This window comes from Arachis ipaensis, chromosome B05 (genome assembly GCF_000816755.2).
Source record: "Arachis ipaensis cultivar K30076 chromosome B05, Araip1.1, whole genome shotgun sequence".
Lineage (NCBI taxonomy): Eukaryota > Viridiplantae > Streptophyta > Magnoliopsida > Fabales > Fabaceae > Arachis > Arachis ipaensis.
Genome location: NC_029789.2, coordinates 65,790,798 through 65,862,886, shown reverse-complemented (window position 1 = coordinate 65,862,886; position 72,089 = coordinate 65,790,798).

Here is a 72,089-nt window from a genome sequence, read left to right as displayed (position 1 = left end):
ACGTGACCACTAACGTGGAATGGGAGCTAGCTTACAACGTTAATGAGAAAAGTAATCGCCAATAACGCCCTCGAAGCCATCATAACCCACGTTAAAAGTCACGTTAACTAAGTTAACGTGAACTCTAACGTGGAAGAAAGAAAATGGAGCCAACGTTAGTAATACTTACCTTTGTCACTAACGTTGGACCAAGCTCATAAGTGGCCATGTCCAGAGCCACGTTAACTTAGTTAACGTGGACTCTAATGTTGGGAAGCAAAAGAGAAGCCAACGTTAGTGATACTCACCTTTGTCACTAACGTTTGCCAAGCCACAATGAGCCACGTTAACTCCCACATTAACTTAGTTAACGTGGAAGCTAACGTGGAGAAAGCATGTGATCGCCAATGTTAGTGACACTTACCTTTGTCACTAACGTTGGGGTGAACCCACACAAGCCACTATGAGCAACGTTAACTCCCACGTTAACTAAGTTAACGTGGAAGCTAAAGTAGATAAGAGGGATGATGAGCCAACGTTAGTGACACTCACCTTTGTCACTAACGTTGGAGATGCCTAGCATTACTATGTTAGAAGCCACGTTAACCTAGTTAACGTGGGCTCTAACATGGGAAGTAGGGGCACCTTGGAATGTTAGTGACAAAGGTAAGTGTCACTAATGTTCTCAAAGAATTGGCAAGCCTACGTTAAGAGCCACGTTAACTAAGTTAACGTGAACTCTAACGTGGGGGGAGGGAAGTCTCTCAACGTTATTGGAAAAGGTCAGTCCCAATAACGTGTGCGAAGGACCAAGAAGCAACGTTAGTGATCACGTTAGTGCCACTAACGTTGAAGTTAACATGGATCATCCCTGGGTGAGGAACGTTAGTGAAAAAGGTGATTGTCACTAACGTTTTCGAACCCACATTCTCACTTAATGTTAACGCCACTAACGTCCTGAGCTAACCACCCTGCCTACTTCACACTTTCTCTCTGCAAGCAAAGCTAAGCCCACTGAAGAGTATAACTGCTTCAAACTCAAGATCTAAAGGCCCATATCTAAGACTTGAAGAACCAACTAGAAGATCAGAAGAGTAGTATATATAGGGGAAGTTTTGAATCAAGAAAAGAAAAGAGCTTTTGGGGGACGGGAAATTGAGAACTACTCTCTGTATAATTTACTTTCTCTGCACTTCTAGTTCTAGTTTTTAGGATGTATTCTCCATCTTTGTTTTCTATTTCAAGAGCTATGAACAACTAAACCCCTTTCATTGGGTTAGGGAGCTCTGTTGTAATTTGATGGATCAATACTAATTTTCATTACTCTTCTTCTATCTTTTCTCTTGATTTTACTAGAAAACTTTCAATCTTCATCCAATTGGGTAGTTATCTTGGAAAAGAAGCTATTCATACTTGGATCTCTTCTGAACCTTCGAAGAGGAATGAAGAGATCATGCTAGAAATGCTTTCTCATGTTGGACCAAATTGGGTTTGGTTGGGTATGGTGACTATAATCCTACCAACACTTGATTTGGGAATGTAGGTGGTATAATCAGTGACCATACTTCATCTCTTCTCATGAGCAATTGACCAAGGAATTGGCTATTGATCAAGATTTGAGAGATTGAATTACCAATGAATTGGAATTCGATCATTTAAGATTGCCAAGGAGATCAATGAATGCATTGATTGAGGAAGAGATGAAAATGAACTTGATTCGGAGAATGTAACATCTCCTAAGCCCAATGAATCCCCATTTCTGATCTTACCCATTCTCTTTAATTTCTGTAATTTACTTTTATGAGCATCTTCCCCATTCCCATTTACAATTCTGCAATTTACTTTCCGTCATTTACTTTCAGTTCTTTACTTCCAGCATTTACAATTTCTGCTATTTACTTTCCCGCCATTTAATTTCCTGCAACTCTCAAACCAAATTCTGATTCGCTCAACTAGAACATTCCTCTATATAAAGTTGCTTGACCAATCAATCCCTGTGGGATTCGACCTCACTCTATTGTGAGTTTTTACTTGACGATAATTCGGTATACTTGCCGAAGGAAAATTGTTGAGAGACAAGTTTCCGTGCTATCACCAACTCCTTGCTTGTTTGTGGCATTTGAACGCCAAAACTGAGCATGGGTTGGGCGTTTAAGACTAGCTCTCCATCCTTTTCTGGCGTTTGAGCGCCAGAATCATTCCTCTCTGGGCTCTTACTGTCCTCAGAGGGATTTTGGATGATATTTTGCTCATCCTCTGTCAGTTGTTCTTTCTTTGGCTTTCTGCTGCTCTGAAGCGAGGTATTTAATGTTTTCCCACTTCTTAATTGAACTGCCTGCCACTCGTCTATTATCTGCTTTGATAACTGCTGTTTTGTCTGATTCAATTGTGCCTTTATATTTTTATTAGCATTTTTGGTGTCTTGTAGCATCTCCTTGAATTCTGCTAGCTGTTTTGTTAGAAAGCACAATTGTTGATTAAGTTAAGTAACTTGTTCTCGAGGACCAAGTTCAGTAGATACTGCTTTGGCTTCTTCTTTTATGGAGGACCCATTACTTATGTACAGATGCTGGTTTCTGGCAACTATATCAATAAGCTCTTGAGCCTCTTTAATAGTTTTCCTCATGTGTATAGATCCACCAGCTGAGTGGTCTAGGGACATCTGAGCTCCTTCTGTAAGCCCATAGTAGAAGATGTCTAACTGCACCCACTCTAAAAACATTTTAGAGGGGTATTTCCTTAGCATCCCTCTGTACCTTTTCCATGCATTATAAAGGGATTCATCATCCTCTTGTTTAAAGCGTTGGATATCCAGCCTTAGCTGTGTCATCCTTTTTGGAGGGAAATATTGATTCAGAAATTTGTCTGATAACTATTTTCATGTCCTTATGCTTGCTGTGGGTTGGTTATTTAACCACCTTTTAGCTTGATCTTTTATAGCAAACGGAAACAGTAACAGTCTGTATACATCCTGATCTACCTCTTTGTCACGTACTGTGTCAGCAATTTGCAAGAATTGTACCAGAAACTCAGTAGGTTCCTCCTGTGGAAGACCGGAATACTGGCAGTTTTGCTGCACCATGACAATGAGCTGAAGATTTAGCTCAAAACTTCCTGCTTTGATGGAGGGTATACAGATACTACTCCCATATGCAGCAGTAATGGGGTTAGCATATGACCCCAGAGTCCTTCTGGACTGTTCATTTCTACTTAGATCCATGACGGAGAAAGGGAGATGATGTGAATTGCAAGTAAAATATATTTTATTTTATTTTTTGTTTTATTTAATTAAAAATTACCGAAAAAAATGAAATAAAATAAAGTAAAATAATTAGAAAATAAAATATAGATTTCGAAAATTAAAAGAAAAAGAGAATAAAAAGAAATTTGAATGTTGAATTGACTAATTAATTGAAAAGATTTGAAAATTTTTTAATATGATTTTTGAATAAGATTTTGAATTTTGAAAAGATTTGATTTTTAAAATAAAAATCTGAATTTTTAAAGGTAATTTTCGAAAAATCAGTTAAAATAAAGGGAAAGGATATTTTTGAATTCAATGAGGAAAGAGAAAAATAATAAAAAGACACAAAACTTAAAATTTTTTGATCCAATGCTCCTTATTTTCGAAAATTTTAGAGGGAAAACACCAAGGAACACCAAACTTAAAAATTTTAAGATCAAAATACAAAGAAGACTCAAGAACACCTTGAAGACTTACAAGAACAACAAGAACAAGATCCAAATATTCAAGAACATAAAATGGAACACCAAACTTAAAACTTTTAGAAAACTAAGAATAACTTTTCAAAAATTAAAGAAAAATAACAAGAGAACACCAAACTTAAAAGTTTGGCACCAAATTTAATCAAAGAAAAATTATTTTTAAAAAAGTTTTAAAAGGAAAATTCCTAATTACCAGGAACATAAACACAACGCTCTAGCCAATTGAGTTATAAATTTAAAGTGTTTTAATACGGTATTTAATGTATAATTTTTTTTTTTTGAAAACTGATATTTTGAAAAAGCACAAGAAAAAAAAGAAAAATCACAAAACAAGAAAAACTAAAGATCAAACAAGAAAAATAAACAAGAACAACTTGAAGATTAAGAAAGAACAATGAATATAAATTCGAAAATTTAAAAGAAAATAAAAACATGTAATTGACACCAAACTTAAAATATGAAACTAAAATCAAACAGGAAAACTCAATTATTAGTTTGTAAAAATTTTCGAAAAAGATTAAAAAGAGAAAATAAGAATTTAAAAAAATTCAACCAAAAACAATGATAGAAGACTCTAAACCAAAAAAGAAAAATTTTTCCTAATCTAAGCAACAAAATAAACCGTCAGTTGTTCAAACTCGAATAATCCCCGGCAACGGCGCCAAAAACTTGGTGCACGAAATTGTGATTCACACTTTTCACAACTCCGCACAACTAACCAGCAAGTGCACTGGGTCGTCCAAGTAATACCTTACGTGAGTAAGGGTCGATCCCACGGAGATTGTTGGCTTGAAGCAATCTATGGTTACCTTGTAAATCTTAGTCAGGAGATTAATTATGATTATCAGTTTGAATTGCAAAAAATAAAAGAGCATGAAATAAATACTTGTTATGCAGTAATGGAGAATATGTTGGAGTTTTGGAGATGCTTTGTCTTCTGAATCTCTGCTTTCCCCCTGTCTTCTTCTTCACGCACACAAGGTTCCTCCTATGGCAAGTTGTGTGTTAGTGGATCACCGTTGTCAATGGCTACCATCCGTCCTCTCAGTGAAAATGGTCCAGGTGCGCTGTCACTGCACGGCTAATCATCTGTCGGTTCTCACTCATGCTGGAATAGGATCCATTGATCCTTTTGCGTCTGTCACTACGTCCAACCCTTGTGAGTTTGAAGCTCGTCATAGTCATTCAATCTTTGAATCCTACTCGGAATACCACAGACAAGGTTTAGATTTTCCGAATTCTCAAAAATGCTGCCAATGGATTCTAGCTTATACCACGAAGATTCTGATTAAGGAATCCAAGAGATACTCATTCAATCGAAGGTAGAACGGGAGTGGTTGTCAGGAACGCGTTCATAGATTGAGAATGGCGATGAATGTCACGGATCATCACATTCATCATATTGAAGTGCGAATGAACATCTTAGATAGAAACAAGCGTGTTTGAATGGAAAACACAAATAATTGCATTAATTCATCGAGACACAGCAGAGCTTCTCACCCCCAACAATGGAGTTTAGAGACTCATGCTATCAAAGAGTACAAAGTTCAGATCTAAAAATGTCATGAGGTATAAAATAAATCTTTAAAAGTTGTTTAAATACTAAACTAGTAACCTAGGTTTTCAGAAAATGAGTAAACTAAGATGGATAGTGCAGAAATCCACTTCTGGGGCCCACTTGGTGTGTGCTGGGGTTGAGACTTGAGCTTTACACGTGCCTAGGCTGTTTCCAGAGTTAAACGCCAGGTTGTAACCTGTTTCTGGCGTTTAACTCCAACTTGTAACCTGTTTCTGGCGTTTAATGCCGGAATGCAACATGGAACTGGCGTTGAACGCCAGTTTACATCATTTATCCTTGAGCAAAGTATGGACTATTATATAGTGCTGGAAAGCCCTGGATGTATACTTTCCAACGCAATTGAGAGCGCACAATTTGGACTTCTATAGCTCCATAAAATCCATTTCGAGTGCAGGGAGGTCAGAATCCAACAACATCTGCAGTCCTTTTTCAGCCTGAATCAGATTTTTGCTCAGCTCCCTCAATTTCAGCAAGAAAATACCTGAAATCACAGAAAAATACACAAACTCATGGTAAAGTCCAGAAATATGAATTTTTCCTAGAAACTAATAAAAATATACTAAAAACTAACTAAAACATGCTAAAAACTACATGAAATTATCCCCAAAAAGCGTATAAAATATCCGCTCATCAACCATCCAACACAACATTCAAGTGGGCAAAATTATTATCCTTAAGCTTTAATTTCTCACTTGAATATGGGTTGCTTGAGATGGATAGAAAACTTAGAGCTCTTTGTGGAGTTAAGAGTAGAAGAGAATTGGTTAGTGGGTGGAAATGCCAATCAAGGTTCCTTATGGTTGGAAACTCAAAGTCTAAGTACAATGGTTGGTATAGTTCTCAACTAAAGGGGTCTAGGAAGATGCTTGGGTGTTCACTTGAGAATTTGGATCACCTCTCACCCAATTGGAATTGTGACGATCAACTTGAAGATGGGTGTCAAAACAAAGTGTGGGATCCCGGATCGCACAAGGAAAATCAAATTTGGGAGCCCATGGCTTGTGTGGAACTCCATCAAGGCTTGGAGTTATCATCTTTGAAGACTAAAGCTTATTGGAGATTCAAGCATTGGTGGATGTTCAAGGATAGCTTCAAGCACAAGCCACCTTAAGAGGAGCTCCCCATAAGTCCAACTTAAGGACAATAAACAAAAGCGCTAGGTGGGAGACACCCCACCATGGTAATATCTTTTCATTTTTCTCTTTTGTAAATATTGGTAGAATTAGTTTAAATTCATATTTAGAGTAGTTTGTTGAATCTATTTGGTGGTCTAATATGTTAAATAAGGTTTTATGGTATTTGGGTAGCTGTTTGGAGGTTTGGAATGCTTGGATTGGTGCAAGAACATGGAAAAATTTTGAAAAACAGAGCACCTACCCGCGCATGCACGCACCTGGCGTGTACGCGTGCCTCAAGCATTTTCGACCATCCACGCGGGCGCGCCATGTGCGCGGACGCGTGGATTGAAAAATCTCACCCCTCCATACATTGACCCGAGAGTTGCGCCTACACTTTGCCAACACCATGCCTGAAGCACAAACCACCCGCGCGTGCGTGCACATGGCGCGTACGCGTCCTTGAAGCTAATCGCGCAATGCGGGTGCACGCACGCTGTGCGCGTGCGCGCCGATAGCCCCACCTGCCCTCCTGGTACATGTTCCAAAGAGTTTTGCCCAGTTTGTGCCTATTCTGTGCCTGAAACCCACGCGTGCGCGCACCTGGCGCGTACGCGTCCTTTGGCCAAACTGCGCATCGGCGCGGAAGCGTGCATGACGCGTCCGCGCCGGTAAAAAAAAAATTTCTTTTCTTCCATTTTCTTTTATTGCATTTGCCTATTTTCATTCGTTGTATTTTAATTTTGTTTTTATAGCTTATTCTTATTTTCTTTTCTAAGTTTCTTATTTTAATAATGGTGTTGAATGCTCTTACTTAATTGTTGAGAATTTCTTCGTTACTATTGGTGCTTTGTGACTTGTTTGGCATTAATTGTTATACTTACGCTACACACAAGATTAGTGCTTTAGTCCTTCCTGACTCATGATCCCTTGTTTTTGTACCTCATCATCATTGAGTTAGGATGGGACCAAATGCTCTCATGCTTATCACTAATCTTGTTTGTGTCAAATATTGATTAAGCTTGATGCAACATGCTCTTCATGACATGTACCCATGCTTTGACTTTTCCCTTGCATCAAGTATTAGTCGATATGCCCTTTGCCTATATTGCTCTCTCACTTACATGCGTAGCTAACATGTAGTGAGAACCATACTTTTATTTGGCATTAGCCCCCTCCTATGTTCTAATTGCTTTCATATCTTTGTTGTAGGCTTAATTTTCTTTCTTTTTCTCTCCTTTAAGGTTGGCCACCAAGAAGGAAAGGATTGTAAAGGCTTCTAAATGGGGCAACAAACAAGTCCTCATGCACAACATTTTGAAGGAGCTCATTGATGACATGTCACCATGTCATGTTTTTCTATGCTTTTTCATACAAGAAATTGATGATTTGTGCTTAAATATTGAATGCTTTTGTGCTTAAATGGTATATTTTCTTGATCTTTTAATTTTATAAATCTTGTAGGAAATAAGAAGAAAGAGAAGCAAAGAAGCACAAAATAAGCTAAAAAAGAGAAAAAAAGAGCTTTGGGGAACACTTTGAAGTTGGAGTACACTTTGGAGCCTTAGGCCACGCTTTTAAAAGCGTGGCCCATGACCAAATAAAAGGAAAATAGGCAATCAGCACAAAGCTCAGCTCACTTGGAGAGCTGAGCGCTACAAGAGTGCAAAATGAGCTTGGAAAACAAAATTTTGGCTAAGTTAAAATCTGAGCGCTCACAGCATGACCATGCCTCCTTCCAAGGGCTATAACTTGAGCTACAGATGTCCGATTGATGTGCTTCCAGTTGCGTTGGAAAGCTGACATTCAGAGCTTTCCAACGATGTATGGCAACCTATATTTGGCATGAAATAGAGGCACGAATGAAATGCATCTTTAAGGGCCAAAAACAAGCAAAAAAATCAGCAAATGCTTCCACCAAGGCTCGAAGCTGGAACCTCACTCCAAGGCAAAGTAGCGCTCACTTAAAGAGTGCTGTGCTCTCCATAATGCTCACTTTGTGAGCTGAGCTTGGTCTTTCCTTTCCTTGTTTCTTGGCCTCATATTGGGCTCAGCTCACAAAGTGAGCAGAGCGCTACCCATGGGCATCAAGCAGCACAATTTGACACGGCCAGGGGCACACAAGGAGCGCACAAATTTGGCACCAAGGCACCAATGCTCAGCTCACTTTGTGAGCTGAGCTCTCCCCTGATGCCTTCCCCAAGCAATTTTCACAAGGGCCCAAAATTCAACCAAAATTCCATTTAAATTCAATTCTTCTCCAAATTGCATCAAGGCCAACCAAAACCATTTCTCCTCAAATCCAAAGTAAGCAAAGCCCACATCATCACTCAATGGCACAAGGATTAGATAGATTAGGAATTTCATTTAATTGTATTTTGTTTTTCATTTCATTTTCATTTTGTAAAGCCTATATAAGGCATTATTTTCATCTTTGTTTGGGGAGCTGGATTTTAGAGAGCACTAGGGGGAATTGGGAAGGAGAATTGATCTCTCTTCTTCCTTGTTCTTGCTTCTACACTTTTACTTTTCTTGCTTTGAATTTTGGGTGGAGAATTGAAGAAATTCTGTTTCAATCTCACCTTGAATTCTCTCTTGTTCTTTTACTGCATAATTCAAATTTCATTTGCTGTTTTAAATCTTCTTCTTCTGCAATCTGTTCTTTTACTTTTCTGTAATTATTCTCTTGTTGGATCAAGGACGGACTTGAGATCTAGACTTGTTTTCTAGTCTCTTTGATTTCCTGAGATCTTCAACCACTTTTAAATTACTGCAAATTAAGCATTGCTTTCTATTTTTTTAATTCTTCAAGCACTTTTCTTTAAAATCTGCTGCATTTGATTTCACATTCTAGTTCTCAGATTGATTGCTCTCTGATCTCCTTGTTCCCGATTTACTTTCCTGCACTTTTGTTCCTCTGCACTTTACAGTTGAGTTGTTGTGATCTTGATTTATTCTTCCTGCAATTTAAATTTTCAGTTGCTTGATCTATTGCTTTCTTTAATTTTCAGCACCCACTCCCCTTTATATTTCATGCAATTTACATTTCTTGTCATTTAAGATTCTTGCAATTTACATTTCTTGCTCTTTAAGTTTTCTGCCCATTTACTTTCTGCAATTTATAATTCCTTGTCATTTATATTCTGTTGCTTCAAGTTTCACCCAATTTCACTTAAATATTAGCTTGACTAAACTAATCACCCACTAAAGTTGCTTGATCCATCAATCCCTGTGGGATCGACCTCACCCTAAGTGAGTTTTACTACTTGATACGACCCGGTACACTTGCCGGTGAGTTTTTGGTGTTTTGGAAAATTCAGTTTTCCACAAAAATACCATCACTCATCAATTGTAGCAACTCATCCACTTTGCTCTTCTTTACATTCACCGAGGACGGTGCAAATTTCTAAGTGTGGGGAGGTTGTCTGATCGATCTCCATGGGTAACAATTTTCTTTTTCAACACCAATTTTTCAATTTTTGCCTTTGTTAGATTAGTTGTTGCATTGCATGATAGGTTGCATGTTAGTTAGAATTTTTAAATATTTTACCACTTCTTTTTATGTTAGGACTACTTGGTTAGGGTGATGATCTCTTTTCCAAGAAACTGTTTTTAGGGTACCCTACCAATTTGAAAAAAATTTTCCTTCTTGTTAAACTTGCTTGAAGAATGTATTTTGGAACATGGTTTTTGAGCTAAGAACACAAGCATGTGAGTTTTGAGCCCAATTGTGTGGTTACAACTTATAATCACTTATTTTCATTCTTGTGTGCATTATTCTTTTTCTATGATTGTAATCTTTGATTTGTTTGATTCTTTATGTCCATTATTTTGTGTATTCATGCATTTATATGATTGAGGCTATCATTTCATTTAGTTCACTTACCCAAATAGCCTACCTTTCATCAACCATTGTTAGCCAATTTTGAGCCTATTTAATCCCTTTTGTTCTTAATGTTAGCACATCACTACCCCTAAGTGAAAAACAATAATGTCCTTAATTTGGTTCTTTGATTAGCTTAGTCTAGTGAGGGTGTGTATCATTTGGGTATGGGAAACTTTGGACATTGGTTGATGTAAAAGTATAATTTTTGTTGAAAATATTGGAAATTGGGTACATATTCATGCACTATATGTAAAACCATATGCATTGATGTGTTTGTATATACTTTAAAAAATCAATGCATATGAAATGTTAATTAAAGAGAATGCATGAGTATGTGAAAAAGTGGGAGTCATGGGTAGCTAGGTTGTGTATTAGAATTGTATAGGTTGTTATATGTGTTAGGTGATAGCTTAGGCTAATCAAAAATTCAAATTTCAAGCTCACTTGACCATATGCATCCTACCTTGACCCTAGCCCCATTACAACCTATGAACAAGTCCTCATGATGAATGTATGCATGCATTGAATAATTGTTGATTGTTAGATGAAAAACAAATCATGGAAAGCATGATTAGAAGAGAATTGAGTGATCGACCCTATACACTTGAGCGATTGGAGTGGATACACTTCCGGTGAGGGTTTGATGCTCAATTCCTTGTTCCCGGCTTTCATGAGCTTTTCTTCTAGCAAGCCTATTTGAACTTCATTTTGATATTTGAATTGGTAGAGTTTGTGAGTCGTCATATGATCTTAGCCTTACTTGCTCATGTATGTCTTGGGGATTGATTTACTTTTAACCAAGTAGGTAGAATCATTGTGTATATAGTTGCATTCATATAGATAGGTGCATGTAGTTTATTTGCATTGAATAAATGTTCATAACCCTTTTCTTGTCCTTCTTTATTCTTAGCATGAGGACATTCTTGGTTTAAGTGTGGGGAGATTTGATAAACACCAATTTTGTGGTTTATCTTGTGCTTAATTTGGGGGATTTTATCACATTTTCTCACATTTATTCAATGAAATAGCATGGTTTTGCAATTTTCCCTTGATTTGTGCTTAAATGTGAAAACAAGCTTTTTAGGCCTTAAAATAGCCAAATTTAACTCACTTTAATTCCATTCGATGCCTTGATATGTTTGTTAAGTGGTTTCAGGTTTAGAAGGCATAGATTAGACTGAAGGAGTGAAGAAAAAGCATGCAAAGTGGGAGAACTCATGAAGAAATGAAGGAACCGTAAAGCTGTCAAGCCTGACCTCTTCGCACTCAATCGACCATAACCTGTACTATAGAGGTCCAAATGAGACGGTTCCAGTTGCGTTAGAAATCTAACATCCGTGGCTTTGACATGATATAAAATTTTCCATATGTTACTTCGCGTATAGGGGTGCGCATGCGTCATGTACGCGTGTGCGCCGATGCTGCTCGTAGCCCACTAAAGTGAAATCGCCCCCATCGATTTTTGAAGCACTTTGGGCCCAACCCAACTCATTTCTAATGCTATTTCATGCAAAATTCAAGCTTGGGCAAGGGGGTAAAAACTGTTTGGTAGTATAGCATCATGTAGGTTAGTTTCTAGAGAGAGAAGCTCCCTCTTCTCTCTAGAATTAGGTTAGGTTAATCCATCTTAGATCTAGGTTTAATTCCATGTTCTCATCTTATTTCCTTTACAATTTCTTGTTCTACTACTCTATTCTTCTTAGTTTTCTTGTTAATTTTATTTTTATGTCTCTTTTATGTCTATGAACACTCATGTTGGATCTTGTTTACGTTTGATGAAATTTAATGATGATGTTTGTTTTATTGATGATTTGAGTTGTTGATTTACTTTCCTTGCAATTTGTAGTTGGTAGATTTTACTATTCTTGCACATTTACCATAATTTCCATTTGTACCCACCAAGTGTTTGACAAAAGGCTTGGTTGGGCTTTAGAGTAGATTTTGAGCATTCTTGGCTTTGAAAGAGTAATTAGGCAATCTTGAGTCATGAATACCCAATTTACATTGATGATCTAGAGTTGTTAGTTAATATTATTTCCATTGACGCTAATCTTTTGCTAATCCAATTAGTGAGTTGATTAGGACATTTGGATTGAGATTAACTAGTCTTGTTTGACATTCTCCCTATGTGAAGATAACATGATACCTTCTTCCATTTGTTGGAGTTAACTAAATAAGATGAATTAATCATTGAATGACTATGATAGAAAGCCTATATTCTCAATTCCTTGCCATAAATGTCTCTCTTTATTAATTACTTTCTTTGATTTCTCTTTTTAATTTTCTTGTCATTTATTTTATTGCCCCTTTTATAAACCAAACCCCCCTTGCATCTTCATAACCAATAATTGAGCACTTCATTGCAACTCCTTGTGAGATGACCCAGAGTTCAAATACTTCGGTTAATTCTTTTTTGGGGTTTGTACTTGTGACACAACCAATATTTTTGATTTGGAGGATTGTTTGTTGGTGTAGAACTATACTTGCAACGAGAATTCATTCATTTTGTGTGAAATTCTGTACCGACACGACAATTTTCTTAAATCAACCTTCCAAAAATAAATTCAAGAAAAAATTTGCTAGTGAAGGCCACAAGGTTTGAACTCATGGGCAAGGGGATTAAGGGAAGCGCTACCCTTGAAAGGAAATAAGCCAAAATTGCCTGAAGTGCATTCCCTGGGGTTCGAACCATGCACATCATGGAAGCAGGGAAGGAGGCGTTGCTTTGTTGCACAAAGGAAAAGGGCCAGCAATGCTTCCCCAAGGATTCAAACTTGAGTTCACACTAGAGACAAGGAGGAAGCTACGCTCATGCCATGAACCGAGTGCTCTCCCTTGTCTTGCCAAGCCTTGTCACGCACCAACATTGATACGGCCAGGGAGCACCAATGCTGTGCTCATGCCATGAACCGAGCCTTGCCCTGGGAGTAACACCCATGGGCTAAAAATTCAATCAAAATTCCAAATTAAGTAAAGTCTTCACAAAATAAAAAAGGCCCATTCCAAATTCTGAGTTCCAAAAATAGGAAGTGTATAAATAGAAGTTAGTTAGATTTAGAAAGAAGGGGATTTTACTTGGGAATTTTTTCATTGGAGTTCACTTTAATCTTTGAATATTCACTGTTAGTTGGGAGAGTGGGGAGGAGAATTGAGCTCTCTTCCTCTGGGATTTTCTTTTCTACTTACTTGACTCTTGTTTTGGATCTTGGGTGGAGAATTAAAAAAATTCTGTTTCAATCTCACCTTGAAATCTCTTTCTGTTGATTTTTCTGCATAATTCAAGGAATTGTGATTGGGATCTAAGTTTCTCTACTGATTTTCGTCTTTACTTCTTCTGTAATTGTTCTTGGTTGGATCAAGAAAGGAATTGAGATCTAGACTTGTTTTCTAGTCTCTTAACCCCTGAGATCTTTACTCTCTTAGTGAGAGTCTGCAATTTAAGTTTGGTTCATTTGTTGTTTGTTTTTTCAAGCAATTTTACTCTTCTGTTTGAGATCTGTTTCAATTCAAGTCATCTTCTATTCCTCTACTGATTGCTGTTTACTGTCTTTTGTTTAAATTCTGCATTCCCAGCTCCCGGACCCTTTTTATGATTCAAGCAATTTACATTTCTTGCACTCTAAGCTTAAGCTCTTTACATTTCTTACGATCTAAGTCACTGTCATTTACTTTACTTGTTCTTTAAGATTCGGCTCTTTAATTCTTCTACACTTTAAATTCTTGTCAATGTCCTCTCTCCCTTTACTTTTCATGCAATTTAGCTTCTGTCAGATACAAATCACTCAAATCAACTCTTGTTTGCTTGACTAAATCAACCACTAAACTAAAATTGCTCAATCCTTCAATCCCTGTAGGATCGACCTCACTCACGTGAGTTATTATTACTTGATGCGACCCGGTACACTTTCCAGTTAGATTTGTGTGTTGGGAATTCATTTTCCAAAAACACAAATCAAGGTGACACAATGTGTCAAACAATTAATATGCTTAACAGAAAACAAAAGAAAAAGGCTTAATCTAGATTATTACCTACTTAATCATTGTCGATCTAAAGCAACGGCGCCAAAAACTTGATGAGTGAAAATCGATTCCACACAAATTAACCAGCAAGTGTACCGGGTCGCATGAAGTAGTAAAACTCACGAAAGTAAGGTCAATCCCACAGGGATTGATGGATCAAGAAATTTTAGTATGGCGATTAGTCTAGTTAAGCTAATATCGATGAACTGGGTAAAATTGGATTGACAGAATGTAAATTGCAAGAAATCTAAAGTGCATAATGTAAAAAGCTTGAAAAGTAAATGGCAAGAAGCTATCAGGGATTGGAGATATCATAATCCTTCATGAATCAAATGGGTCTCAACTCCTTTCTCAATCATATGGGTAGATTTATGGCAGATTGAAATTGATTGGATCCCAATTCCCTGGTAATCCAATCTCTTTAATCACAGTCAGTCTTGCCAATTCCTTGATCCAATTGTCATGAGAAGAGGTTAAGTGCATTTCTCTCATCTATAAGCCACACTAACTCTCAAAATCTCAATTCCTCTCGAATAGTGTTGATCAAGAGAGTAGTGAAGGATAGAGCTCCAATTCTAATGTAAGTGATTCCCCTTCTGAGGCTCACATCCACATTCAATCGAATTAAACCCCCTTCCGGAGTGAGTAATTCACAATCAAAATAGAAGATATCCTATAGCTACACAATTGAGTTGAGAAGAAGAAGAATTTCATTGATTCATTAAGATTACAAGAGCTCCTCCCCCTAATGAATCTTGGGGTTTAGTTCATCATTGCTCTAATCAAAACAGAAAACAAAGAATGTAGAAAATTACAGAAAAGGAAAATACAAGAAAATCTATGCAGAATTCTCCAATTGGGGTTTCTGCCTCACTGGCCTTCCAGCTCTGCCAGCCTCACTCCCTTTCTAAATCAAATTCTCTTCTATTTATACACTTTCCAATTTAGTCCTCAAGTATTTGGATTGGGCTTTTTGGCATCTGTTGAAGTGCTTCTAAGAAAGGAATATTGATGTTGAGTGTCTTGAATATGTCCAGGAATTTTGGGTATTGCTTATCCTCATTTTCATTCTTGAACCTTTGAGGGTATGGAAGTTTGGGACATATGGCTTCACCCCTTCCTTCTTCTCTTGTAGCTGTGGTTCAAGGATGTTCTTGTCTCCCTTTGAGATTTGTGCATTCTTGGTTTTCTGATCCTCTTCACTTCTCTCCTCTATCTCTTCTTGCGGAACTTCTCTGTTGTGTTCTTCCTGAATGATGGCTTCTTTTCCCATAGTCTTCTCACTTCCCACTGTGATTGCTTTGCACTCCTCCCATTTTGTAGCTTTTCCTTTGTCCTTTGAGTTGTTTTCAGTGACACCAAGGAATGCATTTGGTTGCTTCTCACCCATCTATGTAATTTGTTTAGCCATTTGTCCCATGTGTCTCTCAAGATTTCTGATTTAAGCTTCTTGATCTTGTCTGGCCATCTCTTGAGTTTTGACGAGTTTATCGATCAACATTTCTATGTTGGAGATCCTTTCAGATTCTGGATGTGGCTGTGTGGGATGTGATGGTTGTTGGTGGAAGTTGTTTAAAAAATTGGAGGGGTTGTTTTGTGAATTAAATGGTGGTGTGGAGAAGTTATTTTGGGGAGTTTGTGAAGTGTGATGAGGTTGGATGTATGTATTTTGTGGTAGTGTGTAATGATTGTTGTTAATAGGGGGTTGGTTGTGCTTGTTGGTGTTGCAAAAGTTGTTAGAGTTGAAGTCCCTTTGTCCTTGATTCTGATGCTCACCCCACCTCAAGTTAGAATGAGTCCTCCAGGATGGATTGTATGCATCACCATGGAGGTCATGTTGGAATGAACTTGAGGTGTTGTTCATAATTTACACCTGTTTAGGGCCTTGTTGCTCATAGTTGAATTCCCCAAAACCTTCTTCAGATTGATTCCCTCCATGTGAGACTTGAGATTGGCTTTGTGTGTTAACGGCAGCAAGTTGCAGTCCATCAATTCTCTTGGCCATCATCTCCATTTGTTGCTGAATTTGTTGATGCATCTGCTTGTTTTGGGTCAGGATTGCATTTACTCCTTCAAGTTCCATCACTCCCCTCTTTGGACTTATGCCATGGTGCCTCTTAGATGAGTAAAAATATTGATTGTTGGCCACCATATCAATGAGATCTTATACTTCTTGGGTAGTTTTCATCATCTGGAGTGAACCTCCCGAGGAGTAATCTAATGCTTTTCTTGCCTTCATGGTCAATCTTTCATAAAAGTTTTGAAGTTTAACCCACTCACTGAACATCTTTGGTGGACATTTCTTTATGACAGCCTTGTATCTTTTCCACACCTCATAGAGTGATTTTCCCTCCTTTTGTGTGAAGGTTTGCACCTCTATTTTCAGCTTGATGATTCTCTGAGGTGGGTAAAACTTGGCTAGGAATTTGCTCACCAAATCATCCCAATTGTTGATGTTTTCCTTGGGAAAGGTTTCTAGCCATTGGACAGCATTGCCCCTCAAGGAGAATGGGAATAAAAGTAATTTGTAGATGTCAGGATGTACCCCATTTGTCTTGACAGTTTCACAAATCCTCAAGAAAACAAACAAATGTTAGTTGGGGTCTTTAAGAGGGCTGCCTCCATAAGCACAATTGTTCTGCACCAAAGTGATTAGTTGAGGCTTCAACTCAAACTCATTTGCATGAACATTTGGGGTGAGAATGCTGATCCCATAGTGTCTGGGATTGGGGATAGTATAAGAGGCCAACACTTTTATTGCAGGTTGGCATTGTTGGTCACTCCTTCTTCATGCACCTCATCCTCCATGACTTGCATAATCACAAACAAACCAAATGAAAACTGGACATTCTAGTGTTAGAATGTCTTTAGAGAGTTAGGTGACACAATGTGTCAAACAGTTAATATGCTTAATAGAAAACAAAAGAAAAAGGCTTAATCTAGATTATCACCTACTTAATCATTGTCGATCTAAATCAATCCCCGGCAACAGCGCCAAAAACTTGATGAGTGAAAATCGATTCCACACAAACTAACCGGCAAGTGTATCGGATCGCATCAAGTAGTAAAACTCACGAAAGTAAGGTCGATCCCACAGGGATTGATTGATCAAGCAATTTTAATATGGTGATTAGTCTAGTTAAGCTAATATTTATGAATTGAGTAAAATTGGATTGACAGAAAGTAAATTGCAAGAAATCTAAAGTGCAGAATGTAAAAAGCTTTAAAAGTAAATGGCAAGAAGCTTAATTAACTGAAACTTAAAGTGCAAGAAATTAAAAGGACTGAATCTTAAATTGCAAGGAATGTAAATAACTGAGTCTCAAAGTGGAGGAAAGTAAAAGTGCAGAAACTTAAAAGGCACGAAAACTTAAATTGCATGAAGTATAAAGGGAATTGGGTGCAGGAAATTAAAACAGAAGGTGACAATGTGAATTGCAGTGAAATCAGAGAGATCTAAGTTGAAGAAATTCAAAGAAAGTGATTCATCAGGGATTGGAGATATCATAATCCTTCATGAATGAAATGGGTCTCAACTCCTTTCTCAATCATATGGGTAGATCTATGGGAGATTGAAATTGATTGGATCCCAATTCCTTGGTAATCCAATCTCTCTAATCACAATCAATCTTGCCAATTCCTTGATCCAACTGTCATGAGAAGAGGTTAAGTGCATTTCTCTCATCCATAAGCCACACTAACTCTCAGGATCTCAATTCCACCCGAATAGTGTTGATCAAGAGAGTAGTGAAGGATAGAGTAATGATCGGATTTTTGTGTGGTTTAGAATTTCACAAATAAATCCTCGTTGCAAGTATAGTTTTTAAACCAACAAACAATCCTCTCATGCAAAAAATTGTTTGGCAGAAGTAAAACCCCAATAAAAAATACCGAAGTATTCAAATCTCGGGTCGTCTCTCAAAGGAATTGCAGAGAAGTGTTCTTGTTATTGGTTATGAGATGCATATTTTGGGATTTTGAATAAGTGGTATGCGAAATTGTTACTCAGGATGTGAATTATTGTTCGAAATTGATTCCCTGGCGATGGCACCAAAAACAGATGCACAGAACCATGGTCTAAACATATCTTCATAACTTCGCATAAATAACTAGCAAGTGCACTGGGTCGTCCAAGTAATACCTTACGTGAGTAAGGGTCGAATCCCACGGAGATTGTTGGTATGAAGCAAGCTATGGTCACCTTGTAAATCTCAGTCAGGCAGATATAAAATAGTAATGGGGTTTTCGAAAATAAGTAATAAAAGAAGGATAGAAATACTTATGTAAATCATTGGTGAAAATTTCAAATAAGCGTATGGAGATGCAATCGTTCCTCTGAACCTCTGCTTTCCTGCTGTCTTCATCCAATCAGTCTTACTCCTTTCTATGGCTGGCTTTTTGTAAGGATGTTACCGGTGCCAATGGTTACTTTCAATCCTCTCGGGAAAATGGTCCAAATGCTCTGTCACAGCACGGCTAATCGTCTGGAGGCATCACCCTTGTCGTTGGTTGCATCCTATTTCTCTCTGTGAAAATGGTCCGATGTGCTGTCACTGCATGGCTAATCATCTTGGAGGTTCTCGATCATACTAGAATAGAATTTACTATCCTTTTGCGTCTGTCACTACGCCCACCACTCGCGAGTTTTGAGTTCGTCACAGTCATTCAATCCCAGAGTCCTACTTGGAATACCACGGACAAGGTTTAGACTTTCTGGACTCTCATGAATGCCGCCATCAATCTAGCTTATACCACGAAGACTCTGATTAAGAGATCTAAGAGATACTCATTCAATCTAATGCAGAACGGAAGTGGTTGTCAGGCACGCGTTCATAGGGAATGATGATGATTGTCACGTTCATCACATTCAGGTTGAAGTGCGAATGAATATCTTAGAAGTGAAATAAGATGAATTGAATAGAAAACAGTAGTACTTTGTATTAATCTTTGAGGAACAGCAGAGCTCCATACCTTAATCTATGGAGTGCAGAAACTCTACCATTGAAAATACATAAGTGAAAGGTCCAGGCATGGCCGAATGGCCAGCCCCTCTGATCTAAGAACCAAGCGTCCAAAGATGATCAAAAGATAAAACTCAGGATGTCTAATACAATAGTAAAAAGTCCTATTTATAATAAACTAGCTACTAGGGTTTACAGAAGTAAGTAATTGATGCATAAATCCACTTTCGGGGCCCACTTGGTGTGTGCTTGGGCTGAGCTTGAATGTTACACGTGCAAAGGCTCTTGCTGGAGTTGAACGCCAGCTTTTGTGCCAGTTTGGGCGTTGAACTCCACTTTGCAGCTTGTTTCTGGCGCTGGACGCCAGAATTGGGCAGAGAGCTGGCGTTGAACGCCAGTTTGCGTCATCTAAACTTGGACAAAGTATGGACTATTATATATTGCTGGAAAGCCCTGCATGTCTACTTTCCAACGCAATTGAAAGCGCGCCATTTTGAGTTCTGTAGCTCCAGAAAATCCATTTTGAGTACAGGGAGGTCAGAATCCAACAGCATCAGCAGTCCTTCTTCAACCTCTGAATCTGATTTTTGCTCAAGTCCCTCAATTTCAGCCAGAAAATACCTGAAATCATGGAAAGATACAAAAACTCATAGTAAAGTCCAGAAATGTGAATTTAACATAAAAACTAATGAAAACATCCCTAAAAGTAACTAGATCCTACTAAAAACATAGTAAAAACTATGCCAAAAAGCGTATAAATTATCCGCTCATCACAACACCAAACTTAAATTGTTGCTTGTCCCCAAGCAACTGAAAATCAAATAGGATAAAAAGAAGAGAATATACTATAAATTCCAAACTATCAATGAAACATAGCTTCAATCAGATGAGCGGGACTTGTAGCTTTTTGCCTCTTGAATAGTTTTGGCATCTCACTTTATCCATTGAGGTTCAGAATGATTGGCATCTATAGGAACTCAGAGTTCAGATAGTGTTATTGATTCTCCTAGTTTAGTATGATGATTCTTGAACACAGCTTCTTTATGAGTCTTGGTCGTGGCCCTAAGCACTTTGTTTTCCAGTATTACCACCGGATACATAAATGCCACAGACACATAATTGGGTGACCCTTTTCAGATTGTGACTCAGGTTTGCTAAAGTCCCCAATTAGAGGTGTCCAGGGTTCTTAAGCACACTGTTCTTTTGCTTTGGACCTTGACTTTAACCACTCAGTCTCAAGTTTTCACTTGACACCTACACGCCAAAAGCACATGGTTAGGGACAGCTTGGTTTAGCCGCTTAGGCCAGGATTGTATTCCTTTAGGCCCTCCTATCCACTGATGCTCAAAGCCTTGGGATCCTTTTTATTTACCCTTGCCTTTTGGTTTTAAGAGTCTCAGGGATCTCTTGATTTGCAGCCACATGTTCTACCACTGAGCTATAGATCCTTTACATAATTGTTTTACCACACCAAACTTAGAATGTTGCTCGCCCTCGAGCAAAAGAAGAAGGAATAGATGAAGAAGAAGATGTGGAGAACAAAAACTAGGATTATGAGGAAGGAAGGTGGGGATCCTGTGGGGTCCACAGATCCTGAGATGATCCTGTGAGGTCCACAGATCTTGAGGTGTCAAGGCATTTACATCCCTGCACCAATTTAGGCATGCAAAATGCCCTTGCACACAACTCTGGGCTTTCAGCGCCAGGTTGGTGCCCATTTTGGGCGTTCAACGCCCATTTGTTGCCCATTTCTGGTGTTGAACGCCAGAACCATGCTTGTTGTGGGCGTTCAGCGCCAGCTCTTCTCCAGGGTGCAATTCTGCGTTCACCGCCCAGATTATGCCCATTTTGGGCGTTCAGCGCCAGAGCCATGCTCTGTTCTGGCATTGAACGCCAGGCAGGTGCTTCTTCTAGGGTGTGATTTTTTTTCTGCTGTTTTTGATTCTGTTTCTAAATTTTTCGTTTATTTTGTGATTCCACATGATCAAGTACCTATAAAGACATATAACTAATAAAAAATAAAAATTGGGTTACCTCCCAACATGCGCTTCTTTAATGATTCCTTAGGTTCCTCAGAGGGAAGTTCCTTATTGATCACTGGACGTCCCAGGAGGTCTTCCTCCTTGGGATTCACGTCCTTCTCCTCTCCTGTGGGTTCAGCCATGGTAAGTAATTCAATGGCCTTGCACTCTCCTTTTGGATTCTCTTCTGTATTGCTTGGGAGAGAACTAGGAGGGATTTCAGTGATCCTTTTACTCAGCTGGCCCACTTGTGCTTCCAAATTTCTAATGGAAGACCTTGTTTCATTCATGAAACTCACAGTGGCCTTAGATAGATCAGAGACTAAATTTGCTAAGCTAGATGGATTCTGCTCAGAATTCTCTGTCTGTTGCTGACTGGATGATGGAAAAGGCTTGCTATTGCTAAACCTGTTTCTTCCACCATTATTAAAGCCTTGTTGAGGCTTTTGATCCTTCCATGAGAGATTTGGGTGATTTCTCCATGATGGATTGTAGGTGTTTCTATATGGTTCACCCATGTATTTTAACTCTGCTATTGCAGGGTTCTCAGGATCATAAGCTTCTTCCTCAGAAGATGCCTCTTGAGTACTGTTGGATGCAGCTTGCATTCCATTCAGACTCTGAGAAATCATATTGACTTGCTGAGTCAATATTTTATTCTGAGCCAATATGGCATTCAGAGTATCAATTTCAAGAACTCCCTTCTTCATAGGCGTCCCATTACTCACAGGATTCCTCTCAGAAGTGTACATAAACTGGTTATTAGCAACCATGTCAATAAGTTCGTGAGCTTCTACAGGCGTTTTCTTTAGGTGAATGGATCTACCTGCAGAAGTATCCAATGACATCTTTGATAGCTCAGATAAACCATCATAGAATATATCCAGGATGGTCCATTCTGAAAGCATGTCAGAAGGACACTTTTTGGTCAGCTGCTTGTATCTTTCCCAAGCTTCATAGAGGGATTCACCTTCTTTCTGTCTGAAGGTTTGAACATCAGCTCTAAGCTTGCTCAGCTTTTGAGGAGGAAAGAACTTGGCTAAGAAAGTCGTGACCAGCTTATCCCAAGAGTTCAGACTGTCTTTGGGTTGAGAGTCCAACCATATTATAGCTCTGTCTCTTCCAGCAAAAGGGAAAAGCATGAGCCTGTAGACTTCAGGATCTACTCCATTAGTCTTAACAGTATCACAGATCTGTAAGAATTCAGTTAAGAACTAAAAAGGATCTTCAGATGGAAATCCATGAAACTTGCAGTTCTGCTGCATCAGAGAAACTAGCTGAGGTTTCAGCTCAAAATTGTTTGCTCCAATGGTAGGAATGGAGATGCTTCTTCCATGTAAATTGGAATTAGGTGCAGTAAAGTCACCAAGCATCCTCCTTGCATTATTATTATTTTCGGCTGCCATCTCCTCATCTTGTTCAAAAATTTCTGAAAGGTTATCTCTGGATTGTTGTAATTTAGCTTCTCTTAGTTTCCTCTTCAGAGTCCTTTCAGGTTTTGGATCTGCTTCAACAAGAATATTCTTGTCCTTGCTCCTGCTCATATGACAAAGAAGAGGGCACAGAAAAAATAACAATAATAATAGGGATCCTTTATACCACAGTATAGAAGTCCCTCTGTGAGTGGACGAAAGGAAGGGGACAAAGAATGTAATGTAAAGAAAGAAACACGAGGGTGTGGAGAGCAGAGATGTGAGGTGAGGAGATGTTAATAGATGAATAAATAAATAGAATAAGATGAGAGGGGGAAGTGAATTTCGAAAATAATTTTTGAAAAAGAGTTAGTGATTTTCGAAAATAGTTTTTTGAAAAAGGTTAGTAGTTTTTTTTTTTCGAAAATTAAAATAATTAGTTAATTAAAAAGAATTTTTGAAAAAGAGGGGAGATATTTTCGAAAATTAGAGAGAGAGAGTTAGTTAGGTAGTTTTGAAAAAGATAAGAAACAAACAAAAAGTTAGTTAGTTAGTTGAAACAAATTTTGAAAAGATAAGAAGTTAGGAAGTTAGAAAAGATATTTTGAAATCAAATTTTTGAAAAAGATAAAATAAGAAGATATTTTTGAAAAGATATGATTGAAATTATTTTTGAAAAATATTTGATTTTTAAAATCACAATTAATGACTTGATTCACAAGAAATCATAAGATATGATTCTAGAACTTAAAGTTTGAATCTTTCTTAACAAGTAAGTAACAAACTTGAAATTTTTGAATCAAAACATTAATTGATGATGTTGTTTTCGAAAATTATGATATAAAATTAAGAAAAAGATTTTTGAAAAATATTTTTAAAATTTTAAAAAATAACTAAGAAAAATGAAAAAGATTTTATTTTTGAAAAAGATAGGAATTTTAAATTGAAAATTTGATTTGACTCAGAAAAACAACTAGATTTTAAAAATTTTTGAAAAAGTCAACTCAAATTTTCGAAATTTATGAGTGAAAAAGGGAAAGATATTTATTTTTATTTTTTTTTGAATTTTTATGATGAGAGAGAAAAACACTAAAAATGCTCAATGCATGGAAATTTTAGATCAAAACAATGAATGCATGCAAGAATGCTATGAATGTCAAGATGAACACCAAGAACACTTTGAATGTCAAGATGAACACCAAGAACTTATTTTTGAAAATTTTTATATGCAAAGAAAACATGCAAGACACCAAACTTAGAAACCTTTGATGCTTAGACTCTATGGATGCAAGAATGCATATGAAAAACACCATACAACACAAAACAAGAAAACATCAAGATCAAACAAGAAGACTTACCAAGAACAACTTGAAGATCATGAAGAACACTATGAATGCATGAATTTTTGAAAAATGCAAGATGAATATGCAATTGACACCAAACTTATAACATGACTCAAGACTCAAACAAGAACACAAAAATATTTTGATTTTTATGATTTTATGATTTTTTTGTATTTTCTTTTAATTGTATTTTTTTCAAAATTATTATGAAAAATAAAAATAAGGATTCCAAAATTTTTAATATTAATTCCAGGAATCTTATGCTCTTTAGTCTAAAGCTCCAATCAAAGGGTTAGGCATGGCTTAATAGCCAGCCAAGCTTTAGTATGTATTGATACTTTTCATGTATAAAGCAACTAAGTGTGTGAGAATCTCTTCATTTGTGATGGTAAGTTGAAACCCCAGTCCAAAAAATTAGACATGGCTTACAGCCAGCCAGGATTTAACAAATCATCATGAAACACTAGAATTCATTCTTAAAAATTCTGAAGAAAAATATATTTTTGAAAACATTTATTTTAAACAAATTTTTTTTTTCAAAAACAAAGGAGAAATTTTTGAAAAATTTTTGAAAAGAAAACAAAAAGAAAATTACCTAATCTGAGCAACAGGATGAACCGTCAGTTGTCCAAACTCGAACAATCCCCGGCAACGGCGCCAAAAACTTGGTGTTGTTGCCGGATCAAACTTGGCACTGATGTTACCGGACCAAAAGCTTGCCGAAAACTCGAACAATCCCCGGCAACGGCGCCAAAAACATGGTATGCGAAATTGTTACTCAGGTTGTGAATTATTGTTCGAAATGGATTCCCTGGCGATGGCACCAAAAACAGATGCACAGAACCATGGTCTAAACATATCTTCACAACTTCGCATAACTAACCAGCAAGTGCACTGGGTCGTCCAAGTAATACCTTACGTGAGTAAGGGTCGAATCCCACGGAGATTGTTGGTATGAAGCAAGCTATGGTCACCTTGTGAATCTCAGTCAGGCAGATATAAAATAGTAATGGGGTTCTTGAAAATAAGTAATAAAAGAAGGATAGAAATACTTATGTAAATCATTGGTGAGAATTTCAAATAAGCGTATGGAGATGCAATCGTTCCTCTGAACCTCTGCTTTCCTGCTGTCTTCATCCAATCAGTCTTACTCCTTTCTATGGCTGGCTTTTTGTAAGGATGTTACCGGTGCCAATGGTTACTTTCAAACCTCTCGGGAAAATGGTCCAAATGCTCTGTCACAGCACGGCTAATCGTCTGGAGGCATCACCCTTGTCGTTGATTGCATCCTATTCCTCTCTGTGAAAATGGTTCGATGCGCTGTCACTGCATGGCTAATCATCTTGGAGGTTCTCGATCATACTGGAATAGAATTTACTATCCTTCTGCATCTGTCACTACGCCCAGCACTCGCGAGTTTTGAGTTCGTCACAGTCATTCAATCCCAGAGTCCTACTCGGAATACCACGGACAAGGTTTAGACTTTCCGGACTCTCATGAATGCTGCCATCAATCTAGCTTATACCACGAAGACTCTGATTAAGAGATCTAAGAGATACTCATTCAATTTAATGCAGAATGGAAGTGGTTGTCAGGCACGCGTTCATAGGGAATGATGATGATTGTCACATTCATCACATTCAGGTTGAAGTGCGAATGAATATCTTAGAAGCGAAATAAGATGAATTGAATAGAAAATAGTAGTACTTTGCATTAATCTTTGAGGAACAGCAGAGCTCCACACCTTAATCTATGGAGTGCAGAAACTCTACCGTTGAAAATACATAAGTGAAAGATCCAGGCATGGCCGAATGGCCAGCCCCTCTGATCTAAGAACCAAGCGTCCAAAGATAATCAAAAGATAAAACTCAGGATGTCTAATACAATAGTAAAAAGTCCTATTTATAATAAACTAACTACTAGGGTTTACAGAAGTAAGTAATTGATGCATAAATCCACTTTCGGGGCCCACTTGGTGTGTGCTTGGGCTGAGCTTGAATGTTACACGTGCAGAGGCTCTTGCTGGAGTTGAACGCCAGCTTTTGTGCCAGTTTGGGCGTTGAACTCCACTTTGCAGCTTGTTTCTGGCGCTGGACGCCAGAATTGGGCAGAGAGCTGGCGTTGAACGCCAGTTTGCGTCATCTAAACTTGGGCAAAGTATGGACTATTATATATTGCTGGAAAGCCCTGCATGTCTACTTTTCAACGCAATTGGAAGCGCGCCATTTTGAGTTCTGTAGCTCCAGAAAATCCATTTTGAGTGCAGGGAGGTCAGAATCCAACAGCATCAGCAGTCCTTCTTCAACCTCTGAATCTGATTTTTGCTCAAGTCCGTCAATTTCAGCCAGAAAATACCTGAAATCATAGAAAAGCACACAAACTCATAGTAAAGTCCAGAAATTTGAATTTAACATAAAAACTAACGAAAACATCCCTAGAAGTAACTAGATCCTACTAAAAACATACTAAAAACAATGCCAAAAAGCGTATAAATTATCCGCTCATCAATAAGGAACAAGAAAAGTAAAGAGAAACTCAAATGTAAAAAGGTCTTGGCAAGGAATGATGGTCAAGGATCTATATCCTTGTAACTAATCACAACATGATAATTAGCAAGGATCGATCTCATTAAGTCATCCTCTAACAAGTGAAGGAAAGTCAAATGAGCTACACCAATCCTAATCCATAAGTCCTAACCACCTCACTAATTAACTTAGTGGAAGCTAGAGTCAGTGGACACCAATTATCAAGACTTGGACATTCGCAACTCAATTTCACCTAAGTTACCATCCCAAGCCAAGAACACAAAATCTAATCTAACATCCTTCCAAGCATTTTATCAAACACTTGGAAGGCATAAAAGGAAAGCGAGATAAAATTGCAAGAAAGGTTGATCTACAACTACTAATAGCAAGGAAATTAATAACAACAACTCAAATCAACAATAAAAGAACATAAAACATAAATTGCATTAAAGGAAAATAAAAGGAGCAAGAGTGCATCAACAACAACGTAAATAATTACAAGGATTAAAGTACTAAACTAGAGAAAGAAAAGGTAGAGGAACAAGAAATTGTAAAGGAAAAGTAGATAAAAGCAAGAATTAAACCTAGATCTAAGAAATCCCTAGATCTAACCTAATTCTAGAGAGAAGAGAGCGCTTCTCTCCCTAGAAACTAACTAAAGCGTGAACCAAACTATAACTATATGTTCTCCCCTTGACTCTCCTCAATTTTGCATGTAATAGGCTTAGAGAATGAGTTGGATCTGGGCCTGGGAATCTCAGAAATCGCCCCTAGCATTTTAACTTTAATGAAGTCACGTGCGAGTAGCGACGCGTACGCGTGGGTCATGCGTATGTGTCGTTTGGCTTTTTTGCTATCCATGCGTACGCGTCATGTACGCGTACGCGTCGCCATGCGACTTCAATTCCACGCGTGCACGTCTGCTATGCGTGCGCATCGATGAGTGCATCCCAAATCCTTGATTTTCCATGATTTCTCCACTTTGCATGCTTGTCTCTTCATTTCTTTGCTCTATTCCTAGCCTTTTCAATCTGAATTCACTAACAAATACATCAAGGCATCTAGAAGAATCAAATGTGAATTAAAATTAGCTAATTTAAGGCCTAAAAATCATGTTTTCACACTTAAGTACTTAAGGAGAATTTATGAAACCATGCTATTTCATTGAATAAATGTGGGAAAAAGTTGATAAAATCAACCTAAATTAAGCACAAAATGTACGACGAAATAGTGGTGCATCAAATCTCCCTACACTTAGACCAAGCATGTCGTCATGCTTAATCAAGAAAGAGACAAAGGGTATCATCATTTATTCAATGCAAATAAACTATATGCAATCTACCTACATGCAACTATCTAATGCAAGTACCTAAATGGATACAATTACTTAGTCAAAATAAATCAATTCCCAAGAAAACCAATATAAGCACAAGGGCTAAGGGTATCAACAACTAAGCCAAACCACAATTGAATTGAGTTATCAAAGATTATACAAACTTGCAAGAAAAGGGATGATCATGGTGAAAACATGTAATTGAGCAATCGAACCCTCACCGGATGTGTATCCGCTCTAATCTCTCAATTGTATAGGGTGATCACTCAATTCTCTTCTAATCATGCTTTCCAAGATTTATTTTTCATCGAACAATCAACAATTACTCATAGGTTGTAATGGGGCTAGGGTCAAGGTAGGATGCATATGGTCAAGTGGATTTGAAAATTGAATCTTTGATTAACTTAAACTTCCCACCCAACCTATATAGCAACCTATACAATTCAAAGCTAACCTAACTACCCATTCTTCACTTTTTCACACACTCATGCATTCTTTTCTTGATCACAACTCATATGCATTGATTATTATTGAACTTCACGTTGGGGCATTTTGTCCCCTTTTTATTACTTTTCTTTTTCTTTCTTTTTCTATTTTTTTTCTTTTGATATATGTACATATATCTTTTTTTTATTTTGTGTATATCTATTTTTTTTCTTTTTTGCAATATAGTATATACAAAAACATCAATGCATATGGTTTTACATCTAATTAACACATGAGTATGTACCCAATTCTCAATGTTTTCAACAAAAATACAACACGCACCTTTTTCCAACCAATGTCTCAAGTTTCCCCACACTTGAATGATACACACTCACTAGCCTAAGCTAATCAAAGATCCAAATAAAGGACAATTATTATTTTTCACTTTAGAGCTTGTAATGTACTAAATTAAAGAACAAAGTGGGTTAATCGTAGGCTCAAAGTTGGCTAACAATGGTTGATGAAAAGGTAGGCTATTTAGGTAAGTGAGCTAAACGAAATGATGGCATCAATCATATAAATGCATGTATACATGGAATAATGGACATAAAGAATAAAACAAATCAAAGATTACAATCATAGAAAGAGAATAATCACACACAATAATGAAAATAAGTGGTTATATGATGTAACCACACACTTGGACTCAAAACTCACAAGCTTGTGTTCTTAGCTCAAAACATGATCCACAAGATATAATTCAAGCAAGTTCAATGAAAATTTTTTTTTACTCAAATCAATTGGGGTGCCCTATAGATAAATTTCTTGAAAATTCTCATTATTTTGACAAAGCTTATTACTTAAATGCAATGTTGTGATTGAGAAAGGTAAAAATCCTTAGTTTAATCCCCTTTTCAATTAAACCAAATCTCATAAGCAAAAGGGTTAAACTAAGTTTAATAATCCATATTTTTTCAATCACAACTAATGGACTAAAATAGCTAAAATAACTATCATTTTCAATCCATGTTTTTTCTCTCCTACTCTTAACTCCACAAAGAGCTCTAAGTTGACCATCATTTTCAATCAAACTATATTCAAGTGGGAAAGTAAAGATTAGAGATAAGAATTTTACCCACTTGAATGTTGTGTAGGATGGTGACTTAGGAAGGGAGATCTCTAATGGTCTTGCAAGTTTCACTCCCTTGTGCTCTCCTTTGACTATCTCCACCTCTTTAACAACCTCCTTCAACTTCAACCTCTTCTTGGTGGCTCTCTTCCAATTCAATCTCTTCTTCATTGCTCAACAAGGGCATGAGAGGTTGTGCATCTTCCTCTTTGATCTCCATGTCAAGCCCAATGGGAGAGGATTCAATTGTAGATAGGAACTCCTCAATGATTGAATCCATCTCTTGATCAACCTCTTTAAAGTCTTCAATCATTATATGCTTTGAAGGTTGTACACCCTCCTCCACATCAACATCAAGCATCTTGGAAGAGAACTCCTCTAATTCTACATTCCCATGGACTTCCAACATCTCCTATGTTTTCAACCACTTCTTCCGGCTCATCTATCTCAACTTCTTCCCTTTGTGACAATTCTTGCTTCAACTTCTCTTCTTTACCTTGAAGCACTAAGCTCACTCCCTCACTATGCTCCTTAATTGCTTCTCCACATTCAACAATGGGAGTTTCTTGATCGCATAGGCTTAGGCGGGAGGAGACCATATTGTGAACGGCTTTCGCTAGGATAGCCATCTTGGCTTCTAACTCCTTGAACTCCATTTGGTTCTCTTCTTCCCTTCGAATGTAAGAACTAACATATTCTTGGAGAGAATTATCCATTGGAGGTGGTATGGAAAAAGAAGGTTCATTGTTTGGGAAGGAGGTTTCATAATTGGAAGTTGGTTCATCTTGGTAAGGGTATGGAGATGGTGTATATTGAGGTGGTTCTTGAGAGTAATTGTGTTGGAATGGTGGTGGTTCCATGTGTGGTTCATATGGTTCATAGGGTGGTTGGTATGGTGGATAAAGATTATGGTCATATGGAGGTGTTTGGTGATAGGGGGCTTGTGAGTAAGGTGGTTCAAAATTATGTTGAGTGGGTGGTTTATATGCATGTGGTGGTGGTTGTTGACAATCACAATAAGGGTCACCACATCCATTAGATTGATATGCATTAGGATTAGAATTATACCCATAAGAAACCGAGGGTAGTTGTTGCCAAGAAGGGTGATCAATCCTTTGAGGCTCCTCCCATCTTTGATTCCCAAATCCTTGATGCACATCCCCATTGAAGCTTCTATTCCCTACAACATAATTTGAACCAAACTCATAGCCAAAGTGGTGAGAATTCATAATATCAAATAAAAACAAAAACTAACGAAAATAAGCAACAAAGTCCTAAAGCTAACAAACACTAACAAATAAGCGAAAGGAAAATATATTCACAATATTCACAATAGCCAATAATATAACACCATTGTAACTCCCCGGCAACGGTGCCATTTTGATGAACGAATCATTGTGATGGTATAGAATTTCCTCAAATGAATGAATTCTCGTTGCAAGTATAGTTCTAAACCAACAAACAATCCTCCCTATCAAAAATTTGGTTTTGTTACAAGTACAAACCCCAAATAAGAATTAACTGAAGTATTTAAACCTCGGGGTGTCTCATAAGGAATTACAATGAAATAAATGATTATTGGCTATGAAGCATGTAAGGGGGGGTTTGATTGATAAGAGGGCAAGAAATTAAATGACAAGGAAAGTAAATCAAGCAAATAACTAAAGAAAGCAAGTAATAAAGAGAGACATTCATGGCAAGAATTGAGATCATAGGCTTTCTATCTTAGTCATACAATGATTAATTCATCTTATTTAGTCAACTCTAACACATAGGGAGAAAGTCAAACAAGATTATTCAATCATATCACAATAATAAACAAGAATTAATCCTATTTCATCATCTCCAACATTGAAAGAAGGTATAAGTTATCTTCCATGAGAGAGAGTCAAACAAGACTAGTTAATCTCAATCCAAATGTCCTAATCAACTCACTAATTGAATTAGTAAAAGATTAGAGTCAATAGAAATAATATTAACTAACGACTCTAGATCACCAACATGAGTTGGGTTTTCATGACTCATGATTGCCTAATTACTCTTTCCAAGCCAGGAATGCTCAAAATCTACTCTAAAGCCCAACCAAGCATTTTGTCAAACACTTGGTGGGTACAAAATGAAAGCATAATAAATGACAAGAATTAGTAAAATCTACCAACTACAAATTGTAAGAAAAGTAAATCACAACTTAAATCAATAATTAAAAGAACATCAAAGATTAAATTGCATTAAAAGTAAATCAAATCCAACAAGAGCATCCATGAACATAAAAGAGAAATTAACATGAAAACTAAGAGAATCAAGTAGTAGGAACAAAACAAGATGAAAACATGTAATTAAACCTAAATCTAAAAGAGATTAACCTAACCTTATTCTAGAGAGAAGAGGGAGCTTCTCTCTCTAGAAACTAATCTACATGATGCTATACTACCAAACAATTGCTCCCCCTTGCCCAAGCTTGAATTCTGTATGAAATAGCATTAGAAATGAGTTAGATTGGGCCCAAAGTGCTTCAGAAATCGCTGGGGGCGATTTCAATTTAGTGGGCCACAAGCAGCATCAGCGCGCACGCGTACATGGCGCGTGCGCGCCCCTAAACGCGAAGCAAGTGATGCACGGAAACTTGTCTCTCAACAATTTCCCTCGGCAAGTATACCGAATTGTCGTCAAGTAAAAACTTACAATAGAGTGAGGTCGAATCCCACAGGGATTGATTGGTCAATCAACTTTAATTAGAGGAACATTCTAGTTGAGCTAAGCATAAATTGATTTGAGAATTGCATGAAATTAAATGGCGGGAAAGTAAATGGTAGAAAATGTAAATGCTGGAAGTAAAGAGCTGAATATAAATGATGGAAAGTAAAGTGTAGAATTTTAAATGGGGAATGGAGAATTTAGCATGAAAGTAAATTGCAGAAATTAAAGAGAATGGGTAAGATCAGAAATGGGGGATTCATTGGGCTTAGGAGATGTTGCATTATCCGGATCAAGTTCATTTTCATCTCTTCCTCAATCAATGCATTCATTGATCTCCTTGGCAATCTTAAGTGATTGAATTCCAATTCCTTGGTAATTCAATCTCTCAAATCTTGATCAATAGCCAATTCCGTGGTCTAATTGCTCATGAGAAGAGATGAAGTATGGTCACTGATTGTACCACATGTATTTCCAAATCAAAGTATTGGGAGAGTTATATGTCACCATATCCGCTCAACCCCCAATTTGGTCCAACATGAGAAAGCATTTCTAGCATGATCCCTTCATTCCTTTTCCAAGGTTCCGAAGAGATCCAAGTATGAATAGCTTCTTTTCCAAGACAACTATCCAATTGGATGAAGATTGAAAGCTTTCTAGTAAATTCAAGAGAAAAGAGAGAAGAAGAATAATGAAAACTATTATTGATCCATCAAATTACAATAGAGCTCCCTAACCCAATGAAAGGGGTTTAGTTGTTCATGGCTCTGGGAATGGAAAACAAAGATGGAGAATCCATTCTGAAAGTAAAACTAGAAGTTGCAGAAAAAGTAAAATTATACAGAGAGTAGTCCTCTCAATCCAAAAGCTCCTCTCTAGTTCAAAACTACTCCTATATATACTACTCTTCTGATCTTCTAGTTGGCTCTTTAAGTCTTGGATATGGGCCTTTGGATCTTGAGTTGAAGCAGTTTGGAATCTTCAGTGGGCTCAGCTTTACTTGCAGAGAAAGTGTGAAGTAGGCATGGACTTTGGCTAGGACGTTAGTGGCGTTAACGTTAAGTGAAAATGTGGGTTCGAGAATGTTAGTGACAATCACCTTCTGTACTAACGTTCCTAGCCCAAGATGAGTTACGTTAACTTCAACGTTAGTGGCACTAATGTGACCACAAACGTTGCCTCTTGGTCCATCGCGAGCGTTATTGGCGTTTACCTTTGCCAATAACGTTGCCCTTAGCCCCTTTTTCTCACGTTAGAGTCCACATTAGTATAACTAACGTGGCTCTTAACGTGGGCATGCCTTAGCCTCGAGAGCGTTAGTGACACTTACCTTTGTCACTAACGCTCCAAACGCCCCTTCTCACGTTAGTGCCCCACGTTAATTGTCTTAACGTGGCCACTAACGTGGTGGTGATTGCCATCTCCAACGTTAGTGCCAAAGGTGAGTGTCACTAACGTTGGCTCATCAATTCTTTCCTCCACGTTAGCTTCCACGTTAATGCACTTAACGTGGTAACTAACATGGCTCATAGTGGCTTAGTCCAACGTTAGTGACAAAGGTGAGTGTCACTAACGTCGGCGATTCCTTGCTCCTTCCATGTTAGAGTTCACGTTAACCAAGTTAACGTGGCTCTTAACGTAGCCAATATGGGCTTAGTCCAACGTTAGTGACAAAGGTGAGTGTCACTAACGTTGGCATTATCTTCCTTTTCCACGTTAGAGTTCACGTTAACTGAGTTAACGTGACTCTTAACGTGGCCAATTGCCCTTTTGGAGCGTTAGTGGCACTTACTTTTACCACTAACGCTTGGAGCGTTAGTGGCACTTACTTTTACCACTAACGCTTGGAGCTTCCTTTTCTTCCACGTTAACTACCACGTTAATATAGTTAACGTGGTAATTAACGTGGGCTATGATGGCTTCGAAGACGTTATTGGCGATTACTTTTCTCATTAACATTGCAAGCTAGCTCCCGTTCCACGTTAGTGGTCACGTTAGTTAGACTAACGTGGCTACTAACATGGGTTTTTCTTGCTTCCTTTGTCCTAAAATCAAGCAAATAAAGTGCATCAAAGCTCTAATCCAAGTTATGAGTCATGCATCATCCAATTTGTCATTAAATTCATGCATAATTCTCAGGAAATCATATAAAATTCACAATGTTTGCTTGAATCAAGATGTAAGTGAAATTCTACCCAAAACTTGCTTATTTCCTAAGAAAATGCATGAAACTACCCTAAAATAGTAAAGAAAAGGTCAGTGAAACTGGCCAAAATGCCCTGGCATCACAACACCAAACTTAAAGCTTGCTTGTCCCTAAGCAAGTACTGGAACAAGAGAATGATGAATGAAATGACAAGAGGAATGAATCATTATTATGGAAGTCATGTCCTTGGTTTTATGGGGTTTCATGCATAGCAACTTAGGTTCATTCCTTTACTGGCTTTCAGACCTTTATCATGCCCTGGAGTACTCACTTGATTGCACCCTTTTAGACTTTTATTTGTTGACCCCTTTGTCTTTTCAAGGTTTATTGCATCCTTAGGCTAAGTGTTCTGTAAGGGGGCGACTCTTTAAAATAAGCTTTCAGCCAACACTCCCGAACCAGTTGGTTCAAGGTGCTAGGCATTGAGACACCCCTAAGGACTTACTCCCTCAAGTCTCTCTCCCCCATACATGCACACCACAGGCACATGGTTTGTTATTTTCTTTCCTTGAGGCCTTGGTGTCCAGCACCTCTTTGGGTTACTAAATATTCTGTAGTAAGGATGCTCTTGATAGTGGATTTTCAGTTGATAATCCTGGGTTAGTTAACCCAAGTCACCAAGTGATGAAGCACTCCTATGAACTTATTCATCCAAGCAGATCCTTGGTACAAGAGCACCACAGACACATCCCTCAAGATTCAAGCCCTTGGTGCCTAGCCTTATTCTTTATTACTTTTCTTTCTTTTTCAACTCTTATTGTTCTTTTCCTTTTTCTTATTAGGATCTTGTTATTTAGCTAGTCTCACGGGGTGTGTTTCAAGCATATGACTTCAGGACAGATAGTTGCCTTCCTACCTTGTTGGTGAACCAACTTAGCTAAGTGATTACTACACCACAAGTTTAAGGACCTACTCCACAACTTGAACTCACTCTGGTCTTTTCATAACATCTCTTTTTATTTGGCTTAAAAGACAAGGATACAAGTGAGCAAGGTGAAAATAAAGACAGGTTACTTGGACCAGCACACATATGACCTAAGCAATGAAAATACTAAAGACAGAATTGAAAATTCCTAAGCTACTATGGAAGCATGTTCTATCTCATACATGATTTTCCTTATTTAAAACTTGAAAAAGATGGGATAATGAGGGAACTCCACCACCTTTTACTCATGGGATTGCTCATGCTCGCCCTCTTGTTTGTCCTCTTTGTGTTTTTCTTGAGTGCTTGAACTCCCACTTCCTTTTTCTTTTCCAATCAACTTTTTCCAGAAGCCAGCATCTTCCATCTTCTTTTTCAATGTTTCCTTCTGCTGTTTCACCTTCCTTTCCTCTTATTCTGTTAGCTCTTTTTGGACTTCATCATACCTAGGGATTGCAGAGTGCAGATTATGCATATGACCAGACATATAGTTCAACTTGGCTTGAGTGTTTATGTTGAACTCCTCCCTATGTAGTTGCTGATACGCAAAAAACTTGTCTCGCAACAAATTTCCTTCGGCAAGTGTACCAAATTCGTCGTCAAGTAAAAACTCACAATAGAGTGAGGTCGAATCCCACAGAGATTGATTGATCAAGCAACTTGAATTAAAGGAATGTTCTAGTTGAGCGAACCAGAATTTGAGTTGAGAATTGCAAAAAATTAAATGGCGGGAAAGTAAATAGTGGAAACAGTAAATGCTGGAAATAAAGAGCTGAATGTAAATGGCGGAAAGTAAATTGCAGAATCTTAAATGGGAATGGGGCAATTGCTCATAAAAGTAAATGGCAGAAATTGAAGAGCATGGGTAAGATCAGAAATGGAAAGTTCATTGGGCTCAGGAGATATTGCATTCTCCGGATCAAGTTCATTTTCATCTCTTCCTCAATCAATGCATTCATTGATCTCTTTGGCAATCTTAAGTGATCGAATTACAATTCCTTGTAATTCAATCTCTCAAATCTTGATCAATCACCAATTCCTTGGTCAATTGCACATGAGAAGAGATGAAGTATGGTCACTGATTATACCACATGCATTTCCCAAATCATGTGTTGGAAGGATTATAGTCACATATCCAGCCACACCCAATTTGGTCCAGCATGAGAAAGCATTTCTAGCATGATCCCTTCATTCCTCTTTCAAGGTTCAGAAGAGATCCAAGTATGAATAGCTTCTTTTCCAAGATAACTACCCAATTGGATGAAGATCGAAAGCTTTCTAGTAAAATCAAGAGAAAAGATAGAAGAAGGATAATGAAAACTAAAATTGATCCATCAAATTACAACAGAGCTCCCTAACCCAATGAAAGGGGTTTAGTTGTTCATAGATCTGGAAAATGAAAACAAAGATGGAGAATACATGCTGAAAGTAAAACTAGAAATCTAGAGAAAGTAAATACAGAGAGTAGTTCTATGCCAAAGGATCCCTAAAGTTTCCAGCTCCCCCAACTAATTCAAAGCTACTCCTATATATACTATTCTTCTGATCTTCTAGTTGGCTCTTCAAGTCTTGGGTATGGGTGATGGGAAGCAGAAGCTGCGGAATTAAAAATTTATTAAAATGGTTACGTTGCAAGTATAGTTCTTAACTCACCGAGAATCTGCTTATCAATTTAGAAATATGTCACAGAGAGTTTAAATTAAAATTACTGGGAGTTTTAAGTTCCAGGTCGTCTCCCAACGAGTTGCAGAAAAGTGTGTTGTTTTATTAATCGGATGTTCCAAGAAGTTGAGCTAAGTAAATTGGAATTTAAATTGAGGATTTTGAAATAATATAAATAAAAGCCTTGACTGGGAATTGATTGGTTAGAATCTCTATCATTGATGGTGTGATGTAAGATTAATTTGTAATTAATGGTTGTTCTGTTTGGTTATCCTTTACTAAGTAAGGGAAAGTCAAACAAGTGGGAATGCCAGATCTGTTCACAAGTTGCAACCCACTTAGTTCAAAGGGATTGGCGTCGGTGCCAGGATAGCAATCCAACATTTAACCCAATTACAAATTTTCTTTCAATCCTTCCAACTCAAGAGTTCCTTTTAATCAACTCCCCATCAAATAAGGAAACTACTCACGCATTGTAAATAAAGAATCCATAGCGCATGAAAGGAAATTAAAAGAAGACATGATTATTGGAATTGAAATTGAATTAAAAAGAAATAATCCTTGCATTAAATAATTATAAAAGTATCTGAATGACAAAATTGAACATAACAAAGAACATGGAAGAATAGAACCAAGTTAAGAGAACAAACTAGAATGATGAAGTCTTGATGAGGAAATAACTCTTCTCACTGTTCCAATGCTAAGACCAATTGAAAATTAAAATTCTAGAAACTAGAGAGAAAAACCTAAGAGAGTGAAAAACTAGATCTAAAACTACTGAATGAATGTCTCTCTTGTTTCTGCATATTCTCTTACTATAGTCAGTTGTTCCGGGCCGAAAACTGGGCCGAAATAAGGTCCAAAATCGCCCCCATCGAATTCTGCAGATTATACAGATTGCGCATGTCACGCGATCGCATCATCCATGCGGACGCGTTTCTTGCGCTTTTTTTCCTCTCCACGCGTTCGCGTCGTCCACGCTACTGCGTCGCTTGTGCTTTCCAATCCGCACGGTCGCGCAAGCCATGCGGCCGCGTCACTTCTCATTGGTTATCTCCCCAAATTCTTATGTTCCTTCCATTTTTACTAGCTTCCTTTCCAATCTCCAACTCATTCATGCCCTATAAAGTCTGAAACACTTAAGACACAGATCACGGCGTCGAATGAAATAAAGGAGAATTAAAAATAAATAATTAAAGTCTCTAGGAAGCAATTTTCAAATATGTACTGAATTTAGGAAGGAAATCTAAATGCATGCTAAATTGATGAATAAGTGGGTAAGGATCATGACAAAACCACACAATTAAACACAATATAAACTATAAAATAGTGGTTTATCAATGGGCCTTTGGATCCTGAGTTTGAAGCAGTTATCTTCTTCATTGGGCTTAGCTTTGCTTGCAGAGAAAAAAGTGTGAAGTAGGCAGGGACTTTTAGCTCAGGACGTTAGTGGTGTTAACGTTAAGTGAAAGTGTGGGTTCGAGAACGTTAGTGACAATCACCTTTTTCACTAACGTTGCTCACCCAAGTATGAGCCATGTTAACCTCAACGTTAGTGGCACAAACATTACCACTAATGTTTCCTCTTCGTCCTTCGCACACGTTATTGGGACTTAACTTTCCCAATAACGTTGATAAGCTTCCCTCTTCCCTACGTTAGAGTCCACGTTAACTTAGTTAACGTGGCTCTTAACGTAAGCTTGCCAATCCTTCGAGAACGTTAGTGACACTTACCTTTGTCACTAACGTTCCAATGTGCCCCTATTTCTCACCTTAGAGTCCACGTTAACTAGGTTAACGTGGCTTCTAACGTAGTCATGCTAGCCATCTCCAACGTTAGTGACAAAGGTGAGTGTCACTAAGGTTGGCTCATCATCTCTTTATCCACGTTAGCTTCCACGTTAACTAAGTTAACGTGGGAGTTAACGTTGCTCATGGTGGCTCTTGGTGGTTCACCCCAACGTTAGTGACAAAGGTAAGTGTCACTAACGTTGGCGACCAATTGCTCTCTCCACGTTAGGTTCCATGTTAACTAAGTTAACGTGGGAGTAAACGTGGCTTATGGAAGCTTGGCCAACGTTAGTGACAAAGGTGAATGTCACTAACGTTGGCTTCCCTTTTGCTTCTTAACGTTAGAAGCCACGTTAACTAAGTTAATGTGGCAACTAACGTGGCCAATTATGAGCTTGGTCCAACGTTAGTGACAAAGGGGAGTGTCACTAACGTTGGCCTTATTGTCTTCTTCCACGTTAGAGTTCACGTTAACTTAGTTAACGTGACTCTTAACGTGGTCAATGATGGCTTCGAGAGCGTTATTGGCGATTACTTTTCTCATTAACTTTGCAAGTTAGCACCCATTCCACGTTAGAGGTCACGTTAGTGGGACTAACGTGACTGCTAACGTGGTTCTTCTTTGCTTCCTTTGTCCTGAAATCAAGCAACAAAGTGCATCAAAGTTCTAGTCCAAGTCATGAGTCATGCATCATCCAATTTATCATATAATTCATGCAAAATCCTCATGAAATCATGTAAAATGCACAATGTATGCTTGAATCAAGATGTAAGTGAATATCTACCCAAAACTAGCTTATTTTCTTAGAAAATGCATGGAACTACCCTAAAAACAGTAAAGAAAAGGTCAGTGAAACTGGCCAAAATGCCCTGGCATCACAACACCAAACTTAAAGCTTGCTTGTCCCTAAGCAAGTACTGGAACAAGAGAATGATGAATGGTATGCCAAGAGAAATGAGTCATTCTTGTGGAAGTCATTTTTGTAGTTTTATGGTGGTTTCATGTATAGCAACTTAGGTTCATTCCTTCACTGGCTTTCAGACCTTTATCATGTCCTAGAATACTCACTGTGATTGCATCCCGTGAGACTTTTATTCATTGATCCTTTTGTTGTCATTTCAGGGCTTATTTGTGTTCTTAGGCTAAGTGCTCTGTAAGGGGGCAACTCATTAAAATAAGCTTTCAGCCAACACTCCTGAACCAGTTGGTTCAAGGTGCTAGGTGTTGAAGCACCCCTAAGGACTTACTTCCTCAAGTCTCTCCCCCATACATACACACCACAGGCACATGGTTTGTTTATTTTCTTTCCTTGAGGTCTTGGTGTCCAGCACCTCTTTGGGCTACTAAATGTTCTGTAGCAAAGATTGCTCTTGATGGTGGACTTTCAGTTGATAATTTCGAGTTAGTTAACCCAAGTTACCAGGTGATAAAGCACCCCTGAGAGCTTAGTAATCCAAGCAGATCCTTGGTACAGGAACACCACAGACACATCCCTCAAGACTCAAACCCTTGGTGCCTAGCCTCTTTTCTTGCTATTATTTATTTATTTTTCTTTTATTCTTCAACTTTGATTGTTCTTTCCCTTTTTCTTATTAGGATCTTATTATTTAACTAGTCTCATGGGTATGTTCAAAGCATAGTATTCATGACAGATAGTTGTCTTCCCACCTTGTGGTTGAACCAACTTAGCTAACTTATGACCACACCACAAACTCAGGAACTTACTCCATAGTATGAACTCCACTCTGGTCTTTTATAAAACACTCATTCTCTTTTCATTTGATTCAAAAGGACAAGCATACAAGTAAGCAAAGTAAGGAGGCAGTGACATAAAGGCTAGCAAGCATAGACCTATTCACAAAAAGCTTAAAAGACAGAATTTAAAAGGGTTCCAACTAACGAGTAACTATTAATCGAAAGTGCATTCGGACTTCCAACTTTCAACATTCTAAGTTTATGGAATTAAGTAACAATACAACCTTCGGGTTATGGTTTCTAGTTGCCTTCTTTTTGTCATCATCCTAGTCTTTGCTACCTCACTTCCTTGGGTGAAGGTGCACCATTTCCTCATAAGATTCCTGCAAAGTTATTGGAAGTTGCTTGTTCCCAAAGCACTTGAGAAATAGTTAGCTTGCATGTATGCTTGTGACTTCTAAACTTAATTTGGTGTGTGAACACCAAACTTAGTTCTTTGCCCAGTACAAAACCTTGCATATATGCAGAGAACCTCATATCTTGTTATTAACAAAATAATTATTAACTAAAGTCTAACTACATCTAAGTGGTTTTCCTTGATTGGTTGGAGCTAGCAATGTGTTTTGGGAGTGGAGTGTGATTCTAACTAAGATCCTTTGGTGGAACACCAAACTTAGAATTACACTTTCATTTTTGGATTGTTTTGGTGTAGAACACCAAACTTAGCTCCTTGCAATACATGGGAAACAACTTGTGACCTTTATTGAAATAAAGATCAAAAGGAAACTACCTGAGGTTGGGTTGCCTCCCAACAGAGCGCTCTTTTATCGTTGCTAGCTCGACGATTCCTCACTTAATTGAGATGATACTTTACGCTGGGGTTTTCCCTCATGTTGCCCATATAATGTTTGAGTCTTTGTCCATTCACAGTGAACGTCCTCTCTGAACCTTCATTCATGATTTCTATGTGCCCATATGGGAAGACCTTTGTGACAAGGTAGGGTCCTGACCATCTTGACTTGAGTTTGCCAGGGAACAGTCTCAATTTGGAGTTTTAAAGGAGTACTTGTTGCCCCTTTTCTAAACTACTTGGTGCCAGATGCAGGTAATGTCTTCTCTTCGCCTTTTCTTTATAAATCTTGGCATTTTCATAGGCTTGAGATCTAAATTCCTCCATCTCTTGCAGTTGCAGGATCCTCTTTGCACAAGCAGCAATGCTATCAAAGTTTAGTATCTTGAGAGCCCAGAGAGCTTTGTGTTCCAGCTCCAGTGGTAAATGACAAGATTTCCCATACACCAGTTGATATGGGGACATTCCAAGTGAAGTTTTGAATGCTGTTCTGTATGCCCAAAAAGCATCATCCAGCTTCTTTGACCAATCCTTTCTTGATGCACCCACAGTCTTTTCCAGAATTGTCTTTAGCTCTCTGTTGGATATCTCCGTTTGCCCACTTTTTTGGGGATGGTAAGGCGTGGCCACCTTGTGTTTTACCCCATATCGTTGGAGAAGAGCTTCTAGTGGTCTGTTACAAAAATGGCTCCCTCCATCACTGATGAGTGCTCGTGGGACTCCAAACCGGCTAAAGATATTCTTCCTGAGGAAGTTCATGACCACCTTGTTATCATTTGTTGTGGTTGCAATAGCCTCTACCCACTTGGAAACATAATCCACTGCTACCAACATGTACTTGTTTGAATATGAGGTTAGGATTGGTCCCATGAAATCGATTCCCCACACATCAAACAGTTCCAATTCCAAGATAAAATTTTGTGGCATCTCATTTCTTCTGGGCAAGTTTCCAGATCTTTGGCATTCATTACAGCTCTTTACTAGTTCTTTGGCATTCTTGAAAAGGGTGGGAAAAAAGAATATGCTTTGTAACACCTTTGCTGCAGTTCTGTCCCCTCCAAAGTGGCCTCCATAGCATGAGCCGTGGCAATTCTGTAGGACCTCTCGTCCTTCTTCTTCCGAAACACATCTTCTAAGGATTCCATCTGAACACTTCTTGAAGAGATATGGCTCATCCCAGACAAAATATTTTGCATCATTCATGAGCTTCCTTTTTTGATGTTTATTGATCTCTGGAGGTAAGGCCCTAGTTGCCTTGGAGTTGGCAATGTCTGCGAACCATGGTGCTTTGTGAACTGTTATCAGCTGCTCATCAGGGAAGAGCTCGTTCACACTTGTATCATGTGTTCCACTTTCCTCATGTGGGATTCTGGATGGGTGATCTGCTACCTTGTTCTCCACTCCTTTCTTGTCTCTGATTGTTGAATTCCTGCAACAATCAGATCCATCTTATTAGTCTTGGTTTTGATTCTTGCTTGGAAAACAAGTATTTAAGTGCTGTATGATCTGTGAAAACAATCACTTTAGCACCGATGAGGTATGATCTAAACTTGTCAAATGCAAAAACTATTGCTAGAAACTCCTTTTCAGTAATGGTATAATTTCTTTGAGTATCATTGAGGACTTTGCTATCTACAAGAATAAGGGGGATATACAAAGTTACGGAAACTATAGAGGGATTAAGCTTATGAGTCATACTATGAAGTTGTGGGAAAGGGTGATAGAATGGAGGTTGAAAAAAGAGACACAAGTAACAGAGAACCAATTTGGATTTATGCCAGGCAGATCTACCACTGAAACGATATACCTATTAAGAAGGATGATGGAGAGGTATCGTAGTAATAAAAGGGATCTACATATGGTGTTTATTGATTTGGAAAAAGCGTATGATAGGGTACTGATGTTAGGATTTTTGCTAGTAAAGAATTTCATAAAAACAGTCGCGTTGTAGATATAGTCTCTAAACCGACAGAAATCCCTTCGTACAAACGTTTTGGTTGTCACAAGTAACAAACCCCTATAAAATTGATAACCGATTATTTAAACCTCGGGTCGTCTTCTTAAGGAATTGCAGGGAGGTGTTCTTATTATTGATTATGAAAAAGTGTATTTTTTAGGGAATGTTGAGTTTGGGCAATGGGCACAGATATATTTAAATGACATGTAAAATAAATAAATAACTGTAAACTAAACTCTTGGCAAGGTAGGAGAAATTTGAAGTCCAGACCAAGTTATCCTTATCAATGATAATGAAAGTTGAATCTTAATTCCACTTAGTCAACCTTTACTAAAGTTAAGGAAAGTCAAGGGATTAATTAGTTTGATCTTCGAATCCTATTTATTTCCTAAGAAAAGATTGGGATTATTGAAGTTCAATTCAATTGGCAAGATAACAATTAACAATTATGCTGTTGAGTTGGATAACTCCTGAGTTACTAATTTCTTAACCAAAGCCAAAAGGAAAAGAGTAAATCTACTGGAATAAAAATGTCTTCAGATGGGAAGCAATAATCATGTAAATAAAAGAAAGCAATATTAAACTGAAATACCTCAAATTGCATTAACAAAAGAACTTAAATCTAACATAGACATGCATAAATTGGAAAAATAAATAAAAGAACATTGAACCTGGGATTGAGAGTCACTCCTAAAACTAAGAGAAGTCCTAAATCGTAAGAGAGAGGAGAGAACCTCTCTCTCTAAAAACTACATTTACCCCTAAAATTGTGAATTATGAGAGCCCCCTCATGAATGGATGCATTCCACCACTTTATAACCTCTAATCTATGTGTTCTAGGCTGAAAACTGGGTGAAAAGCAACCCAGAAATTGCCCCCTGTGATTTCTGTTACGTTCAGATCGCGGAAAGGTGACGCGGCCGCGTCGTCCATGCGGCCGCGCGGATTGGGTGTTGGCCAGGTCACGTGTCCGCGTGACCCACGCATTTGCATCATCTGGCATCGAGGCAACTAAGGCAAATTATATATCAAATCAAAGCCCCGGACGTTAGCTTTCCAACGCAACTAAAACCGCGTCATTTGGACCTCTGTAGCTAAAGTTATAGCCGTTTGAGTGCGAAGAGGTCAGGCTGGACAGCTTAGCAATTTCTCCAACTTATTGTATTCCTTTCACTTTTGCATGCTTCCTTTCCATCATCTGAACCATTCCTGCCCTATAATCTTTGAAAACACTTAACACACATATCAAGGCATCTAATGGTAATAAGAGAGGATGTAATGGGGCTAAGGTAAGGGTGAGGGTATATATATATAAGGCTAAGTGAGCTAACAAATTGAATCCTTAACTAGTCTAAGATCTCACCTAACATATACATACTTTATACAATTTTAAAATACTGTACCTAACTACGCAAATTTTTCCCACTTGTATTACATGCTCATGTATCAAACTTATTTTCGAATTTTGTCCCATGTGCATTGATTCTTTTTATTTTGCATTTGGGGTAATATATTTTTTTCATTTTTCTTTTCTTCTATTCTTTTTTTTTTTGTATCCCCTTATTTAATTACTTAATATATTTTTCTTCAATGCACATGGTAATTTAATTATTTTGATTTCACATGAGCATGCTTCCTAAATTTTCAAATGACTTATTCAATTTAATTCCCTACTTTTTCATATCATCCCATGTTCCCATAAAATTCCCCACACTTAAATTTTACACAATATCTATCTTAAACTAACAAAGGATTCAACTTGGGATTCTTATTTTGTTTTTCTGCTTAAGGCTAGTAATGTGGTTATAAATCAGAAGGGATTTAAAAGCTCAAGGGGGCTAACAAGGGTGATGTAAAAGGTAAGCTAATTTTGGGATAAGTGAGCTAAAATCAAACAATGGCCTCAATCATATGCAAGCATGTAAATACACTAAATATTGGACATATAGAATGGAACAAAAAAATAGATTACAATCATAGAGAAGGAAATACACAGGAATAAAATATTTATGGTTAAATAATGTAACCATATAAATAAGCTCAAATCTCATAGGTTGTGTGTTCTTTGACTCAAAAACCATGTTCCAAATACAACTTCAAACAAGTTTTAACAAAAAATTTTCAATTTAAATTAGTGAAATATTATAAAAATTTCTTGAAAAAGAAAATATTACTTCAACCAAGTAGTAACTAAATGCATAAAATCAAATAAGCATGCAATTAAATATGCAAATGTAACAATTAACAAAGAAAATAAAATATTGGTGTTTGAGACAGGAAAGTACTAACCCATGGAGATCGGTATCGACCTCCCCACACTTAAAGATTGCACCGTCCTCGGTGCATACTGAGATGTGCAGGTGGACGGGTTGTTTCAACTATTGCTTTTCTCTAAGAATTGTGCAGATGGACTTGTCTGTCTCCCCATGTGAACGTCTTCCGGTTCCCTTCCGGGTGGCCATCCTGAAAGAAAAAGTGAAGAAGAGTAACCCAGAAATAAAGATAGGAAAATAAATAAAACATGGGTTGGTTGATGCCAAATAATGAGGGTCTCAATTACATGGTAGCTACAACATGCAAGTAAGAAAACAATAGAAGCACATGGCATACCAGTGGTGCGAAAATTTGCAACAATGGAGAAGAGAATGGGGAAGGAGAGATAATATAAATTCATGTCAATGCAAGAGTAATATAGATATAAAAGATCAGCATTGATTTAAATAATATTACTCAATAAGAATGAAACAAGTCACTAAGCACTAAGAAAATACCAGAAAAGATGTAACAGTTGAATAAGAATATTTGAACACCAATAATAATTTTAGAAAAATAAAAATATGCAATGAATAAAAGTATGCAAATAAATTAAATAAAATAGAATGGAAGTGAGAGAAAATAAGAAAGGAAGAAGAAAGAAATAAGAAAAGATAAGAAGAATAAGGATTCGGAGAAGAAAATTGGCACTAATCTGGATAGGTTGTGCGACGCTGGCGATGCGGTCGCGTGGGTGACGCGGTCACGTGGTGCGCGATAAGGTTGGGCGACGCGGACGCGTGGGGTACGCGATCGCGTGACTCGATTTGTGCTAGTGGCGCGAGTGCAGCCTCGCGGTCGCACAACTCTCTGTTCAAAACACAATATTGCCAAAATCCAGGGTGACGCAGTCGCGTGGTCGACGCGATCGCGCGGGTGGCCTTATTTCCAATATGACACGGACGCGTGGGTGACGCGTTCGCGTGGCAGGGCTTGTGCTACTAGCACGAGTCCAGCCTAACTCCAGCTCAACTTTCTGCCATACACCCTTTTTACGCTGATTTCAGGTCACGCGGCCGCGTGGGTGACGCGGTCGCGTGGGAGGCCATTATTCCCATATGACGCGGTCGCGTGGGGTGATTTGTGCCATTGGCACGCCTTCAGCGCTGCTCCTGCGAAACTCTCTGTTCATATTAATATTGTCTCCCATCTCCTTGCGACGCGGACGCGTCGCTAATGCGGTCGCGTCGCGTGCTCGCTTTTTTTTTTTAATCTGAAAAGATGCAGAATGCAGTGTTAATATGAATGTGATGCAAAACTCCAGGTTCAATAAAATAAAATAAAACTTGAAAACAAATAAAACTAAATAAAAATGAAAAATGAACGATCATACCATGGTGGGTTGTCTCCCACCTAGCACTTTTAGTTAGAGTCCTTAAGTTGGACATTTGGTGAGGCTTCCTGTTATGGTGGCTTGTGTTTAAATTCATCCAGAAATCTCCACCAGTGCCTGGAATGCCAATAGCCTCCGGGGTCCCAAACTAGGCATGTAAAGCTTTTGAGCAGCTTCAAACAGATTTTTAGGCTCCCGGGGTGACGAATGTCAGAATAGATTTCAGGATCCCAAATCTTGCTTTTACACCCATCCTTGTCGGGATCTGTATTTTTCCAACTGGGTGATAAATAATTTAAATTCTCACTGCAGCTACCAAACAGCTTCCTAGACCCATTCAGTTGAGCTTTACACCAACCTTTGCGTTTAAACTTAAAGCTTCCAACCATGATGAACCTTGCAGGACAGTTCTTACCACTGACCATCTTTCTCTTACTCTTAATGCCACAAAGTGTTCTAAGTTGACTATCCATCTCCAGTAGCCCATATTTAAGTGGAATTAGAAAGCTAAGGGATATGAATTTTACCCACTTGAATGTTGTGAAGGATGATGGAAACTTAGGGGGAGGTATTTTTAATGAAATTTCAAGCTCCACTCACTTGTGCTCTTCTCTGATAATTACCACCTCTTTGCAAACTTCTCTAATTTCAACCTCTTCTTCTTGGTAGCTTTCCTCCAATTCAATCTCCTCTTCATTGCTTTCCAAGGGCATGGGAGGTTGTGCTTCTTCTTCTTGAATCTCCACCTCTTGATCAACCTCTTCCAAGTCTTCAACTGTGATATGCCTTAGAGGTTGTACACCCTCCTCTGCATCAATTTCAAATGACTTGGAAGGGGGTTCTATGACTGGACTTTCCCATGGAGGTTCTGTATCTCCTAAGTCTTCAACCAATTCTTCTTCTTCAATAATTCCGGCTTCCTCTACTTGTTCCAGTACAAAGTTATACTCCGTACTATTCACTGGAGTTTCTAGTTTCTCCTTCATACTACGTTCTTCATTAGATTGTCCACATGAAGCCATGGGGGTTCCTTGAGTGTCCGAACGTCGGGAAGCTAATTGACTCATTATTACTTGCTCCAATTGACGAATGGTTGCATGACATCGATCCACTGTTTCCTTGAAACGATCATTTGGACCTCTGTAGCTAAAGTTATAGCCATTTGAGTGCGAAGAGGTCAGGCTGGACAGCTCTCCAATTTCTCCAACATATTGTATTCCTTCCACTTTTGCATACTTCCTTTCCATCCTCTGAGCCATTCCTGCCCTATAATCTCTGAAAACACTTAACACACATATCAAGGCATCTAATGGTAATAAGAGAGGATTAATATTAGCAAATATAAGTCCAAAGAAACATGTTTTTAATCAAAGCACATAATTAGGAAGGCAAATGTAAAAACATGCAAATAGTATGAATAAGTGGGTAAAGAGTTGATGAAAACCACTCAATTGAGCACAAGATAAACCATAAAATAGTGGTTTATCAGGTACCAAGGGAGGTCTTATGGAAAGTTTTAGAAAGGAGGAGAGTAAGGATCACATATATTCTGGCAATTAAAGACATGTATGATGGGACCACAACTTGTGTGAAGACTCAAGGTGGTGTGACAGAGGAATTCCCTATTGGTATAGGATTACACCAGGGATCATCCTTAAGTCCATACCTTTTCACATTAGTCTTGGAAGTACTCACAGAGCACATCCAAGAGCCTGTGCCATGGTGCATGCTTTTTGCCGATGATATCATCCTTATGGGAGAGTCAAGGGAAGACCTAAATAAGAAGTTGGAGTTATGGAGAGAAGCTATAGAAGTGTATGGTCTGCGCATAAGTCGTAGCAAGACAAAATATATGGAATGTAAGTTCAGTCTGAGAAGGGAAAACCCTAATATAGAGGTGAAGATTGGAGAAAACACCCTACAAAAAGTTAAAAGTTTTAAGTATCTTGGGTGCATCATACAGGACAATGGAGAGATTGAACAGGATGTAAATCATAGGATCCAAGCAGGTTGGTCAAAATGGCGGAGTGCATCTGGTTTTATATGCGACAAAAAAGTGCCTTTAAAACTTAAAGTTAAATTCTATCGCATCGCTATAAGACCGGCTATGCTGTATGGTACGGAGTGTTGGGCGGCTAAAGGGGAGCACGAACATAAGCTGAGTGTGGCAGAGATGAAGATGTTGAGATGGATGAGTGGTCATACGCGATTGGATAAAATAAGGAATGAAGATATAAGGGAGAGAGTTGGAGAAGCACCCATTGTGGAAAAGATGGTTGAATCGTGTCTCAGGTGGTTTGGACATGTGAGAAGAAGACCGATAGAACATCCAGTCAGGAGGGTGGATGAGATGGAAGATGGACAAAGGGTGAAAGGCAGAGGAAGACCTAAGAAGACTATCCATGAGGTGGTCAAACGAGACCTACATGTAAACGGTCTCTCTGTAGACATGATACATGACAAAGCACAATGGCATCGTTTGATTCATGTAGCCGACCCCACTTAGTGTGACAAGGCTTTGTTGTTGTTGTTGTTGTATCATTGAGGACTTTGCTAGCATAGTATATCACATGGACTAAGTTATCTTTCCTCTGTCCTAACACTGCCTCAACTGCAAAATCAAATGCATCACACATCAATTCAAATGGTAAGTTCCAATCAGGTGGGGAAATGATAGGATCAGAGGACAACCTTATTTTCAAATTTTCAAATGCTAGCATGCATGATTCATCGAAGATAAATGGTGTATCAGATATAAGGAGATTGCTTAAGGGCTTGGCTATCTTTGAAAAATCTTTAATAAATCTTCTATAAAAGCCAGCATGCCCTAAAAAGCTCCTAATTGCCTTGACATCATTGGGTGGAGGCAGTTTTTCAATAAGTTCCACTTTAGCCCTGTCCACTTCAATGCCTTGGTTAGAAACCTTATGGCCAAGGACTACCCTCCTGTCACCATATAGTGACATTTCTCCCAATTCAAGACTAGATTGGTCTCTTAGCACCATTTCAATACTAAGGCAAGGTGACTCAGGCAGCTAGTAAAGGAATCTCCGAATACCGAAAAATCATCCATAAAAACTTCGATGAATTTCTCTATCATATCTGAGAAGATAGAAAGCATGCAGCGTTGGAAAGTCGCAGGTGCATTACATAGCCCAAATGGCATGCGCCTGTAGGCAAACACTCCATATGGACAAGTAAATAAAGTTTTCTCTTGGTCTCTGGGATCAACCACTATTTGGTTATATCCTGAATAACCATCAAGAAAACAGTAATATGCGTGTCCTGCGAGTCTTTCCAACATCTGATCCATAAATGGGAGGGGGAAATGGTCCTTTCGTGTAGCCTCATTGAGTTTCCGATAGTCTATGAACATACGCCATCCTGTGACGGTCCTTGTAGGAATTAGTTCGTTCTTCTCATTGGGAACTACAGTGATTCCTCCCTTTTTGGGCACGACAAGCACGGGGCTGACCCAGGGGCTGTCTGAGATCGGGTAGATTACCCCTCCCTGCCATAACTTCATAACTTCTTTCTGTACCACTTCCTTCATGATTGGGTTCAGCCTCCTTTGGGATTGAATGGATGGTTTGGCATCATCTTCCAGTAGTATCTTATGCATGCATATGGCTGAACTTATTCCTTTCAGGTCAGCAAGAGTCCATCCAATGGCATCCTTGTGCTTTCGCAATACTTTGAGTAGTTCATCCTCTTGATCTTGGCTGAGGCACGAGCTTATGATCACTGGGTAACTTTCATTTTCTCCTAAGTATGCATATTTGAGAGTGGGTGGCAGTGCTTTGAGTTCAAGTTTGGGTGCTTCTGACTTTTCGTTCGCTTCTTTTGATGCCCATTGTATATGAATCTCTGCTATTGCAACTTCTTCACTAAACGTTGACTCCTCCTCTGTTAACCCTTCAGGTTCTTCTTCTTCAAAACTCTCCTGCATTGCATCTTCAAGTGAGTCCAACCTCATACATTTTTCCAATTGTTCTGGTGGGTAACTCATGGCTTTGAACACATTGAATGTCATCTTTTCATTGTGTAATCTCAAGATGAGGTCCCCCTTTTGTACATCAATGACAGCTCCAGCAGTGGCCAAGAACAGCCTTCCCAGGATGATGGAAGCCTTGGTTTCCTCCTGCATGTCCAGCACTACAAAGTCTGCTGGGAAGATGAAATCTCCCACTTTCACCAGCAAATCTTCTACTACGCCATAAGGGAACTTGAACGTTTTTTCTGCCAGTTGTAGGGACATCTTTGTTGGTTTAGCCTCTTCAATCTTCATTTTTCTCATCATGGCTAACGACATTAAATTTATGCTGGCTCCTAAGTCACATAGAGCCTTTTCCACTGTGATCTCCCCTATGATACAAGGGATCTAAAAGCTCCTCGGATCCTTCAATTTCTGGGGTAGTTTATGCTAAATGATAGCACTACATTCTTCGGTTAGTATCACAGTCTCGCTGTTCTTCCAGCTTCTCTTCTTAGTCATTATCTCCTTTAAAAACCTGGCGTAGAGGGGCATTTGCTCTATTGCTTCATCAAAAGGTTTGTTGATTTGTAGTTTCTTGAAGAGTTCCAAAAATCTCAAGAACTGGCTATCATCCCCCTTCTTCTTTAATTGCTGAGGGTATGAGACTCTTGGGACGTTTGGCTTCAGCACTCCTTCCCCTTTTTGTGAACTCAAAGTGGGAACTCGAGCTCCATCCTGCTCTTCTTCCTTTTCATTTGAGTCCTTTTCTTGTGGTTTTTGGCTGGTTTCCTTCAGTTTCTTCCCACTCCGAAGGATGATAGCCTGACACTCCTCCCTTTGGGTTGAGTTAGTATTGCTGCGAAGGTTGTGGCTGGGAATTTGCCTGAATAGGTAGCCAATTTGTGTCTCAAGTTTCTTGATGGCAGCATCCTGATTCTGCATATTGGACATCACTTCTTCTCGGAACGCTTTACTGTCTTGAATCTCTTTGCATATACCTTAAAGTAGGTTTTCAATCTTCGAGAGTCTGTCATCAAATGATGGTAGGTTGGGATTGGAGGTAGAAGGATGAGGAGTGTTATTTTGGTTTTGATATGGATGTGGACAGGTGTTGTCATGGTGGTGTTGATATGTTCTCTGTGTGAATTGTTGGTGAGCTGCATTGTTGTTGGGGTTGTGATGTCTCCGATCTTGGCCTTGATCTTGTTGATTCCCCCACCCAAAGTTTGGGTGATTCCTCTAACCAGGGTTGTAGGTCTTAGAGTTTGGCTCATGGTTTTGCCTAGATGAATTCCCAATGTAGTTGGCTTGCTCCTGACTACCCTCTGCTTCTTCATTCACTCCTTCTTGGGTTGCTGATGAAGTGGTGATTGCTGCTACTTGGTTCCTCTCCATCTTCTTGGTGAGGTCAGCCAGCTGCTTGGTAATGAGCTTATTTTGGGCCAACAGAGCATCTACATTGTTTAGCTCCATCACTCCTCTAGTGTTCCCTCTTTCAGAAGCATAGAAATAGTCATTTTCTGCTACAGTTTTAATGACATCTATGGCCTCCTCAATGGTTTTCTTCTTGTTCAGAGATCCCCCGGATGAGTGGTCTACTGCTTTCTTTGATTCATAAGAAAGGCCTTCATAGAAAATGTGTAGTTGCACCCATTCATTGAACATATCTGGTGGACACCTCCTTGTCAGGTCCTTAAACCTCTCCCATGCTTCATATAGAGTCTCACCATCTTGTTGCCTGAAAGTTTGGACCTCAGCTCTCAGCCTGTTGATTCTTTGGGGAGGATAGAATCTGGCTAAAAATTTGTTCACCACATCTTCCCAAGTTGTCAAACTCTCCTTCGGAAAAGACTCCAGCCACTTGGCTGCGTTATCCTTGAGTGAGAATGGAAATAAGAACAGTCTATAGGCGTCAGGATGAATACCATTAGACTTCACCGTGTCACATATCCTCAGGAAGGTGGTTAGATGTTGATTGGGGTCTTCTTGGACGCCTCCTCCGAATGAACAGTTGTTCTGAACAAGGTTGATGAGCTGTGGTTTTAGTTCAAAATTGTTGGCATGGATGGTTGGCTTTTGAATGCTACTTCCACAGTTTCCTGTGTTTGGGTTGATGTAAGAGCCCAAAACTCTTCTCTCCTCCCCAGCATGATTTGCTCGACCTTCTCTGCCATGGTTGTGAGCCTCTTCTTCATGATGGTTTTCCATGTTTTCTTCCAAGTTTCGTTCAAAGTATTCCTCCTCTTCCTCGGCACCAACTACTCGTTTTTCTCTTGCTTCCCTCCTTAATCTAAAGAAGGTCCTCTCAGGTTCAGAATCAAAGGAAGTTGAAGCTCCGCTTCTTTTCCCTGTCATACAACCAACAAAGCACAAGAAAGGAAAATAGATGCAGAAAGTATTTCTGTTAGAATTACTGTTAGTGTGAGTGATGCAATATATCAAACAGTTAGTGGGTTAGTGAACTGAATTGTAAATAACTAAAAAAAATGAAAAAGTAGGGGGAAGGGAAGAAATTAACTAAAACTGAAATTAAATTACTCAAACAGAAAATTAAATCAAACAAACTAAAAATGCTCAATCTAGTTATCCTCCAATTTAATCATTGTTGATTCAAAATCAATCCCCGGCAACGGCGCCATAAACTTGATACGCGGAAAACTTGTCTCGCAACAAATTTCCTTCGGCAAGTGTACCGAATTCGTTGTCAAGTAAAAACTCACAATAGTGTGAGGTCGAATCCCACAGAGATTGATTGATCAAGCAACTTGAATTAAAGGAATGTTCTAGTTGAGCGAACCAGAATTTGAGTTGAGAATTGCAGAAAATTAAATGGCGGGAAAGTAAATAGTGAAAACAGTAAATGTTGGAAATAAAGAGCTGAATGTAAATGGCGGAAAGTAAATTGTAAAATCTTACATGGGAATGGGGCAATTGCTCATAAAAGTAAATTGCAGAAATTGAAGAGAATGGATAAGATCAGAAATGGGAAGTTCATTGGGCTCAGGAGATGTTGCATTCTCCGGATCAAGTTCATTTTCATCTCTTCCTCAATCAATGCATTCATTGATCTCTTTGGCAATCTTAGGTGATCCAATTACAATTCCTTCTAATTCAATCTCTCAAATCTTGATCAATAGCCAATTCCTTGGTCAATTGCTCATGAGAAGAGATGAAGTATGGTCACTGATTATACCACATGCATTTCCCAAATCAAGTGTTGGAAGGATTATAGTCACATATCCAGCCACACCCAATTTGGTCCAGCATGAGAAAGCATTTCTAGCATGATCCCTTCATTAGTCTTTCAAGGTTCAGAAGAGATCCAAGTATGAATAGCTTCTTTTCCAAGATAACTACCCAATTGGATGAAGATCAAAAGCTTTCTAGTAAAATCAAGAGAAAAGATAGAAGAAGGAGAATGAAAACTAAAATTGATCAATCAAATTACAACAGAGCTCCCTAACCCAATGAAAGGGGTTTAGTTGTTCATAGCTCTGGAAAATGAAAACAAAGATGGAGAATACATGCTGAAAGTAAAACTAGAAATCTAGAGAAAGTAAATACAGAGAGTAGTTCTAAGCCAAAGGCTCCCTAAAGTTTCCAGCTCCCCCAACTAATTCAAAGCTACTCCTATATATACTACTCTTCTGATCTTCTAGTTGGCTCTTCAAGTCTTGGGTATGGGCCTTTGGATCCTGAGTTTGAAGCAGTTATCTTCTTCATTGGGCTTAGCTTTGCTTGCAGAGAGAAAGTGTGAAGTCGGCAGGGACTTTTAGCTCAGGACGTTAGTGGTGTTAACGTTAAGTGAAAGTGGGGGTTCGAGAACGTTAGTGACAATCACCTTTTTCACTAACATTGCTCACCCAAGTATGAGCCACGTTAACCTANNNNGTTAGTGACAAAGGTAAGTGTCACTAACGTTGGCGACCAATTGCTCTCTCCACGTTAGCTTCCACGTTAACTAAGTTAACGTGGGAGTTAACGTGGCTTATGGAAGCTTGGCCAACGTTAGTGACAAAGGTGAATGTCACTAACGTTGGCTTCCCTTTTGCTTCTTAACTTTAGAAGCCACGTTATCTAAGTTAATGTGGCAACTAACGTGGCCAATTATGAGCTTGGTCCAACGTTAGTGACAAAGGGGAGTGTCACTAACGTTGGCCTTATTGTCTTCTTCCACGTTAGAGTTCACGTTAACTTAGTTAACGTGACTCTTAACGTGGGCTTATGATGGCTTCGAGGGCGTTATTGGCAATTACATTTCTCATTAACTTTTCAAGTTAGCACCCATTCCATGTTAGAGGTCACATTAGTGGGACTAACGTGACTGCTAACGTGGTTCTTCTTTGCTTCCTTTGTCCTGAAATCAAGCAACAAAGTGCATCAAAGTTCTAGACTAAGTCATGAGTCATGCATCATCCAATTTATCATATAATTCATGCAAAATCCTCATGAAATCATGTAAAGTGCACAATGTATGCTTGAATCAAGATGTAAGTGAATATCTACCCAAAACTAGCTTATTTTCTAAGAAAATGCATGAAACTACCCTAAAAACAGTAAAGAAAAGGTCAGTAAAACTGGCCAAAATGCCCTGGCATTAGTTGTCGTCCTTCATTCAGTACGCTGAACTCATTGAATGCCTTCGTTTGAGCTTGCTGTCATTGGTTGAGTTCTTGAAGGCGTTTGTCTTGACGCTCTTGCCTTTCAGTCACTTGATTAATGTCTTGAGTGAGCTGGGAGTAGTGTTCCATTTGCTGTTTCCGCCACTCCCCTTGTTGATTCATCCAATTAGAAAGCAGTTCTTCTTGACGATCCATCCTTTGGGCTTGAATGTGCAGTTGTTGTTCTTGCCCTCCACATAACTCCTTGCTAGCTCCTTAATGGCTCCGTGAATGTGATTCAAGTTGATGTTGGTTGGATCATAGTACTCTTCTTGCTGGTATTCTTCTTGATGAGATTCTTCTCGGTGAGGTCCCTCTTGTGCTGTTCTTTTCCCTGTTTGAGGTCTTCTTTGTTGTTGGGCAGGTGCCACATAAGTTATTCGCTGTAGCGTGACTGACCTTCCAGGGTTCACCCAACTTGGATTGCTGTCCTCGAAGACTACCTTGGCTTTCGTGCACAGTCTAAGGATGGTGCTGGGGTACCAAAGTCTAGCACCTGGATCATTCTTCTCGGCTTACTCTTGAATCCCCTCAGCTATAATCTCGTGCACATTGATGCCTCCACCCTTTATTAAGCAATGTACCATAGTAGCTCGAGTAGTGTTAACCTCAGAATTGTTCGCGGCTGGGAGGATAGGTCTCCTCTCCTGATGAATCGGGGTCTCCTATCCGAATACCTTTCCCAGTCAGATCCTATAACACACATGTCGTTCACAATTTCTTCAAGTTCATCATTGTCGGGGCCATTACTTATTCTCACATGATAACTGGGCTAATCAAAATGTGGCGATTTCAGCTGAAGAGTCCTTGTTATGGCATTGGGGCTGAAGTCCACCTCTGTTCTTTTCACGTAACTTTTGAAGGTGGGGGCCTTGGTTTTGTCTTCTCTGACCACATTTGCATAGAACTCTTTGATGAGGTTTGCATTTATCTTTGCTTCTGGGTTCGTGAGCCTTAGCCAACCCCTTTGTTCAATCTTCTCTCGAATCTGTGGGCACTCATCCTCATTGAGCTGGAATGTTAACTCAGGCAATATATTTTTGAGCTTTATCCGTTCAAATTCGAGTTCATGGAATGCAGTTTTGAATCTCCCTTCATCGAAAGGGGTGCTCTCTACCGGTTCCTTCTTCTTTTGCCTCTTGGAGATTGATGATGCCATAAGTGACTTTTGAGATGTGAAGGTGTAAAGGTTGTGGATAATGAACTTCAGCCGGTTAAGATTGGTTAAAAGGAGTTGGGTGCTGAAAATGGGAAGTGTAAGGGATGGAAATTGGAATGTGAAAGGAGTATGGAATAAGAGTCTCTTATATAGAGAAGTGGTGTGTAGATGAAAGGTGTGGATTGATGGAGTGGGTGTGTGATGAACGGATGGGGTTTATCATGGGATGAGCACAAGGATCATCAACTTTATGAAGGGGGGTTGGTTCAGTTTCCAAGCGTGTTCCTCTTCCAATGTTGCATGGCAACATTTCCCAATGCATCCCCCTTGAAAACACGTGTATAGTACTCTCCTTTTGTGGTGGCCGAATCCTCCTTCTTCAATTGTCCCATCAATTCTCCTTCAAATAAAGGGATGTGATTAATGAATTTGTGGAAAGTGGTGGCGAAATTTAAAAGAAAAGAAAGAGTGACTACTTTTAAAATTTTTGTTGTTAACTGACTAAGTGCTATTCATAAGTATAAACCAACTGACTAATTGATTGTCCATGTATGCAACATTGGTGACACCAAACTTAGTTTGTGGCCATGTGGAGTAAAAGGATTTGTTCAAGGTTTTAAGAGTGACATGATATGAATTGCATTCATGTTCTCTTAGTGTGCCTTGAACACCAAACTTGTTCTTCACTATATGTTGCATATAAGGATTCATTCAAGTATATGTCAGAGTTGATTTAGACTTCATGAACCTTGCATTATTAACTACTTTTAAAAACATGTAAAACATGGGTTGCCTCCCATGAAGCGCTTCTTTAGCGTCACTAGCTTGACATTCTGCCCTTTGTCAGGATGGTTGGTAATACTTCAGATCTTCCCCTCTTGCAGTAAATCTATCTCCATTGGTTTCATCAAGGATCTCTACATGTTCTAGGGAGAGAACTTTGTTGATGGTGAAAACGTTAGGTAGCTGAGATGGGATGATGGGGAGATGAGGTGGGATATCCATGAAGTAAACTGAGATCACTTTATCCCCTGGAGAGAAGTCCTTTGTAGGGATCTTCTTTTTCCTCCATCTCCTTGGTGCCTTCTTCTTTGTTTCTTTTGCTATTGCCCTGCTCTTTGTGACCTCTTCTTTCAAGGAAATTTTGTTGCTAGTCTCATATGACTCTGGTGGTTTAGGTTCCTCCTGATTTTCCTTGACCTGTGACAAATGCTGATTATCTTGTTCATCAACCAAAGGGATTCTCTGTGATTCAACGCTTGTTTCTTCCACCAGTGCTTTGTCGTGCTTTTTCCTTGGTTCCTTGCTTTCCTAATCTGCTTCTTGTGAGGGTTTGAAGACATTGAATGCGAGTTGTTCGTCATGTATCCTCAATATTAGCTCTCCTCGCTCTACATCTATGACGCTCTGGCTGTAGCTAGGAATGGTCTTCCCAATATGATTGGGTGAAGGTGACTCTCTTCCATTTCCAATATGACAAAGTCTGTAGGAAGAAAGTAGTTCCCAACCTTTACCAACACGTTTTCCACCACTCCTACTGCTTGTTTTTGAGTTTTGTCAGCCAGCTTGATGACTACGTCTATGGGCATTAGCTCATTGATCTGCAGCTTCTTCATAAGGGATAAAGGCATTAAGTTGATGTTTGCTTCCAGATCACAGAGTCCTTTGTCAAACATTGTTTCTCCTATGGCACAGGGGATGTGAAAACTCCCTGGGTCATTCCTTTTTGTAGGCAACTCTGGTTGAATGAGAGCACTGCACTCCTTATTCATCACTATTGTTTGCCCTCCCTTGAGTGAGCTTTTCCTTGTCAGCAATTCTTTCATATACTTAATGTATGAGGGCATTTGTTGGAGAGCCTTGATGAATGGTATGTTTACATGGAGAGATGAAAATATGTCAAGGAACTTTGAGTATATTCTCTTTTCTACACCACCCATGAGTCTTTGGGGAAAAGGTACATAGAGCCTCAGCAGCTCCTTCTGTGTAATTTTGGTTTCTTGGTGATCCTTTTCCTGTTTCTCTGCTGATGTGTCTCCAGGTTGTTCTAATGGTTTGTTCGGCTCTTCCTCAGTCCCTTGATCACTTGTAGTGACCATCTTGCAGTCTTCCCATCTTACTTTCTTTGTTTCACCTCTCGGGTTTTTCTTTGTGTCACTTGGGAAGCTATCAGTAGGTTTGGGAATCTTCTCAGAGAGGTATCCCACTTGAAATTCTAGCCTCTGAATGGTGTCTCCCTGGTTTTTGAGATTAGCTCGCACTTCCTCTTTGAACACCTTGTTATCTTGGATTTCCTTACATATGCCTTCAAGTAGAGTTTCAATCCTTGATAGTCTTTCTTCCGATGATGGTGAGTTGAGATTGGAGGGATGAGAAGGGCCATTTTGGCTTTGGTATGGATATTGAGGTGTGTTGTTAAGTGGGTGCTGATATGATCTCTGTGTGGAATGTTGGTGAGCCGCATGGTTGTTGGGGTTGTGATGTCTCTGATCTTGGCCTTGGTCTTGTTGGTTTCCCCACCCAAAGTTTGGGTGGTTCCTCCAACCAGGATTATACGTTTTGGAGTATGGGTCATGATTTTGCCTAGGTGAATTTCCAATGTAGTTGGCTTGCTCCTGACTACCCTCTGCCTCTTCATTCACTCCTTCTTGAGTTGCTGCTGAAGTGGTGATTGCTGCTACTTGATTCTTCTCCATCTTCTTGGTAAGGTCAGCCAACTACTTGGTAATCATCTTGTTTTGAGCTAGCAGTGCATCCACATTGTTCAGCTCCATCACTCCTCTAGTGTTGCCTCTTTCAGAAGCGTAGAAGTAGTCATTCTCAACTACAGTCTCAATGACATCTATGGCTTCTTCAATGGTCTTCTTCTTGTTCAGAGATCCCCCGGATGAGTGGTCTACTGCCTTCTTTGATTCATAAGAAAGACCTTCATAGAAAATGTGTAGCTGCACCCATTCATTGAACATATCTGGCGGGCACCTTCTTGTCAAGTCTTTAAATCTCTCCCATGCTTCGTAGAGAGTCTCACCATCCTGTTGCCTGAAAGTTTGAACTTCAGCTATCAACCTGTTGATTCTTTGAGGAGGGTAGAATCTTGCCAAGAACTTGTTCACCATATCTTTCCAGGTTGTTAAGCTTTCCTTCGGGAAGGATTCCAGCCATTTAGATGCCTTGTCCTTGAGTGAGAAGGGGAATAGAAGTAGTCTGTAGGTGTCAGGATGAACACCATTAGACTTCACAGTGTCACATATCCTCAGGAAGGTGGTTAGATGCTGATTTGGATCTTCTTGAACATTTCCTATGAATGAACAGTTGTTCTGAACAAGGGTGATGAGCTGTGGCTTTAGTTTAAAGTTGTTGGCATGTATGGTTGGCTTTTGGATGCTACTTCCACAGTTTCCTAGGTTTGGATTGATGTAGGATCCCAGAACTCTTCTCTCTTGCCCAGCATGATGCACTGGGCCTTCTCTGCCATGGTTGTGAGCCTCTTCTTCATGATGGTTCTCCATATTCTCATCCATGTCTGGTTCAAAATACTCCTCTTATTCCTCCATACCAACTACGCTCTTTCCTCTTGCTTCCCTCCTTAATCTAAGGAAGGTCCTCTCAGGTTCAGAATCAAAGGAAGTTGAATCCCCGCTTCTTCTACCTGTCATACAACCAATAAGCCAAAAGCAAGAAGAGGGTAGATGCAGAGAGTATTCTTGTTAGAAATGCTGTTAGTGTGAGTGGTGCAATATATCAAGTAGTTAGTGGGTTAGTGAACTGAATTGTAAAAAAAAAATGTGCAGATAACACCACAAACGGGTAAAGGGTAAAGGGAAGGAAATAACTAAAACTGAAAGTAAATTACTCAAATGAAATTAAACAGAATAAAAAAATGCTCAATCTAGTTATCCACCAATTTAATCATTGTTGATACAAAATCAATCTCTGGCAATGGCGCCATAAACTTGATGCACGGAAACTTGTCTCTCAACAATTTCCCTCGGCAAGTATACCGAATTGTCGTCAAGTAAAAACTCACAATAGAGTGAGGTCAAATCTCACAGGGATTGATTGGTCAATCAACTTTGATTTGAGAATTGCAGGAAATTAAATGGCGGGAAAGTAAATGGCAGAAAATGTAAATGCTGGAAGTAAAGAGCTGAATATAAATGACGGAAAGTAAAGTGTAGAATCTTAAATGGGGAATGGGGAATTTAGCATGAAAGTAAATTGCAGAAATTAAAGAGAATGGGTAAGATCAGAAATGGGGGATTCATTGGGCTTAGGAGATGTTGCATTCTCCGGATCAAGTTCATTTTCATCTCTTCCTCAATCAATGCATTCATTGATCTCCTTGGCAATCTTAAGTGATTGAATTCCAATTCCTTGGTAATTCAATCTCTCAAATCTTGATCAATAGCCAATTCCTTGGACTAATTGCTCATGAGAAGAGATGAAGTATGGTCACTGATTGTACCACATGTATTTCCAAATCAAAGTATTGGGAGAATTATATGTCACCATATCTGCCCAACCCCCAATTTGGTCCAACATGAGAAAGCATTTCTAGCATGATCCATTCATTCCTCTTCCATGGTTCCGAAGAGATCCAAGTATGAATAGCTTCTTTTCCAAGACAACTACCCAATTGGATGAAGATTGAAAGCTTTCTAGTAAAATCAAGAGAAAAAAAAGAAGAAGAATAATGAAAACTATTATTGATCCATCAAATTACAACAGAGCTCCCTAACACAATGAAATGGGTTTAGTTGTTCATGGCTCTGGGAATGGAAAAAAAAGATGGAGAATGCATTCTGAAAGTAAAACTAGAAGTTGCAGAGAAAGTAAAATTATACAGAGAGTAGTCCTCTCAATCCAAAAGCTCCTCTCTAGTTCAAAACTACTCCTATATATACTACTCTTCTGATCTTCCAGTTGGCTCTTCAAGTCTTGGATATGGGCCTTTGGATCTTGAGTTGAAGCAGTTTGGAATCTTCAGTGGGCTCAGCTTTACTTGCAGAGAAAGTGTGAAGTAGGCATGGACTTTGGCTAGGACGTTAGTGGCGTTAACGTTAAGTGAAAATGTGGGTTCGAGAACGTTAGTGACAATCACCTTTTGTACTAACATTCCTAGCCCAAGATGAGTTACGTTAACTTCAACGTTAGTGGCACTAACGTGACCACTAACGTTGCCTCTTGGTCCATCACGAGCGTTATTGGCGTTTACCTTTGCCAATAACGTTGCCCTTAGCCCCTTTTTCTCACGTTAGAGTCCATGTTAGTATAACTAACGTGGCTCTTAACGTGGGCATGCCTTAGCCTCGAGAGCGTTAGTGACACTTACCTTTGTCACTAACGCTCCAAACACCCCTTCTCATGTTAGTGCCCCACGTTAATTGTCTTAACGTGGCCACTAACGTGGTGGTAATTGCCATCTCCAACGTTAGTGAAAAAGGTGAGTGTCACTAACGTTGGCTCATCAATTCTTTCCTCCACGTTAGCTTCCATGTTAATGCACTTAATGTCGTAACTAACGTGGCTCATAGTGGCTTAGTCCAACGTTAGTGACAAAGGTGAGTGTCACTAACGTTGGCGATTCCTTGCTCCTTCCATGTTAGAGTTCACGTTAACGAAGTTAACGTGGCTCTTAACGTAGCCAATATGGGCTTAGTCCAACTTTAGTGACAAAGGTGAGTATCACTAACGTTGGCATTATCTTCCTCTTCCATGTTAGAGTTCACGTTAACTAAGTTAACGTGGCTCTTAACGTGGCCAATTTCCCTTTTGGAGCGTTAGTGGCACTTACTTTTACCATTAACGCTTGGAGCTTCCTTTTCTTCCACGTTAACTACCACGTTAATGTAGTTAACGTGGTAATTAACGTAGGCTATGATGGCTTCAAAGACGTTATTGGCGATTACGTTTCTCATTAACGTTGCAAGTAAGCTCCCATTCCACGTTAGTGGTCACGTTAGTTAGACTAACGTGGCTACTAATGTGGCTTTTCCTTGCTTCCTTTGTCCTGAAATCAAGCAAATAAAGTGCATCAAAGCTCTAATCCAAGTTATGAGTCATGCATCATCCAATTTGTCATTAAATTCTTGCATAATTCTCATGGAATCATATAAAATTCACAATTTTTGCTTGAATCAAGATGTAAGTGAAATTCTACCCAAAACTTGCTTATGTCCTAAGAAAATGCATGAAACTACCCTAAAACAGTAAAGAAAAGGTCAATAAAACTGGCCAAAATGCCCTGGCGTCACCAACATATGGCAAATTTTATATCGTTTCGAAGCCCCAGATGTTAGCTTTCCAACACAACTGAAACCGCCTTATTTGGACCTTTGTAGCTCAAGTTATGGTCGATTGAGTGCGAAGAGGTCAGGCTTGACAGCTTTACAGTTCCTTCATTTCTTCATGATTTCTCCCACTTTGCATGCCTTTCTCCTCACTTCTTCCATCCAATACTTGCCTTATGATCCTGGAATCACTCAACAAACACATCAAGGAATCGAATGGAATTAAAGTGAATTAAATTTAGCTATTTTAAGGCCTAAAAAGCATGTTTTTATATTTAAGCACAAATCAAGGGAGAATTGCAAAACCATGCTATTCGTTGAATAAATGTGAGAAAAGGTGATAAAATGCCCCAAATTAAGCACAAGATAAACCACAAAATCGGGGTTTATCAGCCCTCCTATCCATTAATGCTCAAAGCCTTGGATCTTTTTTACCCTTGCCTTTTGGTTTAAAGGGTTACTGGCTTTTCTGCTTGCTTTTTCTTTTTCTTTCTTTTTTTTTCTTTTATTTCCGCCACTTTTTTTTTCACAAGCCTTGTTCTTCACTGCTTTTTCTTACTTCATGAATCAATTTTATGATTTTTCATATTATCAATAACATTTCTACTTTTTCATCATTCTTTCAAGAGCCAACAATTTTAACATTCATAAACAACAAATTCAAAAAAAAAAATATGCACTGTTCAAGCATTCATTCAGAAAACAAGAAGTATTGTCACCACATCAAAATAACTAAACTAATCTCAAGGATGAATTCGAAATTCATGTACTTCTTGTTCTTTTGCTTTTAGAACATTTTTCATTTAAGAAAGGTGATGGATTCATAGGATATTCATAGCTTTAAGGCATAGACACTAGACACTAATGATCATGTAATGAAGACACAAACATAAATAAAGCATAGAGAACAAAAATAGAAAAATAAATAGACAGGGAGATTAAGGAACGGGTCCACCTTAGTGAGGGTGGCGTCTTCTTCCTCTTGAAGAACCAATGGTGCTCTTGAGCTCCTCTATGTCTCTTCCTTGCCTTTGTTGCTCCTTCCTCATAGCTCTTTGATCTTCTCTAATTTCATGGAGGAGGATGGAAAGCTCTTGGTGCTCCACCCTTAGTTGTCCCATGTTAGAACTTAATTCTCCTAGGGAGGTGTTAATCTGCTCCCAATAGTTTTGTGGAGGAAAGTACATCCCTTGAGGCATCTCAGGGATTTCATGATGAGGAATTTCCTCATGCTCTTGTTGAGGTCCATGAGTGGGCTCTCTTGTTTTCTCCATCCTTTTCTTAGTGATGGGCATGTCCTCATCAATAAGGATGTCTTCCTCTATGTCAATTTCAGTTGAATTACAGAGGTGACAAATGAGGTGAGGAAAGGCTAACCTTGCCAAAGTGGAGGACTTGTCAGCCACCTTGTAGAGTTCTTGAGGTATAATCTCATGAACTTCTACTTCCTCCCTAATCATGATACTATGGATCATGATGGCCAGATCCACAGTTACTTCGGATTGGTTGCTAGTAGGAATGATAGAGTATTGGATGAACTCCAACCATCCTCTACTACACGCTTAAGGTTCGATCTTTTCAATTGAACCGGTTTGCCTCTTGAGTCTCTTTTCCATTGAGCTCCTTCCACACATATGTCCATGAGGACTTGGTCCAACCTTTGATCAAAGTTGACCCTTCTAGTGTAGGGGCGTGCGTTTTCTTGCATCATTGGTAAGTTGAACGCCAACCTTACATTTTCCAGATTGAAATCTAAGTATTTCCCCCGAACCATTGTAAGCCAATTCTTTGGGTTTGGGTTCATACTTTGATCATGGTTCCTAGTGATCCATGCGTTTGCATAAAACTCTTGAACCATTAAGATTTTGAATTGTTGAATAGGATTAGAGAAAACTTCCCATCCTCTTCTTCTAATCTCTTATTGGATCTCTGGATATTCGCCCTTTTTGAGCTTAAAAGGAACCTCAGGGATCACCTATTTCTTGGTCACAACTTCATAGAAGTGGTCTTGATGGACCTTTGAGATGAATCTTTCCATCTCCCATGACTCAGAGGTGGAAGCAATTGCCTTCCCTTTCCTCTTTCTTGAGGTTTTTCTGGCCTTAGGTGCCATAAATGGTTATGGAAAAATAAAAAGCAATGCTTTTACCACACCAAACTTAAAAGGTTTGCTCATCCTCGAGCAAAAGAAGAAAGAAAGTAGTAGAAGAATAAGAAAATGGAGGAGACGGAGGGAGATATGTGGTTCGGCCAAGGGGTAGAAGTAGTGGTTGTAATGTGTGAAAATGAATGAGTGGTGAGGGGTTTATATAGGGGTGGGGGGAGGGTTAGGTTTCGTGTATTAGGGTTGGGTTTGGGAGGGAAAGGATTTTGAATTTGGAGGTAGGTGGGGTTTTGGGGAAGAGTGAATGAGGTGATTGGTGAAGGGTATTTGGGGAAGAGTGTTTTGACAAGGTGTGAAGAAGAAAGAAGAAGAGGTGGGGTAGGTGGGGATCCTGTGGGGTCCACCGATCCTAAGGGGTCAAGGACTTATCATCCCTGCTCCATTTAGGCGTGAAAAACGCCTGTATAGTGCAATTCTGGCGTTTAACGCCAGACTGCTGCTTGTTAATGGCGTCTAATGCCAAGCTGTAACCTGTTTTTGGCGTTTAACGCCAGCTTGATGCTTCTTTTGGCGTTAAACGCCAGTCTGATACTTCTTACTGGCGTTTAAATGCCAGTGAGCTTATCCTCCAGGGTGTGCTATCTTTAATGTTGTTTTTCATTCAGTTTTTTATTTTTCAGTTGTTTTTGTGACTTCACATGATCATCAACCTACAGAAAACATAAAATAACAATTGATATAATTAAATAACATTAGGTTGCCTCCCAATAAGCGCTTCTTTAATGTCAATAGCTTGAGAGTGAGCTCTCATGGAGCCTCACAGAAAATCAGAGCAGGGTTGGGGCCTCTCAACACCAAACTTAGAGTTTGGTTGTGGCCTCCCAATACCAAATTTAGAGTTTGAATGTGGCGGTTTTGTTTGACTCTGAACTGAGAGAAGCTTTTCATGCTTCCTCTCCATGGTTACTGAAGGAGAACCTTGAGTCTTGAATACAAGGTAGTCTTCATTCAACTGAAGGACCAACTCTCCTCTGTCAACATCAATCACAGCTTTTGCTGTGGCTAGGAAAGATCTGCCAAGGATGATGGATTCATCCTCACCCTTCCCAATGTCTAGGATTATGAAATCAGCAGGGATGTAAAGGTCTTCAACCTTCACTAGCACATCCTCTACTAGTCCATAAGCTTGTTTCATTGATTTGTCTGCCATCTCTAGTGAGATTCTTGCAGCTTGTTGATGCACGGAAAACTTGTCTCATAACAAATTTCCATCGGCAAGTGTACCAAATTTGTCATCAAGTAAAAACTCACAAAAGAGTGAGGTCGAATCCCACAAGGATTGATTGATCAAGCAACTTTAATTAGAGGAATGTTCTAGTTGAGCGAATCAAAATTTGAGTTGAGAATTGTAGAAAATAAAATAGCGGGAAAGTAAATGGCAGAAAAAGTAAATGCTAGAATTAAAGAACTGAAAGTAAATGACTGAAAGTAAATTGCAGAATTGTAAATGGGAATGGGGGAATTGCTCATAAGAGTAAATAACAGAAATTAAAGAGAATGGGTAAGATCAGAAATGGGGAGTTCATTGGGCTCAGGAGATGTTGCATTCTCCGGATCAATTTCATTTTCATCTCTTCCTCAATCAATGCACTCATTGATCTCCTTGGCAATCTTAAGTGATCGAATTACAATTTCTTGTAATTCAATCTCTCAAATCTTGATCAATAGCCAATTCCTTGGTCAATTGCTCATGAGAAGAGATGAAGTATGGTCACTGATTATACCACATGCATCTCCCAAATCAAGTATTGAGAGGATTATAGTGACATATCCATCAAAACCCAATTTGGTCCAGCATGAGAAAGCATTTCTAGCATGATCTCTTCATTCCTCTTTCAAGGTTCAGAAGAGATCCAAGTATGAATAGCTTCTTTTCCAAGATAACTGCCCAATTAGATGAAGATCGAAAGATTTCAAGTAAAATCAAGAGAAAAGATAGAAGAAGAATAATGAAAACTAGTATTGATCCATCAAATTACAACAGAGCTCCCTAACCCAATGAAAGGGGTTTAGTTGTTCATAGCTCTGGAAAATGAAAACAAAGATGCAGAGTACATGATGATACTAGAAGTGCAGAGAAAGTAAATACAAAGAGTAGTTCTATGCCCAGAGGCTCCCTATCATTTCCAACTCCCAAAATAATTCAAAGCTACTCCTATATATACTACTCTTCTGTTCTTCTAGTTGATTCTTCAAGTCTTGGGTATGGGCCTTTGGATCTTGAGTTTGAAGCAGTTTTCTTCTTCATTGGGCTTAGCTTTACTTGCAGAGAGAAAGTGTGAAGTGGGCAGAGACTTTTTGCTCAGAAAGTTAGTAGTGTTAACGTTCAGTGAAAATGTGGGTTCGAAGACGTTAGTGACAATCACCTTTTTCACTAACGTTCCTTACCAAAGTTAAGAGCCACGTTAACTTCAACATTAGTGGCACAAACGTTGCCACTAACGTTTCCACTATGTCCTTCGCACACGTTATTGGGACTCAACTTTCCCAATAACGTTGAGAAGTCTCCCCCTTCCCTACGTTAGAGTCCACGTTAATTTAGTTAACGTGGCTCTTGTAACGTAGGCTTGCCAACCTTCAAGAACGTTAGTGACACTTAACATTGTCACTAACGTTCCAATGTGCCCCTTAGCTCCCACGTTAGAGTCCACGTTAACTAGGTTAACGTGGGAATTAACGTGGCTTCTTCGGGATAGTGTGTGCTCATCCCAACGTTAGTGACAATGTTAAGTGTCACTAACGTTGGAGATGGCTAGCACAGCCACGTTAGAAGCCACGTTAACCTAGTTAACGCGGACTCTAACGTGGGAGCTAAGGGGCCCATTGGAACGTTAGTGACAATGTTTGGTGTCACTAACGTTGTCGACAACCTTTCTTCTTCACGTTAACTTCCACGTTAACTAGGTTAACGTGGGAATTAACGTGGCTTCTTCGGGATAGTGTGTGTTCATCCCAACGTTAGTGACAATGTTTGGTGTCACTAACGTTGTCGACCACCTAGTTTCTTCACGTTAGCTTCCACGTTAACTAAGTTAACGTGGGAGTTAACGTGGCTTCTTGTGACTTGGCCAAAGTTAGTGAGAAAGTTGAATGACACTAACGTTGGCTTCCCCTTTTCTTCTTAACGTTAGAGGCCACGTTAACTAAGTTAACGTGGCAACTAACGTGGCCACTTATGAGCTTGGTCCAACGTTAGTGATAATGTTAAGTGTCACTAACGTTGGCTGCATTTCTTTTCTTCCACGTTAGAGTTCACGTTAGCTTAGTTAACGTGATTCTTAACGTGGGCAATGATGGCTTCCAGAGCGTTATTGGCAATGACTTTTCTCATTAACTTTGCAAGTTACTCCCATTCCACGTTAGTGTCAACGTTAGTGTAACTAACGTAACTACTAATGTGGTTCTTCTTTGCTTCCTTTGTCCTGAAATCAAGCAATAAAGTGCATCAAGGGGGTTCATCCTTCCAAGTCTCATTACCAAACAACTTGGCATTCAGCTTCATGATTGCTCCTAGATATTTAGCAACTTGCTCTTCAGTGATGTCTTCATCCTCTTCAGAGGAAGAATATTCATCCGAGCTCATGAATGGCAGAAGGAAGTTCAAGGGAATCTCTATGGTCTCTTTATGAGTCTCAGATTCCTTTGGTTCCTCAAAGGGAAACTTCTTTCTGTCCAGATGATGTCCCATGAAGCTTTTCTCACTGGGACTCACGTCCTTCTCACTCTCTCCAGGTTTGGCCATGTTGGACATGGTTATGGCGTTGCACTCTCTCTTGGGATTTTGTTCTGTATTCCTTGGGAGAGTACTGGGAGGAGTTTCAGTAATCTTCTTACTTAGCTGACCCACCTGTGCCTCCAAAATTCTAATGGAGGACCTTGTTTCATTCATGAAACTTAGTGTGGTCTTAGATAGATCAGAGACTATGGTTGCTAGGCCAGAATGGCTCTGTTCAGAATTCTCTGTCTGTTGCTGAGAAGATGATGGAAAAGGCTTGCTATTGCTAAACCTATTTCTTCTACCATTATTGTTGAAGCCTTGTTGAGGCTTCTGTTGGTCCTTCCATGAGAAATTTGGATGATTTCTCCATGAAGGATTATAGGTGTTTCCATAGGGTTCTCCCATGTAATTCACCTCTGCCATTGCATGGTTCTCAGGATCATAAGCTTCTTCTTCAGAAGATGCTTCTTTAGTACTGTTGGATCAGCTTGCAATCCATTCAGACTCTGAGAAATCATATTGACTTGCTTAGTCAATATTTTGTTCTGAGCCAATATGGCATTCAGAGTATTAATTTTAAGAATTCCCTTCTTCTGAGGCGTCCCATTATTCACAGGACTCCTCTCAGAGGTGTACATGAACTGGTTATTTGCAACCATTTCAATGAGTTCCTGAGCTTCTGTAGTGGTTCTCAGATGAAGAGATCATCCTGCAGAATGGTCCAATGACATTTTTGACAACTCAGACAGACCATCATAGAATATACATATGATGCTCCATTCTGGAAGCATGTTAGTAGGACACCTTTTGATCAATTACTTATATATTTCCCAAGCTTCATAGAGGGACTCACCTTTCTTCTGTCTGAAGGTTTGGATTTCCACTCTAAGCTTGCTCATCTTTTGAGGTGGAAAGAATTTGGCCAGGAAAGCACTGACCAGCTTTTCCCAAGAGTTCAGGCTTTCCTTAGGTTGTGAATTCTAGCTCTGTAGACCTCGGGATCAACTCCATTGGTCTTGATAGTGTCACAGATCTGCAAGAATTCAGCTAAAAACTGATGAGGATCTTCCAATGGAAGTCCATAAAACTTGCAATTCTGTTGCATTAGAGAAACTAATTAAGGCTTAAGCTCAAAGTTGTTTGCTCCAATGGCAGGAATTAAGATGCTTCTTCCACAGAAGTCAGAAAAAGGTGTAATAAAGTCACCAAGCATCTTCCTTGTATTGTTGGCATTGTTGTTATTTTGTTCGGCCATGTCTCCTTCTTTATCGAAAATTTCTGCCAGGTCCTCTCCAGAGGGTTGTGCTTTAGCTTCTCTTAGTTTCCTCTTAAGAGTCCTTTCAAGTTCAGGATCAGCTTCAATAAGAATGTCTTTGTCCCTGTTCCTGCTCATATGAAAAAGAAGAGAACAGAAAAAAAGAGAAATCCTCTATGTCACAGTATAGAGATTCCTTTAAGTGAGTAGAAGAAGAGAAGAATAGAAGAAGGAGAATAGAAATATTCGAACACAGAGAAGAAGAGGGAGTTCGAATTATGAGTAGAAGAGAAGTGTTAGTAGATAAATAAATAAATAGAAAGAGATGAGAGGGGGAAGAATTCGAAAATTAAACAAAATAAAATAAAAATATTTTTGTTTTTATTTTAAATATTAGTTATAATTCGAAAATTAAGAAGGAAAATAAAATTATATTGGAATTTAAAACAATTAGTTAATGAAAAGAAATTTTTGAAAAAGAGTTTAGTGATTTTCGAAAATAAGAGAGAGAAAAGTAGTTAGGTGGTTTTAAAAAAGATAAGAAATATTAAAACAAACAAAAAGTCAAGTAGTTAATTAAAAAAGATTTGAAAATCAATTTTGAAAAGATAAGAAGTTAGAAAAGATTTTGAAATTGATTTTGAAAAAGATATGATTAAAATAGAAAAAGATATGATTGAAAATCATTTTGAAAAAGATTTGAATTGGAAATTAAAAAGATTTGATTTTGAAAATTAAAGTTGATTACTTGACTAACAAGAAACTATAAGATATGATTCTAAAATTTAAAGATTGATCATTTCTTAATAGGCAAGTAACAACTTGAAATTTTTAAATCAAAATTTTTGAAAATCAATTTGAAATTTTTGAAAATATGAAAGAAAAAATGAAAAAGATTTGAAAAAAGATAGAATTTTTAAATTGAAAATTTGAATTGATTCATAAGAAACAATTAAATTTTAAAACTTTATAACTAAATCAATTAAAATTTTCGAAATTTATGAGAAGAATAAAGGAAAGATATTTTTTTATCTTTGAATTTTTAATGAGGAGAGAGAAAAAGATCAAAATGACTCAAAACATGAAAATTCAATATCAAGACACATGATGCATGCAAGAATTCTTTGAATGTCAAGATGAACACCAAGAACACTTTGAATGTCAAAATGAACACCAAGAACTTATTTTGAAAAATTTTTAAGAAAAGACACACATGCAAGACACCAAACTTAGAAGTTTTCAATGTTTAGACACTAACAAATTGAAAATGCATATGAAAAACAAGAAAAGACGCAAAACATGAAAAAGCAAAGATCAAACAAAGAAAATCATCAAGAACAACTTGAAGATTATGAAGGACACATGCATGAATTTTTGAAAATTTTTAGGAAATTAAAAAGACGCAATTGACACCAAACTTAAAAATTGACACTAGACTCAAATAAGAAACATCAAATTATTTTTGGTTTTATGATTTTATTCAATTTTTTTTCGAAAATTGTTTGGAAAAAGAAAAATAAGGATTTCAAAATTTTTAATAAGAATTCGAAGAATCATGAAATGTTAGTCTAAAGCTCCGGTCCAGGAATTAGACATGGCTTACTAGCTAGCCAAGCTTTCAGTGAAAGCTTCAGTCCAAAACACTAGACATGGCCAATGGCCAGCCAAGCTTTAGTAGATCATTACATTCAATAGAAAGATTGATAGAAATCAACAAGCTCTTGTGATGATAAGTTGAAACCTCGGTCCAAAAGAGTAGACATGGCTTCACAGCCAGCCAGACTTCAACAGATCATCATGAAACTCTAGAATTCATTCTTAAAAATGTTGAAGAACAAATATATATTTTTTTGAAATTTTATTTCGAAAATAAAAAGCTTTAAAAATAAAATAAAATTACCTAATCTGAGCAACAAGATGAACCGTCAGTTGTCCAAACTCGAACAATCTCCGGCAACGGCACCAACAACTTGGTATGCACGATTGT